We start from the raw sequence: 72,089 nt of genomic DNA, 5'->3' as shown, positions 1-72,089 counted from the left end.
AAATATAAGTCACTTAATTTAAAACTAAATAACAGCTTTAAATGCATTTTGTAGTAAAAAAACTTCCAAAGCTATGGAATGGTTTATAAATGGTGCTTTATTACCTGTAGATTTTCACGCTGTCAAGTGGCAAGGCCAGGTGCCTACTATCCTAAATTATGTTTCGTATTGATTTCAATATTTTTCGTCTTAAAAGATTAAATACATAAAGTTTTCCTTGTAAGTCTTATTAATATAATTTCCTAAAAACGCCATAATACACATTTGTTAAGGGTCGTTTTATAATGCAACCCTGGTATGAACTAAGCACATATAATGTTATGGTACACGGTTTTGAATAAATTAAATGTTTTTTTATAGATTTTGTAATAATATTTATTTTTAAGTAATTACATATAATTCAATAAAAAAAATTAGTTTTACTATAACCACAAGAAACAAAATTTTATATTATTTAAAAAATTGTAGTTTTTACTGATTTATCATTGATTAATAAAAAAAAGTTTTTACTTGAAACAACTCGGTTTTATACGCGAATTCGTGTTGTCAATTCACACTACGATCACACTAGAAACTGGTATTTAGGGTTCTTAAAGCCATTTAAACCATATTATATATATTTTTTTAAATTGTAAACAGTGGTTTTACACGAATTAATTTAAAATCAAGAGAAGTTTAACAAAATCACTGAAGCGAAATAATTTAGGGTATGACCAACTCAAACTCAATAATATAAATAAATGCGTGGCCAAAAATAACGTAAAAAAGTTTGTTATGTACACACGCATTTGAAACATGTGTAACTGTCCGTTGAATATATGTATTTATTGACTCGTTTTCATGTCTTCTGAGGAAGGTTAAAATTAAATTTTGAGTTTACTTCCAAACTGTATGTCGTTTCCAACGAAAATAAAATAAAAATATAACACTTCAGTATTCCTTCACATACGCTTGTCCTAAAGCTTTCTTTCGCGACAAAAAGAAGGGAAATTGGTAGAATATAGTTTTCCCTCCCCCCTCCTGACTTGAGGAATCTGCGACCCGAGAGTCATCTCACCACACGAAAAATATTTTCTGTACTTTAACAAAAGTTTCCTCTGGAAACCGGTTGCCAAGAAATAGTCTGTCATACTACAAGAAACATATTGAAACTTGATAAACTATGGTTATTTTTTTGTATGTAGGGGATACCGGGGAAAGTTGACGATGTTAAGCTTTTAAATGGCCTTTAACAGATAAATAAGCATTTATTATATCTAATTTTGTACAATAGGAAGTTTATACTATTTTCTACCTAAAAATGTAACAAGGTTGTATTAATGTGTGTAGTTCTGAAGTTATTGACAGGAAACCAATTAGTTAGCACATTCGTCATCTTGCCCCAGGAGTGGGGTAAGTTGACGAACCTATTGGGGTAAGATGACGAAACAAAAAAAATATATATTTATAGACAAAGTACACAATAGTTTTATAGATATCCTACACTAAACAACATACAGGCTGTAAAGAAGATATATTGTAACATATTTGAACGACTTTGATACAATTCCTTGCCACATAGTAACGAAAAACTGCAAGTTTTTACTTTGAATAATGTCATTAACAATAGTCACACACATAATTGGAAATGTTTTCGTGCCACCACTCAGAACATGTGAGATATTGAATCCAGTCTTCATTTCTAGGTTCCACGTAAACTTCTTTCAGTTTTCTTATTATTTCTTTCATTTTTCTTCTCTTCTTTCTGCTTTTTCTCTCTATCTCTTTGTAACAACATGTTCTTAATTGGCGAGCTTGTTATTACTTAAGCTGATCCTGTACTTCTTTTCCTTGTCGCGGTTGTCCTGTGGGCACTGGCAATAGTTTTAAATCATAAAACGATGCCTTTTTTCTAAATGAACTTGCATTGGCCTTCCCAGAAGAAGGCCCTGCTTCATCGATAAGATCACTATTTTTTCTGGCTGGGCTAATGAAACAGCTCCTGAAGCATTAGGCATATAATTTAGCCACACATCGTTTGATGCATGGTCATATGAAATTGGCATTGAAGTGGACATTGGTTCTTCACTTCCGGGAAGTTATCTTTCCGATGTAGCGGCAGCAGCAGAATCACATTCTTTGAATATCTTAGGGTTGTAAGGCTCTATCTCAGTAGCCTAAAACTCGTTGGTGGCATTGCCTACAGTTGCTGCTTTTGAATAAGCTGCAGCAAAGAGATTATCCCACATTACGATCAGTTATTTGTTGTCCGGGATGTGATACCAAATAATTGTCACAGGTTTGTGAGTAGAATGTCTTCAAAGGGTCGAATAAACGAAACATCCAATGACTGCAACCTATGCGAAGTATGTGGTGGCAATCCGACCATCACAATACCATTATCACGACAAAAATTCACAGCAGCAGTCATCTCTACGTCACTCCAACTTCTTTCCGTTCTCCGCTTATAATGCCTGGGCATCTACAAAAAAAAATCAAACAAAATCGTTACGACTATTAACACAGGAAATATTTATAATATTATATTATTTTATTATTATTTTGCTTTTACATAAATGTTCTTCATATATGTACATCATTGGTTTAAATAACACATTTAATACAAAATAATGCTCACATTGTCATTACCTATGACAAGTTGACGATTGCAGGGGCAAGATGACGAATTCGTCATCTTGCCCCCGTCAACTTGCCCCAGCAGCCCTTTTTTTGCTTTACCAAAATCACTAACAACATTGAAAAAATTTCTTCAACAATCTATACATTAAAATACTCCCAAAAGTCAGCATTTCATTTTACATATACAAACATTTTATACAAATTGACTCTTTTCTTGTAATAGCTTAACATACGTACCTTCAATATTACAACAATGGCTCACGAAACAGTTATACTCTCAAAGCTGCCACTTTCAAACTGACTGGAGAATTCCGCTGCACCTGCCTAGTAGGTGCAGATGGTGACACACAAGGTCACAGGGGCGCCAACCTTCTATCTGTGTTTCTGGATTAGTTACATACGATTCGTCATCTTACCCCGTTCGCCAACTTACCCCGGTCTCCACTACATAGTAAGTTTCTCAAGATAATATTGGGTATTTCTTAGGAAAATTCATGCTTTTTTTTTATTTTAATTGATGATCGATTTAAGCTTAATTTTTTTTCACACCATGGGAAAAAAAATCAAATATTCGAACATTTTTACTTTTTGTTGTTGTAAGATGGTTATTAGATCATGTGCGCAGTAAACACTGGAAAGATTTTCAGGGAACAGTTTACAAACAACTCTAACTATTGGAGGTACTGGGATAACACAAAGCGAACATTTTTTAAAAATTTTATTAGACCAGTGCACATTTTCTAAGTATCTGTAATTTAAATGAACATTTGTGTTACATTAAAAAAAATTACTTTCATAAAAAAATTGGTTGTCTGTAAAGTCGGTTTACGGAGGATAGTTTAACGTGACAACGTCATAACAAAACATTGATGAAATGATTGCATACTTTTATGACTAAAGTTGAATCATATTTATTGAATTATCACTATTTTGTATGGATACAAAGAAGGAGTGAAATTCAATCTACAATTTAATTGCTAAATTTACTTTTATTTGCACTCATTAATTCAAATATGTTTATTACTTTAACGAAGAGATTATTTTAAGTATAACATTTATACATGTTTGCTATTTAACTTCTTCCAATCTGTGTTATTCTGTTAAGGATAGGACGATGATAGGGAAAATAGGGAACGAATGGGAGTGTTTCAAGTTTAATGTGCCTCGAAAAAGTCAAATCGATGGTTGTTCCAATCGAGTTGAAGAGAGATAGATGCGGCGCAAGCGTACAATGAGCGCAACGGGACAATGTGCGTAACGGGACACTTTTTTCGTGCGTGCAGCCGGCGTTCATCGATTTATTAGACGTTGTCACGTCAAAAACATTATCAGTGCATTTGGCCTATGAGCGTAAAATTTAACACAATTTCGTCACTGTAACTACGTTTACTTACCGACACCGTTTCACAAAAGAGAGGCTTCTCGACCGCAGGTGTGCCTCGGATGTAGGGAGCAGGACTCGAGGCACGGGTGTTGTGTTCGCAGTACGCGGCCAAGTACCAGTTCGGCTACCACGTGCGCGACCCCAAGCACGGCAGCTACTTCGGGCACTCGGAGGCGCGCGAGGGCAGGCGCACCAAGGGCGAGTACCACGTGCTGCTGCCGGACGGCCGGCTGCAGAACGTGCAGTACTGGGCCGACCCCAGCGGCTACCACGCGCAGGTGTCGTACGACGGCGTGGCCCGCCACTACCAGTGAACTGCCACCCCCTCTCACCAACCCTGCGACGTCAACCCGACCAACCAACATTCACGAGCAGAGACCGGAAAAATTCGCGGATTCATTTCACGATAGGCCAGAATCCAAACAAATGTACCTTTATATTGCTTCTGTGATTGGATTACAGTTTATCTGAAAGGACTTTTGAGCCGATGGAAAACCTTCAAACCAAAAAAGTATCGAATCGCAAGCGTCCCAGTCGACAGGTGTCACGAGTCAATAGCCAATGAGCAGGTGGCATTTGCCTGAGTATGTTGGGGGTTGTGGAGTCTATCCTAGAGGTCATCGAAAGCGCGAATTCATTTCACGATAGGGTAAAATATAAATAGTTTTCCCTTAGTGCTTTTACTCTGCTATTGGACTGACAACTCACCTGGATGACTCCGGGCCGATGAGAAACACCCGACCAAAGCTTTATCGAATCACAAGCTGCTACGCTGGGACGTCTCACAAGACAGCAGCCAATGAGTGGGTGACATTTTACCGAGTTTACGCAGAACTATGGAGTTCATCCTACAGGTCATTGAACCCGCGAATTTTTCCGGTCCCTATTCATGAGTAAGGTCCTGGAAAAAATATTCGCGTCTTTATTTTAAGAGAGAGACTGGTCTGCAAAACTATTTTACAACTGAACTGTGTCCTCATTGGATCACATGTAGTTCTTACCTCCCCCACCCTCCTCCTCCTCCTCCTCCTCCTCCTCCTCAAGAAAAAGAGACCAATGCCAATCTTACAAACTTCAAATGACCCAATCACGTGCAATCCAACGGGAAGTTAAAATGCGACAGCAGCCAATAGACAACATACACCCACTTATTTGTGTATAACACTGTGGAGTTTATTCTGCTAACAGAAAATAACACGAATTTTTGAATGTATCTAGTGATGTGTAAAGTTATAACAGAAGACTCAGTTTTTTTTTAAATTTTATTTAGAGTAATTGTATTCGGCAAACGAAGCTTAACAATTTTAATACGACTGAACTTAAATAAGAGTCTTGGAGTAATTACCACTTGGAGAAAAGTTACGTGGGCTGACATCAGTACCAACTTTAAATTCAAAAAGTGTCCCAACTTAATAATTTACTTTGCCAACTCATTAGTATAAAATAAAAACAAAAAAATTAAGCCGAGGTGAATTTGCATCTGGAGGCGAGGAAAAATCACTATTAAATCCAATTAATACTAAAAGATTTAATTTTTTTAATACTATACGACAGAAACTTGTGAAGCATTGAAAATTTTAGTTGTGACTTTTTATTGAAAATAAATCAATTTATCCTTTTCAATAGCAAACTCAAAATTTCAAATATTTTTATTTAACAACACATAAAGATAAATTACCTGTTACTTATACCTCGTAATATTAAAATTTGATGAACTATAATAAATATAAATTGAACCGTCAATTTTTATAATTTCCAGAAAAAAGAGTGAATTAATACTTACACTCATATGGGTGTAACATTTAACTCACCTCCTTGATACTACTATTTCTCTGTCTGGCTGGACGTGTACATTGTAATCGAGATCTTGAATACAGATGACACTAAAAAAAACTCTTATATAATTTTCGGCCAGTTAGAGTTAATGTGAACCATAAATAGATTAGGTTAAATTATACGTACATATACTGGAAAACTATTTATTTGTGCATTTTAAAAGTGCTAATACAATCTTTGGCGCACCCAACGAATGCTATGTACCTGCCTTTTTCTATGTAATTATTTGTTACATTGTTTACTGAAACAATATATATATAGAAGGTGTTTTATTCATCGCCTTCATTTTTTTACAGTACTAAAACTGTTAAAGAGAGTTTTGTTTATGTATACGAAGTTATTTTTCATGACATGCATAATGAAATACGGTAATATTAATCTCCTATCCTGTATTTCTGTGTAATTTTTACTTTCAAAGAAGACGTGTAAGGAATTTATTGTAGTGAAGTAGTATAAACATTATACTGTCTTCGACAATACATATTTATATATTTTTGTAAGCTGTCTTTAAATACAGATAAAAATATTTTTTATTGTTAAGGCAGTTTCTTATAACATACGTTAATTTTTTTAATGCAACATTTATTTAATTATTTTTATATACCTAAATGTTTTATTTTGTTCAAATGAACAAATATTTTCAAACATAATTTTATCATGAACTGAACTGAACTTACTAAATGTTTGGATATTCTTAAGCAAAACAAGGTCACTAAAGTAAACAAGTTAAAAAAGGTTTTGCTTGCTTATTTACTGGACTTAAAAAAAACTCCTTCTGAAATTTGTTACAGAATATTACATAAAGTATAAAAAGTAAATTTACAAACCCTTATCAATATAAACTGATTTATTATTCTGATATGTGAAAAATATTACAAAAATGTTTTAAAACCATTTGAAGTATTGATTTTATGAATGTGATATGGAAATTGTAATATATATATATATAACTGTAACTTTTTGTTTTAAGAATATTTTTGTTAACAATGTGAAACACAATTTTATTAATCAAGCTGTATTAAAGAATAAATTTTCTGTAATTAATGTTCTGTTCGGGTGCCAAAATGAAATATAGTTAACTTTTTTGGCAGAAAATCTTGGGATTGTGCAATACTTAGTGATCTCAAAGCTTTTTACTCAAAAGTGGATGATTAAAAAAAACTTTCACATTAAACTATATTTTACTTAGGGAATCTTATTACACTTATTGATGTGCAATATTTTGTTTATGTTACTGTTTTTATTGTTTTGTAATGTTTCTATATATTTGAAATATATGATATCCTTTTTAATTTTCAAAGTTTATTTATTAATGTATTTTATTATAATTTTAAGTTCAACAATATAATTTACATGATTTATTTCAGTCTTATATAATTTGTCAACTTCTTTTTACACAAAAATAGGGTAAAAATATATAGCGTTTTAATAATTGTCTAAACACTAATAAAACATTGTTGAACAGTTTAAAAATATTGTGGTTACCAAACCTTAAAATTAAAACCACATAGCTTTAAATAATTTTGTGAACAGTAGTACATAAACATGATAATTACAATGAATTTATGTTCCTTGGTAGAATGTTGGTCATCAAAAACAATATATTTTGGTTTTCACGTTGAAGTTGGTTCGATGGTATGAATATTTTTCTCCAAATGTTTATTTGGAGATACTTTTAACATTTTATGCAAAAAGTATTCAATAAGAAGTAATCGTGTTCTACAAAATTCATCTAATCATAATGTATAAATTATATTAAATTCGAATTTTTCGGAAAAAATTAGAAAAATCATTTATTTATCCATTTATTAAAATATTGCTTGTTTTATTTATTTTCAAAATTATTAAAACAAAAGGTTTTTTGAACTGAAATGTGTAGGTATTGAATTTTGTGTTTAAACATTATTCAATTAATTTATTACTTTTACCTTGTTTTAATAAATAAATTTACCTAAAATTAATTTTTGCACTTATCAAAGATCGAACCAAGGACAAGAATCGATAGAGACTGGGAAATTGTATGTAAGGATGTATGTCTCTTTTCAAATTTTTCATAAGATATTATAAAGTAAGTTTTTTACATAAATATTAATTTTTTTTTATAAAGCAAGGATCGAACCAAGGACAAGAATCTATCAAACCATTTATTTGGAAATATTCTTTCAAAATCTATTTTCGTATGTGATGTACCTATTTATAGAAAGCAAAAACCAGAATTGGTTTCCATACAGGAAATTAAGCGTTTGAATTGTGTTGTTACAGTCAAATGCTAACAATTTGTTTCAGTGTCACTAGAGCTCAGTATGAAGAATGTCCTAAAGGACCACAAAAAATCTGAAATGTTACATCTCCTAGAGATCTGTTTTACGTGCGAAACACTAAACACAGTTGTTCTTTTTTGAAATTTTGTTAAGAGAGAGCCCTTTTTTTGTAGCTGTGCAAAACACAAAGTTAAATTTGTTTTGTCTTTATCAGATAATAATAGCTCCACTATTATCTCAAATAAGAAATCTATGCCAATGGTTATACTACAAGAAAAAGATAATTTCTGATCGCGTCAACATTTGCTAGATGTCAAAACACCGTCCGTGTCGCAAATAAATAAATTTTGTAATATGTATTTTTTTTTGCCATATTAGATATTTTCTGAACTGATCCGACTCATTTATATTTTTCTTTTTAGATATGCAGAGAGTTTTATAGTTTTAATACACTTTTGCTTCACTTGTTATTACTTTTCTAAACACCAAATACCTTTATCACATAACAATACATATCTCACTGTACAAATAAGGAAAAGAATTTATTTTTAAGCTTATAAAAAATTAAATAGTGTTTCCGCCCGGGATCGAACCAGGGACCTTGTGCGTGTGAGGCACACGTGATAACCACTACACTACGGAAACGAAACACTAAGCTTCATGGTGTAATATTATTCTTACATTTCGTGTGACAGTGCGATATTTGCCGTAACAATAACATTTACCTCTCACATAACTGTAGGTTTACTCAAATGCGTCTCTTTAAACGTTTTCATAATATGTTAACCTATGTAAGACGTGTTCGACGCACCAAACGACAGAACATTGAAAATTCAAGGCAACAGCGTCTATTGAAGTTCTAAACCAAACTGTTATTAGTGCCTTTATTTCGCTAGCAGCAGCGAGCTTCACTAAGGGTTGGGTTGCGCCAAGGATAAGGATAGCAAGTTGCTAGAGAAATGACACAAACTCACTGTTTGTGTGTCTATGACCAGCTACCTCTGATTTTATATTATCAAACATAATTTCCCTTTTTTCACTCATTTAGGAATATAATTTCATAATTATATATAGCCTGTGTAACACTTCGGCCCACAAACTATCTACATGCAAAAAATCATGTCGATCTGTTGCTCCGTTGCTGTGTGAAAGAAACACACTTTTGCATTTATAATATTAGTAGGGATTATACAGTTACATTTAGGTACTATAAATTTACACAAAACTTGACCAAACACCTTACTGAAAACTAAACACATAACATTACACAAAACTTAAATAAAATAAAAGTTAGAACCTTACACACATGAGTTTTAATAATAAAACAATGTCTATGATTTAATATATCTCGATTATTGATTTGAAAAGCGGTGAACGTGTGGTCTGTCCAAGCGACAAATTTTAGAAAAAAGCATGCTCATACGTTACAAAAAAAAATAGTATTAACTATCGTAACAAAATCATTTGCACAAGCTAGGCTTACGCCAATCACAATTCTACGAGTGATAGTTTCTTCCATAGAAACATCCATACCAGCTACCATGAAGGCTTGGCTCCTAGTTTTGCTGGAAGCTTCTAGTGGAGCCGGTGTGAAACTTTCCATCGTGTAATACAGGCCTTAGTAATATTGGACTTAAAAGACGACATGGGTCAATTGTGCGATTAAAGGATAGTGGATTGTGAGATAGTGTGAGATAGTGGATTGAATCGTAAAAAGGCTTAATGCGTTAAATAAGTGTTAAATAAGTGATTGAGGAACATACATTAAAAATTTCACATTTATATATTAATTAGGATATAAATTGCAGGTTTTTTTTTTAGTAGGAATACCTGCAATAAGGTACAACAAAATAATAGTGTTTCAATGTTTTGTGTTATCTTTCTTATAGGAAAAATGCATGTTTGTGTGTTCGTCTTGTATACGCTCACGCATCGTTCATTTGATTGAGTTAAAACTCTTCACACTTGACCTTCCAAACAAGGGAAAGGCCACTGTCTAGGTGAAATTTCGAAATAAATAAAAAACTGAAAAAAAAAATTTAATTATATTTGGTGAAATCTCGCCATTCCATCGTCGTAGTACAAACTAACCAAGAAAGAATGACGGCTATTAAATGCAGTTCACTCGGCACGAGACAGAGCGTACATGTTACGTGCAATCGGCGAGCTATCGATAAACTATAAACTATAAACTCCCCGCACGAGGCATTACGCGGGGCAGTTCACCATACGGTACGGGCCGACTCCCGCTACAAGTGAATTTTTGTTAAACGTCGAGTGCACAGGCACCGACGACAGCTACACATAGAACTTGCATCTAATTTAACTGCGGACCGCGGTCCACACAGGTGGACCCGGGTGGACAGGGTGCGAGCGCACTCTATACAGTAATCAACTTAACAAAATTAGAATGCGCTGCAGATAAAGACTCTAATATTGAAAACGTCTTTGAAAGAAACTTTACACATCACCAACTTGGTATTTTTGTTAATTAAATAAAAGTAACCCGTAATATCCTAACAAAAAATGGTTTTCAACTTTAAAACACATCGTTTTATACGGGAAAATAAATTTATGACCAACAAACTAAACTGGAAAAAATAAATATTAATAATAGTAGTACACGAATGGGGCTCCGGGGACAGGGTTCAGGGTGTGGAGCTGTGTGTACAGGGTTTTTTGAGTGGTGCCTACTGCCATATTGGATTGTAACGTAACGGCGGCTATATTATATGACCTTAAACTTTGACCTTGAACTTTGACCTTCAAAATTAGGCCAAATTACTAAAATTTAACCAAAATTAGACAAAAATCGACAAAATTAGACAAAATTTCCATTTTTTTTGAAACAAATTCCGCCAAAAATTATCGAAAAATTCCACAATCAAAAAATTAGTATTTCGAAAAACTAAAAAAAAAAAAAAATTGACTTTGAAAGAACCCAAATTCCTAAAAACGGCTTAAGCATCCATGTCTAAAGCCTCCGATAAGCCATTTCTCGGAATTAGGATACCATGACTGCCATCTTGTATTATGACCTCATCGTTGTAATTTCCGTTACGGCCACCATTTTGAAAATCTTTTTTTTTATTATCCGATTTTGATGAAAAAATTCTAACATTCATAAAAAAATTAATTAATAACATTTTAATAAAAAATATTGAAAAAAAACATATATTTACGACACGGAGCTCGGAGTCCACGGTTCGAAACCGGTGAGGGCAAAAAAATAAAAATGAAGACCGATCCTTCCTCCACAGTAACCACCGGAAGACTCACCTCCCACCACTTATTTCAAAGTATATATATCGTCACCTAGTATGATGGCATGTCTGCAATCTTGGAAATATTTATTTATTGTCCGGTTTTAATGAAAAATATTTTAAAATTTATAAAAAATAAATAATTTTTAGTAAAAAAATCTTTCAAAACCGTTGCATGTTTCGTTAGGACCACCATCTTGAAAATCCGCCATTTCAAGGCTAGAAATTCCGAAAAAAATTCCAAAAAATATTTTAAAAATGGCCTACTTCTAATGTTTATTTATTTAAACGATTTCGGTCCTCGGTTCGATTTCCGGCGAGAGTAAAACAGTAATTATTAATGTATTGAAAAAATTATCAATAAAAAATAATATAAACTTCTTACACCACACCCGACATTTTGAATTATTTTACCTCTGTATCAATTATCGTTACAGACGCCATCTTGAAAATCTTTATGTATAATACGATTCTAATGAAAAAAGTTCAAAATACACAAAAAATTTACTTATTAGAATACTGATTGATTAGATCGAATCCCATCCTTGGTTCGAAACCTGTAAGAGCAAAAAATAAAAAAACGACAGATCCTTCCACCACGGAAGGAACCCAGACTGACCTACCTTCACCAATACCAAGGTATATATCGTCAACTGGTATGACGTCATTCATGTCCGCCACCTTGTCTTCGTCCACTGGAGGCCACCATATTGTTTTCGTCTGCTAGAGTGTGCTGATGCCATGTTAGTATAATTTTCTGTTCACCATACCTTTGACCCCGACTGTTGACATTGAACTTTGACCTTGAAATTTGACCTTGAACATTGACCTTGACCTTGACATTTGACCTTGACCTTGAAATTTGGCCTTGACCTTGAAATTTGACCTTGACCTTGAAGTTTGACTTTAACCTTGACTACTATCAGTTTAGTACATGCTACCAGGAGTTACCACCTGCTAGAGGACATTGCCACCATCTTGTTTTCGCCTGCTGGAGGACACCATCTTGTGTGTGTACTCGTCTTTTAGGGTGCCTTACCATCATGATAGTTTCATTCTAACCCACTAGAGTGCAGTAATCATTTATTATTACTGAGGTTCCCGCCATCGGGAAATTTTGACGCCATCTTGGAATTGTGTAATTATTTAGCTAGAAATCCGTCGAAAATCCCAGTCTCATCTGTGCATAAGCCGCGTAATTAATTGTTCTTGAGAACTCTATGGCATCTTTAACGACTTTAACGTCGAATTCGATGGAGGTTGTACCATCTAAGGCAAAAGTTTGTTTGAGGTTATCAAAATTCTAATTTTTGAATTGTGGAATTTTTAGAGAATTTTTGGCGGAATTTTTTCCCCTAAAAATGGAATTTTTTGGCTAATTTTGGATTAATATTGGCTAATTTTGGCTAATTTTGAAGGCCAAAGGTCAAGGTCAAAGTTCAAGGTCAAGGTCATACAAGATGGCCGCCATGATGTCACAATCCAAGATGCCGGTCGGCACCACTCAAAAAAACCCTGAACACACAGCTCCACACCCTGAACACTGTCCCCGGAGCCCCATTCGTTTACTACTAATAGGCCTAATGTATATCTAATTATTGGCGGGAATAAAACTTTTGACCGTATTGTATGGAAAATGGTTTTAATGCTGTACTGCGTAGGTGAGATTCTGATAATACAAATCCTTACAGCAGAAATTATTTTTTCTTGATAAAATTTCATCAATGCATTGATAAATAATCGTCTATCCGATCTCTATGAATTTATGCACGCTAGATCTTTGAAGACACTGCGTTATTAGTCTATGAAATGGCTGTCTGTTCTGAAGTACCTGATATATTATCTGTATAAAAGCTAATCCCACTAATATTATAAATGTGAAAGTTTGGATGGATGGATTGATGGATGGATGGATGTTTGTTACTCAATCACGCCAGAACGGCTGAACATATCTGGATGAAATTTGGCCTACAGAGAGCCAATAACCTGGATTAACACATAGACTACGTATTAATATGAAATTCCATCCCTAAGGGAGATAAAAAGTGATAATTTCATTTTATAACAGAAAAAATCATAGGTCATAGACATACAAATAGTGAATAGTGTCATTTCTCTATGTCTGCCACACGATCATACACATAGTAAGGTATGGCAAATTCATATTTTTCTCCTTGGTGAGACCAGCCCGCTTAGTGGAGCACGCAGAGGCTGGCGAAATAAAGGCACTAATAACAGTTTTGTTCTTAACTTCGTCAAAAGAGAGAGTTGCCTTGAATTTTAAACGCACCATCGTTTGATGCGTTTGTTATGTCTTTAATTTTCGTTGGTTTGTGCCGTATGCGTTCCTATACTATTCATCCGATTGCGATGAAATTTTAGTGAGTTGTTATGAACATGCTCGTGAAGGTTTCTGAGACGGTATAACTATTTTACAAAAGTTGTAGCAAAAATCGTTTCAAAAAATGTGTTTATTTCATATTATAAAGCGACACTTCGTCTGTTTTTGTTGTATAAGTGCGCATGCATGACACAATTTTTTTAAATATGAAATTGTGACAGAGATAGAGTGATATATATATATATAGAGTGAGATAGAGAGAGATAAGTTGAGATAGAGCGAGGTATAGCGAATGAAATGTGTTAGATAAAGAGATATAGAGATGTATAGAGCTATATAGTTATTTAGAAATTTATAGAAGAGATAGAGATAGTGGCAGGTATATATGTAGATAGGTAGATATAAAGAGATTAATAGAGATAGATATATAAATAGAGATATATATAGATGTAGATAGAGATAAATATATATTTAGAGAGATGGATAGATGATTTGTATATGTGTAACTACTTCAAACATATTACAACACAAAAATGAATGAGGCATTACAATGCATGCCGAGCATTAGCTAAATAATGGAATCTTTTCAATATTAGTAATCTCTTATTTTTCTGATTTTCTATAGTGCTTTATAGAGTCTAGATTACATACAGACCACAAATTTTTAGATATATACAGGTAAATAACCATACACTGGCAGAACAACGTCTGTCGGGATCTGAAAGTGATATAAATTATTTTGCACACTTGACATTTAAAGTAAGAAGACAATCATTACTAACTACATCTGATTTCGAAAAAGGTCCCCTTCACCATGTATTCAGCCCGGGAAACGCCGGGTACTGCAGCTAGTATGCTATAAATTTGCTTAACAGCTTGAAAAGAACTCTCTGGGAAGAATCGTAAATATGTCATAATGTAGTGAATATTTGCTAAAGAAAAATAATACCAACATATCTGCAAGAAATTAGGATTAAACTTCATTATAACCAAAATTTGTTTTGTTGTAATGCAGAAGCAACAAAAGTGTGTGTGTGGGGGGGGGGGGGGGGGGTTGTGGTGGTTAGAGGTCATTCATTCTCATTTTGACTTCAAGTATTAAAATGTTGAAGATTGTATACACCAAATCCTTTACTTCTTATCTACATTTTTAAAACACGAGGAAGGTCACTGTTTAGGTGAGATTTCTGTGATACCAACCCTTAAAGCAACCTTTAAGGTGGCGCGCGAGTAGTATCGGATGATTACCAGTACGTACTTTATATCAGTTCCTCTTCCCTATGGTCTGAATAATAATGGTGGCGTACGAGTCGAGAGACATATAGATAGATAACGATATATATATATATATATATAGAGAGAGAGAGAGAGAGAAAGAAAGAGAGAGAAAGAAAGAGAGGCAGAGAGTGACGGAGTGAGAGAGAGAGGGATAGAGATACAGCGAGAGTGATAGGGAAATACAGAGTGCTGTATATATTATACATACAGAGAGGTATAGAGTTAGAGCGATATACAGAGAGTGATAGATATAGATATATAGATTAAGAGAAATATATATATATATACATACAGAAGAAATAAACATATGTAAAGAAATAAAAATAAAGGTTAGAGATATAGAGAATCATACAGCTATATTTATATAGAAATAGACAGATATATAGAGCTATAGAGATATATTAAGATACATATAGAGATATATATAGATTATGATTTATATTGAGATATAGATGTGCAGATAGACATAGTGTGATTGAGATATATCGAGTGATATGGAGATGAATATAAAGAGATAAAGATACATTAAGAGCTATATAGAGTTGTAGAGGGATAAAGAGAGATAGATATAGGGAGATGCTTTGCAAAGTGTGTATATTATAAAACTAGTATATTATAAAACAGTACCTAAGGGCTGAACCGCACAGAATTTTGTCACAGATTCTGACGTCCTACATTATAGGTAAACATTTATTAATTTATTTTAACATTTCTACAATCTACGTTTTATTTTTGCGCATATTTAAAAAAAAAAATGTTTTCTACGCTAGGGAATGCCAACCAAACGCTATGTCGACGTAAACGCACTGTTACGCAACGAGAAGCTGTTAGCTTTGATGCAAGAGGAGATTTGGGCGCGGAAGAGAAGCTCCCGCGACAGGAAGTGTCAGGGAGACTGCACCGTGGCAACCTTTCCAATTACCGTTGATCCTCGCTTTAACAAACCAGAAACACGCTTCCTTCTCTTTTCACGCTTAAGTCACACCACTTAGAGCCCAGCTGTGTTCATCCCTTTCCCTTTCTCGCGGAACTAACATCCGTGCTTGGGAATCCGCAATAGTTATTATTTCACCTCAAATGTTCCTGCTTATCTGCTGCAGATCGTATCGAACAGTTGAATTTTACACTTTTTTTGGTAACACTTCAAGGTTATGACCACCAAAAATTTTTCTTATGTGACTTCTAAAATATTATAATACTACTTCAGTTCTATGAGCTCAATGCTTTGTTTGGCTACTGAATCACCACCATTTCGACCACTAAAGGAAATAAAAAACCTAAAAACAGGAAAATGTTTTTCGAAACATGTATTGCTAATATTTAATTCAACAATGTGTTTTAATTAAAAAATAAATATTAATCTTTATGTTTTAAAATTTTTGGGTAGGATAAGAAAAAAAATAAATTTATGTAAAAGTATTACGAAAAACTTTAATATTTTCTAAAACAATAAGTTATGTGATGACGGTACTAAGCCGCTTGCAAAGTCATTATGACGTGTTCGTGTGTTAACATTTGTTTGTGTTTAAAGATAATTTAAAAACTTGTTTCCTTAAGCTTGAGAAATAAAATATTTCTCTGTTTCACAATATCAAACGATATTGCTGATTTAATTAACACTTTATCAGGACAGATATTGTTAGAAAATGGTAAATAAGTAATGGTAATGGCGAGTAAAGCCTGAAATTTGAAATATATAAGCATTCTACCTCTAAACTCAGTTATAGATGAATATTCAACACTTTAAAATGAAATAAAAGCATTAAAGACAAAACGTTTTAAATGAGCCATTTCTGTGAAAATATTTACGGCGGTATATACGTGTCAAATGCAAAAAATAATGTTAATGTATATTAATATGTATATTAATGTATATGTTGTGAAGCATTTTATAGCCAAAGGTTGAAGGTTAATTGAAATATTAGATTATTTTTTTAGAATAGAACTGATAAAATAATTATGCCTTAATTTTAGCGTTTGTTGGTAAAACGCGTATAAGCTTTATTGATATTTTTCCATTATCGTCCAAAAGTATCATATAAATTTACTAGAAAGCCTACATGTATATATATATATATATACTATGTTTTAGTAATTAAGTAAACGATATTTAATAGACAATAGGGATGAACAAAGTCAGTATGACTAAAGACCGATAAGGTTTTCACTGTCAATATTATTAAGTCCAAAATAATTATACAGAAAAATTGCTTACAGTGTCTTCTTAAATTGTTTTTAAATCTTATAGCTGCGATAACAAGCAGTGCAAGAGCGTCTGAATGTTTAAATACTTTTAGCTACGAAGCAGGGATTCCCTGATCGCTGTTTGAGCTCTCTGTCATTCCGAGTGTATTTGTGCAATAACATTCACAGTTTCCACCTATCTAAGTGTGTTGCCATAAATAACATTCAGCATGTGCCTTAAATCAATCACAAAACAAACGGAATACAATTTTTAGGGCATAATGTTTGAGGCGAATAAATGAATATTACAGACAAATATTCATATCGATGGTGCAAATACAACGGCCGTCTCCATGTTTGTGTATTAACACTTCTTTAATTGAAAAATCAGCAAAGAAAGTATAAGCACATTAAATATACAGGCTGTATCAAAATTCATGTTACAAGGTTTGAGGGTAGAAAGCTCTTATTATTTGCAACCATTTTTGCCAATAAACATGATGCCGGAAACGCGTAGTTAAGCCCCTGTAGCACCAGAAAGAGTCAGCGTAGGCAACCCGTTGTAGAGTGTTATGTTGTGGATGTGCGGGCGTTCGAGTAGAGAAATAACCCTTTTAATCGTGGCACAGATTTTAATTTCACTCTGAAATCAATCACAGATTCGACTTTGTTTCACAACATTGAAATTGTTGCAGACGTTTAAACAACGTGACAGCCTAAAGCAACGGCTCAAAAACACGCCCACCTTGAGCGACACAGAGGTGGCAACGGCGAATCATGTTTTCACGGATACGCTGGAGCATGTGTGGAGTCGACCTTATGATTTCGAACGCTTCAATGATTCGCTGTGTAAGCTCTTCTACCGTTTCTACTGGCGTAGCGTAGATAAGCCCTTTTACGTAACCCCACAGAAAGAAATATAACGGGGTTAGGTCCGGTGACCTTGGCGGCCATGCGACAGGGCCCGCTCGTCCAATCCATCGGTTTGGAAATGTTTGGTTTAAATACTCTCGCACTTGCAGGAAAAAATTAGGTGGTGCCCTGTCATGTTGGTACCACATCACACGTCGGACATGAAATGGAACCTCTTCAAGAAGACCTAATAGTTCGTTCTGAAGGAAGTGGAGGTATCCGGCACTGGTAAGTCGTGGCGGAAGAAAAAAAGGCCCGATGAGTACGCCGTCAACAATACCGGCCCACACATTAACAGAAAAACTTTCTTGGCGAGCTGTAACACACGTTGCATGCGGATTGACATCATTCCAAACATGATTGTTGTGCGAATTGAGAATAGCCTCTTGAGTGAACTTGGCTTCATCGCTGAATAAAACCACTAACTCGGGGTTCCTCAATACTCTTCGAATGTACTAACGAGAAAAGGTCATGCGAAGAGGATAGTCTGCCGGGCCCATGTGTTGCACTTTTTGAAGGTGGTACGGGTACAAGAGTTGCTCATGAAGAACTCGCCAAACAGCCATTTTGTCAGCGTCCATATCGGAACCTTCTGCCCTTGTGCTTGTATCCGGACTCTCCTCAAATCTCTGAAGTACATCTTCTTCAAAACTTGGAGTACGAACCCTGCGTGGAGCACCAGCATTTGGTCTTGTGACGGCACATGTACCAATATCACGCATTCGCTGAGTAAGTCTTGCAAACATGGTGTGAGCTGGAATCCTACGACCCGGATATCGTTCTTCGTACAGACGACGGGCGGCTCGTCCATTTTGTCTAGCTTCCCCGTAAACAAGCAGCATTTCCGTGTTTCTCACTAAACGTGTATTCCATTGAGCTCCACTAAAACGTCGCCCTTTTCAGAACCACAGCGAAATAAATGACACCACGAGTTTGCTTTTACGACAGAACAGTCAAAGACAGATCACCAGTGATATCAAAACACACTGCAACACTGCGATGTCAAGCTGCGCAGTGCTATAGCACGGCATGAACGGAAGAAAAGAGGTGAGGGCGCCACCAACGGAAGTAAAAAGGGGCGGGGGTCAGCATTCGACATCGTACAGCCCTCTCAAGTGCTGCCCGGCGTCGTAAACACGTAATTCACCACAGCATCGTCTGTCTCGCACAAAGCCCAACGGGTTGTCTACACTGACTCTTTCTGGGGCTCCAGGGGCCTAACTACGCGTTTCCGGCAACATGTTTATTGGCAAAAATGGTTGCAAATAATAAGAGCTTTCTACAATCAATCGTTGTAACTCGAATTTTGATACATCCTGTATATATATACCTAAGGCTATATAAGACTCTATATATATATATATATATATATATATATATATATATATATATATATACTAGCAGACCCGACAGACGTTGTCCTGAACACACGTCGTTAATTCGAAAATTTCAAACATTCTTCAATAAGCTGTAACAATCTGGACTGTTTTGATGAAAATTATTATTCAAGAGTTATTTTAATATCTAACTTCATTACATGTACACTTATACAAATTCGACCGATCGGTAGCATGTGAGTATATACTGTGTGTGTAAGTATGCATATACTGTATGAGTGAAGTGAAATTTAGAAGCTGTGTTAACTAAAAAGATGCATCTATTACCACACTCCACGGATGAAATTTGTAGACTGGATAATAGCAGCCACTGTCTATGATTATTGACACGGATATTTCTAGGCGTCACCGAAAATTTTAAGTGAATGAAATGACTGATTACAGGTTGGGATATTATCCGTGGAGTGTGGCAATAACAGCATCGTAAATACAAACTTTAACTTGTTTTAAGTAAAGGTAAACGATCTTATAATGAAACTATTTTATAACATTTATTTATTAATTTACAAAAACTTTATTTATATTTATGCTATTGGATGTACAATATTTTTAGTTAATCCTTGAGGTGTATAAACAAACAAATTCGATGGTTTTCCAACTCTGGAACACGCAACATATAATTGACCGTAAGAAAAACACGGATTTTCTAAATCTAAGCCACAAATTGTCATGGTTTGGCCTTGTGACTTATTTATAGTCATTGCATATGCCAAGCGGATTGGAAATTGTAAACGTTTGAATGGTATAAGCGAATCTGAAGGAATCATTGGGATCCGTGGTAGAAGTACAACCTCACCTTGAAATTTTCCACTCAAAATAGTAGCTTCAAGAATGTTGCCCATGATTTTTTTATAACTAATCGCGTCCCATTACATAATTTCGGAGCATTCAAATTTCTAAGTAAAATTATAGGTGAACCAACCTTCAGTCGCAAATTATGTGGTGGCATTCCAGGTAAATGTAATGAATTTAAAAATTCTACAGGATAGTTAACAACTTCATCAGGATCAACAACAGTGTCGATCGATTTAAATGTAGTTTCATTACCAGGCAGTAATTGCTGTATTTTGAAATTGATGGCATCAACATCTAAATTTTTCGCAGTTAAAATTGCTCGCTCTCGTAGCCATCCATGATTAGTACAATTATTTCTCAAATCTGGAAAGATACTGTTTATTAACTCATCTTTGGTAGCCACCATGTTGCAAAAATTCTCTGGAAGTCGAATATATTGTGTATCTTCATACAATTCAATTTTACCATTGCCAATATCCAACAGTTGTTCAGAGAATCTTGACGCTAATGGATCATTTTTAAGTTGAACGCGCATATTAATAGTAAGGCATAATTTGCTGACACTTCGCCATAAATAAGATTCTTTTAAACATGCGTTTATTTCGTCTGCATATGTCGCGCGGGGAATGACTGGTAATGTTTGTCTGAAATCACCAGACAGCAACAATAGAGCACCACCGAAAAGCCTAGTATTATCCTTGATATCTTTCAGGGACCTGTCGAGAGCTTCAAGAGAATGCTTGTGGGCCATGGTACATTCATCCCAGATAATAATTTTGCATTTTCTCAAAACTTGAGCCATGCCTGAATGCTTCTTTATGTTGCACATTGCTTCGGGATTTGTGTGAACATTCAAAGGTAATTTAAGCGCTGAATGCGCCGTCCGTCCACCATCAAGTAACGTTGCTGCGATTCCTGATGAAACAATAGCCAATGCAATATTATTTTGTGATCGGATGCGCGCAAGTATCAATGAAATGAGGAATAATTTACCAGTACCACCTGGTGCATCCAGAAAAAAGAATCCACCTTGTTTCGCTGCAATTGATACATTAATTTGATCATATACATTTCGTTGCTCAGCAGTGAGCAATTGTTCATTATTGGCAACAAAAGTAGCCAAAGAAGTTCTATCGAAGTGGTGTTCCCGTTGAACATCGCTGTTGATGGTATCTACTGCTGGGCGGTTCGGCGCTGGCATGCCGAAATGGATGAGCGGCATATTCGAAATAAGAATACAAATATCCTCAATAATTATTAATGACTCATTATATATTTCTGCGGAGAATTCGATATTTTGATTTTGATTAGTAATTCTAATCCGATGTAAAATATCCTCACTCATTGAGTCTTTATATTTGTCCCACAAAGCAGATGCTTCAGACGGAAAACACATTGTCAATATTATTGAAAATAATTGACGAATTTGTTGTGGAGATGAGCTCAGTGCTGCATCTGCAAGTGTGAGATCCCAATGGTTATCATCCTCCAATAAATGTAACTCACGACACGCATCAAAGAAAGTGTCGTATAAAGTACCATTGACTTTTCGCAAATATCGGAAAGATGTTGGTCCAGGAACGTTAACCAATAACAAACGCAAAAAAAAAAAACATTCGCGTTGCTTAGGATGAACTGTATAAATTCGACCTAAAGTATTTGTCATAAATATGTCGGTGAATCCTGGGACTGGAATGCCTCGTTTCCGTGGTTCCCAATTTTTTGATTGTTTATTCCACGTAAAAAATTTAGGTACATCAGTATACATTAATGTCCTTGCGAATTGACCAACAACATCTTGTCGGCAACAAAGGTTGAAAAATTCAGTAAGAGTTGTTTTTGGAGCCGTTAAAGCTTGTTGTAGTGCAGTCTGTTCTGTAAAGTAAACACGCTGTCCGTTTTCAAGATGCACAGCCAAATGTATAACAGCAGGATCCCTTTCATGTATAGGAAACGTAAAAATGCGCCAAATAGCTTCGTTACTGCTAATGTATCGACCCATTTGATAACGTGTAATTTCGTCATTGTCATTTACATTTTGAACAGCGAATACAGCTTTATCACTGCCCTTGTGAACATACTTACAAATGTATTTTATAGATTTCACTGAACTGCATAGTTCAACGTTTATGTGCGTTTATAGGTTTTGCACAGCAATGGTGAATATGGAACTACCCAGCGATTATCAATATCTACTCTCACACCGTTTGACAGACGCAATTCATATGATTGACCGCCATTGTCTACGTCTCTACGCCGGTAAGATGGATAACCGTCAATATTGGTGATAGTATCAGATTGGCATGGTTTTGGAAAACGTTTCGTACATTTTCCATTGTCCATACATGGTGACATCATGTTTAGAGTACCACATGGACCATGGATCATATTAGTAGTTACAATGTCAAACAATTCTTGATCAACATTCGGATCTGGAATTTCGGCTGAAATAATTTTGTCGATTTCTTCTGGGCGTACTTTATCCACCAACCAAATCAAAATATGCGCATGAGGTAAACCTCGTTTTTGCCATTCAACAGAGTAAAGCCAACAACGTGTTTCACCAAATACCGAGTGATGTGTAATCAAATTCATCAAAGATTTTAATTTTTGTTTAAAAACACGTGCAGTGATATCATGGCGATGCATCGATGTTTGACCTGGCAACAACAAACTTTGAATTTCATCCCAGTTTGGATTACACGTAAATGTGATAAAAAGATCTGGTCGGCCATATGCACGTACGTAAGTCATGGCGTCTTGAATATACTCTTGCATATGACGCGGACTACCAATGTATGATGATGGGAGAATATATGCGCTACCGATGTTGTTGATGTCATTAGATGCATCTACGTTACCAATAACGGCGTCACGCAAATGAATGTACTCCTCAGCACGAAGTTTTGTTTGATTAAATTTTATATATCGTAATCTCTCACTTTCGATTTTTACGTACATATCGACAATATACTGATGAAATAGCTGTCTGCATCGGAGAATGGTATTGTCTTCATTAGCACGAATCATCAATCGATATGCGTAGAAGTTCATAGCACTAACTTTCTTGATCAGTTCTTCACCTGCAAATAAATATATATATATATGAGAGATACATAAATTATTTGAAAGAAAAAAAAATCTGTAAGATAGTCTATAAGTTGTACCTGTAGTTGGATTCCTTTGTTTAATACTTAAATGGTATCCATCTTCTCCTTCCCAAAATATCAACGGATACTGCAATGCATCGTAAGAACGATGATTGTCTTGAATTATTTGCATCGTTTTATCTCTGCGTTGAATGCAAATGTCCCGACGTTCACATGGGTCACCAGCCATAACAACTGCAACTTCATTAATAGTTGGAACATTATATGTGCCTGCGTGCTCTCCGTAGGGCACTTTGTCTGCTTTAATAATAATGGCGTAGTTGTCGTTTTGCAGTCTGCTAGAAAAAGTCTTGAACAATTGCAACAACTGGTTATGGTTTTGCAAAAACGTTTCCAAAATGTCCACAATTTCTCGTTCCTCCATCTGCTCTATATAGTTGTAAGCGCAGCGTGTGTGTGATTGTTGCTCCTCATTGCCCATAAAATAAATTTGTAAAATTTTTGGATCGGCATCAGGCATTGGGAGCAATGAACCAATTTGGTGGTACACTTGACCTTGAATTTTGAATGTAGATTCGAAATTACGACCATCTTCATTATGAACAATTTTTGTTGCTCCAAATGATGTCATTTGGAAGCATGAATTGAATTTACGAATTTTTCGCAAAAACAATTTCGATTGAGATGTGGTGCCAGCTAAAAGTGTTTTTAAAGGTTCCGGCGGTGGATTTAGCGATGGCAGTGAAATTTTTCCAGATGCGCAACATAAACCATCTGATTCACCTTTGTACTTGAAAGCATGACAATGTTGACACTTTTGTCCATACTACCAATCGAGATTAATGCATGTGACGAATAGTTGATTTCAGGATCATATTCAAACGCAAGGCGATTGAGTGATGCTCTTGTCAATGCTCGATCATTTTGCATCCGGCGTTGGTTACGTTCTCTATGTGCATCCGTCGCTTGTTGACGTGCCTCTCGTTGTCTTACTGCATTAGCACGAAGACGTCGATTGCGTTGTACTGAATTTTCATTCGCACGTGTAGATGCAACTTGATCTCTCAGATTTGCATTATCCGCCGAGTGTTCTTCATCTGTTCTATTTATTCGACGATCATGGACCAATTGTGCGTTCGGAGTACGTCGACCAATATTTCTGGCTCTTCCTCGAAGACGTGGCATTTTTCTTAAAAAAAAAAAAAAAAATACTGTCAAATAATACGCAACGAATGTGAGTTTTTTTATTGAGAATGAAATTTAAATTAATTAACAAAAAAGATTTATTGTAACAAATTTTAGATAAAAAACGTGTAATTTTATTTTTTTGCTTGATAACTTTTAAAATGAATATTTTTTTCCAAAGTAAATAATTTTTAATATAATTTTTTTTTAATATTTTTATTTTAAATAGTTTTTTTATTTAAAAATGAATAATTTTTATTATAAATGATTGAAAAAATTTCTTATGGAATCAATAAACTACACAAATAATTTTTATATTAGGGTGGTTGTTAACAAATTTATACAAAATAAACTCAAGTAATCCACAACGAATATGAGTTATTTATTGAAATTAAAATTTTCTAATTATCACCGAAAACGATTTAAAGTATGTAATTTTTAATAGAATTTTTTCTAATTTTTTAATAATTATTTTTATTTAAAATACGAATAAAAAAATTAAAAAATTAATTATGAAATTAATGAGCTACACAAATAAATTTTTAGGTTAGGTTGGTTGTCATAAAACTCACGTTATAAAATTCTAATTTTTATTAAAAACAATTGAAAAAATATGTTATCAAGTCAATAAGCTACCAAATAATTTTTAGGTTAGGTTGGTTGTTATAAAACTCACGTGTATTTATATTTATACAAAATTTATACAAAATATATACTTACTTCGATTCCACCCTAAATTCGCAAAAAGTATCGTTTTTTAGGAACACTTCAAAACTCTTTAAACATCAATTTCTATTCAAAGTTAATATTTTAATTAGCCAACGACTTAAACGAACACAATAATAACACAAAATTTCAAATATTTTTCTCAATTTGATCGCAGCACCAACTGTCGGGACAAACTGAAATTAAAATAGAATAATATTTAATATTTGATGCTGCGATGGTAGCGCAGTCTACCGGATCGAATGTAAAACATTCCAAAATTAACCACTACTTATAAACGAAAAATAAGTTAAATAAAAATTTTCTAATTTTTATTGAAAACAATTGAAAAATGGTTGGTTGTTATAAAACTCACGTTATAAAATTCTAATTTTTATTAAAAACAATTGAAAAATATGTTATGAAGTCAATAAGCTACCAAATAATTTTTAGGTTAGGTTGGTTGTTATAAAACTCACGTGTAAATTTGATAAAAAAATATTTTTTTGCTTGAAAAATTTTAAATGAATAATTTTTTCCAAAGTAAATAATTTTTAATAGAATTTTTTTCAATTTTTTTTATAGTTTTATTTTAAATAGTTTTTTTATTTAAAAAATGAATTATTTTTATTAAAAATGATTGAAAAAATTCGTTATGGAATCAATAAACTACACAAATAATTTTATAAAGAAATGACACACACTCACTATTTGGGTGGCTATGAAACATGTTTTTTTTTCTGCAATTTAAATTGTAATATACAAAAAGGGTATTGAAAATTGAAACAAATATGGCGACACTATAAACAGTCAGGATCTTTATTTTTTTCTTACTCTCTACTTAGTTCCTTACAATAGCAAAACTTAATGGCTTCTAATAATGCGTTGCAATTTTTGCTTTTAAAGCGTGTTTTTTTAGTTTTTCTTAACTTAGAATCGAGATAAAATATCCAATTGTGAATCTAAACCATCCTCACTATTTGTGTGACTATGAAACATGATTTTTTTTTCTGCAATTTAAATTGTAATATACAAAAAGGGTATATAAAATTGAAACAAATATGGCGACACTATAAACTGTCAGGATCTTTATTTTTTTCTTACTCTCTACATAGTTCTTTACAATAGCAAAACTTAATGGCTTCTAATAATGCGTTGCAATTTTTGCTTTCAAAGCGTGTTTTTTTTTTAGTTTTTCTTAACTCAGAATCGAGATAAAATATCCAATTGTGAATCTAAACCCTCCTCGAATCCCCGTGAACTCACACACAAAATTTCATCAAAATCGGTCCAGCCGTCTAGGAGGAGTTCAGTGACATACACACGCACACAAGAAATATATATATAAAGATATATATTTCAATTAAATCAATATCCTTATTCAACACTTCAGCGAAATGTATTCGCGTGAACACCCATTGTGTTGAATGGTGTTCATAATTTAACTGCTAAAAAACAGACTCCCGTTGCATTGATATTTAAAAGTACAGATTCAAAATGGCCATGGCAACTAAGTGGTCACATCACCCTTTGACAAAACGCAATCCGGTTTCTATTCCCAGCGGATAACAAACCTTCATATTTATAAATGTGCGCTGTGAGATAATATCGTTTCTTCCAGTCCACTTGATCATCTCACCAGGACACATTTCACTTAATCTTCCGGAAGCCATGACCGCCGACACCTCACACTGTTCCAACACACCGGCATCATTCAAGTTCGCGAGAACCTGGTCGCTACCCTCGTTGTTTGAAACCTACAATCATCATTGAAGTTATCAGTTCGGCATGATTCCACAGAAAATGTCGAACGACGACCGAATGTAATAAAATTCCTACAGGAAAATTCAACTAAGTATCTTATTTCTGTTAACTTCCGCTAGGAAAAATTAATTCTAGATAAGTTCCATAGTATTTGGTCACTAATTATTTAACAGCTATTCCTGAAAATGTATATTATGTATCCCTTGTATATAATTTTTATATTTAATAAGTGATATCTAAGAGCGTAAGAAAGCCACTTTAAGTGTTCATAATTATGATTTCTTACAGGACATTACAGCTCACGAATTATGTTAAGTCACTGACTTGTTAAAAGCATATACTATGTAATTAAAAAATAGTTGCAAAAAAATTACATTTAAATGTGCAGGAATAGCAATAAAATAAAATAAAATAATATACACAATTGAAATAACCAACGTTGTCTCTGAAAATTACACTGTAATTATTATTTTTTGTTTGATGGAACATAAATATTCATACCTATAAACTTACAGATATATTTTTTTAATTTGTACATTTATATGAAAACAATCATATCACTACAAAAATAGTGTTCAGAGCAATACTAGGATTGGATTCTTACCCGAGCATTTATGCTTTGTGTTGTCCCAGAACACCCAATAGTTAAAGTTATTTGTAAACATTTCCCTAAAGAGCTTTCCAGTATTAACTACGCACATTAATGTGTATAATAAAACAAAATAAAGTATATTTATTATCTTTTTCATTGTATGAAAGAAATCATACTTGAGTGAAACATCAATTAAAGATAAAATTGTGTGTTAATTCTCATAAGAAATACTCAGTATTATCTCGAAAAACGTATTTCATATATGCAATAAAAAATCGTAAAAAGTTACATCTTACTTGTAGAAATACAAACATTTATTTTGTAAAAGTAAATAATTTTCTATTTCTGTGTGGCATCAAGTCTTTGGCCGTAAAAAGAATGACATGGAACCTCTACCTTTCACTTGTTCTACGTCGTTCTCGACCGTGCGAAACAATGGAATCGTAATTCCCGAGCAAGACGGCTCGTGCATCCGAATGTTTTCAGTCCGGGAGGCGTGAAAGCGAGGTCGGCTTCAGTCCGGGACAGCAGGCTACAAGTGACGATGTGTATCGAAGGGGGACGTCCCCGCTTAGGGCGCTCCCCACCACTTCTTCCTCCCCCCCTTCCGCTCCACGACTAGACGGACGAGTCCATCCTCCGAGCCACCCGGGATCCATTAAGGGGCCCGCCTCGTCAGCGGAGTATGTGTTTTAGTGAGGCGGGATGATAAGAGCGACGCTCGCCGGTGCTTCTAGCGCTGTGTCGCCTCTAAGCGCAATGCTCTGAACTTGCGCGCAGTCTTCTCGTCGTCACAGGATAACTGTGAAATTTGAGCGGTGACCGTAACATTATATGGCGGATAAATGATGATACAGGTGTAATGCAAGTCCCTTAAGTGCTTTCAAGAATATATACCAGTTGTTTTACGCCTAAAATTTACTCAGAAAACATGCATTATACTTAGACATTTTGACTCTTCTAAAAATACTGTTTAAAAACTTTACCCAATATCAAAAGTACTTTTCGGCCCTCAGCGAACTCTTAAATGTTTTTCGTAAGCGGACCCCACTCGGATATCTTGAGTAGTTTTGAAATCGCGTTGTTTTTTCCTGAAGGTCTGCAAACCGTATGTGGGCCCGGGTAGGCGGGGCCCTTAACCCGGAGTCAGACGGCCGATGGATCGTCGGTCGTGCATCTTTTGATTGTTCTCTTTATCGATGTGCATGTAAGCTCCTTATCTCTCGGCAAGCGTCATCTGGTAGGAGTAATTTATAGAAAACGTAACGGAAGTCGATAAACGGAAACGCTGAGACTGCTTCTGACACGTTACACAGCTTGGATCTTCGACTCCTGACGTTTTCTGCAACACTAGTCGTCCGAGATCAAGTTATGCTTGTCGCAACCCGTTACACGTTCTGACATCGCCGAGCGTTCCGATTTCAGACAGCGGTACTTAGCAGCCCGCTGATGATCACTATGCTCTGGCATTACGTTTTACGTCGTTCCTCGGCGTCTGACTGATCCGTACTAACGTATGAATAAATCTCCCGGTGCGTCTTCCGCTTCTGAGCAAACCGCGCTTTTTTAAGTCTGGTTCTCTCTCTCTCTCTCTCTCTCTCGTTCGTGTTTTCTGTCTCACTTCTTCCTGCAGTGACTCGAGGTCGGTGACTTGTGTCGTCTTCTGCTACCGCGGCTCTATTTATACAGCTGGCCCGCGGACGGCTGTGCCGCAATGTGTCACAACCTATCAGAACGTAATATTTAAAAAATATCTGCATTCAGATAGAGGTGTGTGACTTGTTGCATAATTCCTGGGCGATTCGCCGATACCTTCTGTGCTGGTTGTCTATCCATCAGGGATGCCGCTCGTTCGCCACCAGGCTACCGGTGCGGTGTGGTGCTGTTGATCACACTACAACAGCACGTCCTGACCTGGGAAAGGCAAGTTACACAAACGCGAGACGAGAGAAAGAGCAAAATTGGCACGGCTCGCCTTTAAGAGCATTTACACCAGAGAAGAAACTACATTGTCACGGGGGTTCGAAAAGTCCAAGGACACTGCTGCCCATGTAAACCAGATAAAATATAAAAAACTAGCATGGGAAAAGAAAATAACTGCGCAACCAAGGCGTCGAGCATCCGATACACGCCCATGTCAGACATGGTCTAGCCTCCGCTCCTCTGTGTTGAACAGAGATAAGTTGAACTGCCCAACCAGAAATCGAAAACAATTTACGACACAGCAAATAGTTATAGCCAAACCTAAGAATTTTCACCCAGATATAAATCGAAAAGATTAATTTGGAAAATAATTAAGGCAGCAAAATTACAATTACGTTACGTTAAACTTGCATCCACCACGACAGACCTACAGACGGGCGAAGTTAACTTAATTTGCAAGGCCACGCCACCAGGGGGCTCCCGCTGCTACCAATGGACGACAAATACTATCAAGACACGCAACCCATGCTTAATCTCAGGGACAGACCCGAGCCTACACGCCCTTGTAAATCCTATGAATACGCCAGAATGCAGGCACGCAGGGATAGGAGAGGGTAATCGGAGGGGTTAACAGAGACGTGACTAATCAGCTGAGGGGTGATGGGCAGGAGGAGGGGGGAGAAGTGATGTCGGCCCGCGCAATGGGAGATCTCCGCCCACCCATATTGCAATCTTGTCAGTCAAATTATTGACACTGCCCAGAGATGTGATATTTGTCTCATTCCTTCAGCACAAACGATGGTGCGGTTCAACAACACGTAACTCAAATTCAAAAATCATATTGTGTGTAGTAAGAGCATATTGTCTTATATAAATATATATTCTTAAAAGGTAGAGTAGGTTAGTAAAATAAGAAAATACGTGAAATCGTTGTTTAAGATTCTTAACTCTCGCAAAAGTTGTTCTTCCTTTTATGTTTTAGGGTGGGTGGGTATTGAATGTCTAGGTATTCGTTAGTAAAACGCTATTTAAAAAACAGCGACAGCTATATATTTATATTTAAAATTGCTGTGTATTTTATTGCCAACAATAAGGTGCACGACCGAGGTAACTTCGGATGCGAGGCGGTACGAAGTGAATATGACTCCATTTCAATGAATCTTGGGCCTCCTCTTTCCATCTTTCAGATACGTCCCACCGTCAACTTTTTTTTGACGTGACAACGTCTAATAAATCGATGAACGCCGGTTGCACGCACGAAAAATGTATCTCGTTACGCACATTGTCCCGTTACGCTGTGTCCCATTACACTCATATTTCCGTTACGCTGTGTCTCGTTACGCTCATTGTCCCGTTACGCTGTGTTCCGTTACGCTGTCGGCGAGTGCAGTAATAATAGGTTATGTACCAATTGACTAAAAAATTATGGTGATTCATATAATTGATGACAGATATTTGATTACAATTTTATTTATATAAAAACTTGTTCGTAATTATATTTAAACTTTATAGTCAAACGCCAGTTTTTAAAATTAATTACAAGTCATCCACACGTGAACTGATTCGTCGACTGCTTATAAAGTGAAGTGAAAAGTTAATTTGGTTTTCGTTGCTTATTACAACAACGATTTCGGCAATAAAGGTTAATTATTCTTGCATTTTAAAAATCTGATTACTAGTATATTTTCAAGTATTTATTCTTTTATAATTAAAATAAAAATGATTCAATTTTATTCATAAAAGTAGATATGCAATCATTTCATCAATGTTTTGTTATCACGTCACGTTAAACTATCGTCCGTAAACCGACTTTACAGACAACCAATTTTTTTTATGTTTAATTTCTGTGGGTGGGGCAAGAGGCCGGCTCTGTCGCTACGGACCGCGAAGGCTCTTGGTTCGAGACTCGGGGGACCCGACTGCACAGGCAAGGGCCCGCTGCGGCGTCGATCAGTATCTCTGATGATGTAACATCTCTGCTCTCGGTACGCGGCATTCCATGGGAGTTAACTTCGTGAATGAGACGAAGTCGAGGAACTGACATGTGCAAACAACGTTGCCATCTGTGGTGGATGGTGCGTACCAAAGATCACCAAGACAAAAATATTAACTTGAAAGTATTAACTGTTTAGTGAATTTTAACAAGATGGGCAGTATTTTAGTAAACTTCATTGTTGAAAATCAGGCCCAGGAGTCTAGGTTTTTGTATTTTTTTCAGGTCTTCGTTTTGCTTTTATTGGAGCCCTCTCATTATATAGTTTAAAATTTCGATCCGTTAGTCAAATGATGCAAAAGTTGACGTAGCTTCTTCGGCTACTATTTTCAGTGGTGAATGCGAAAACTACGCATGATTCACGTCCAGAAAAATAGTTGTAAATAAAACCAATTTGTTTATATTTATTACGCTCGTCATTATTTTAAAGAAATTTATTTAAAATTTTTTTTGAATGTCGTATTATAAATGTATTAGCTCGTTGGTGAGGTTATATGTTACACATCACTGGCGATTACTGAAAAACTCTCTCACATATATTTTTGTGTTCACATTTATACACTGTGTTGGAATATTATAGTTTCCTTTATTGTGGTTTATTAGCAAGCAAGACCATATATACATATATATTGCTGCAAGATCTCAACTGCAATAACGTATGCCCGTGCCAGCGGTTTCTTTCTTGTCATTGTTGACCGTCTGCCAGAGAAAAAATTGCCTTATTTGACCAGGCCATTTGAGGACGCGTTTGCTTCTACGCTTATTGGCTGTGAATCACGTACCAATGATAAACGTGTATCTAAAAGAAAATGACCAATCACGAAACGCAGACCATACTACATTGTTTTAAGTCTCAGCTATTGTCAAAATCTTTGAGCAAAATTTTGTATGCCTTTATTCATTATTTTCCTAAGTTTATTTAATAAAAATGATGAGTCTGAAACGGACCCCGACAATCTTCCACCTCAGGTTCATCACAAATAACAAAAATGATAAAACAAATGCGTCCTAGGGTCTTGATGCTTTCCAAGGCTTGTACACACCTTGAAGTTGGGGCTGTACTGTTTCTTTGAAAATAATATAGAATTTATTTGGATTCGTACACGAAGCGCCTAAATAATGTTTAAATTAATAAAAATTTACAACCAACATTAACAATTTTCCTTGTTGAGAAAAATATATTTTAATGAATATAATTGGATATAATAACACCCTCATTTCCCACACATATTTTTTTAACTCACACGAGTAATGAGTATTTAAAGTGGAATTATTAATTCACATCGCGAAGCAAACTTATATTTATAATTAAATGTTTTCTTGTGTATCACTTTACAATCAGTTTCCCCTAAATTGTAGCATCATCTAGAATATTGCCAGGCGTTGTAGTGTTTGATACTACTTTCGAAAATGGTGCAGATAAAGGTTATAGCACAAGACAAGCTCTTTAGTTTCATCTATTAAACAATATCCCGACGTTCAGGTGAGCCACACACTCAAGAAACCTTTTTTTGAAACAACTTTGGTGGAACGTAGAAATTTAATTTCATGAAACCATTCAACGTAAAAAGTAAAATATTACCACACTGAGTTTTATGAAATCTGTAATTAATATTTCATACAAATTATTTACGTAGTTTTTGCATGGAAATTTCAAATACCTGTAGTAACATTACTTTCATAAATTTTGATATAATTGATGTGTTTTCAGGTCTTTCTTGTAATTTTATGAAAATGACCAAATGAGATCGCCAGATAAGATTTGAGACATCAAATAAAAACTTTGGAATTTCCCCTCTTCGGCACTTATTTCTTTTGCAAATAAATAACTATTAAGTTGTCTACAAAATATGTTTATTTTATATTGCAGCCACAAATATAGCATTGTAACTTATTTTTGGAGCACATTATCGATGAACCAATCTTTTTAGTTTATTTGGTGTGCGATAAATATGGAACAAACTTCATTAAACTAATTTCATGAAATAATTTTCTTCAGTTTACCATTTTTAAAAAAATTCTGTGATTTGTAATAAGGCAGGTGTTCAGCTCCAACTTCAAAGGTTTATACCATTCTTGGGAAGTACATTAGACAATATATGGCATAAAGAATGAATTAAGGCTAAACATGTATGTAATTCATGATATTTTGTATACTTAGTTATTAATTTTTGCGCTAGATACGTCCTGCTCACTGTTGTTGTTTGAGGAAATTGCGTCAAACAAGCGGATTTTTATATTTTTCTGGATTAATTCTGCAGTGGTTATTTACTAGAAGGTTTTTTTCTTTGTGTTTTTCAGAGCTGGGAAATGCCTAAAGCTATAATTTATTTAGGAAGTTTTCAAACAGAAACGAAAATGTCTGTATCTTATTCTATATAATTCTATTTAATAACATTACAAAAAAATGTAAAAAAATGTTAAATATCAAAGGAGTTATTCATCAATGACAAAATATAAGAAAATTTCTTTAATAAAGTATCAAAACGTTTGTGCAGTTTTGAATGGAATTGGTGAACAATGTTTTTCATATCACAGATCTTAAACATGTGAAAACATAGTCGAAAATATCGTTCTTCCTTATTAATACAATGTGGGAAGCCGGCAAAAGGATAAATTTTTTCATTAAATTTTATAACTTAAATTCATTTAAAACTTAATAATTTCACAGAACTAATAATAACAAAATGAGAAATTTTGCATTTTGTTCGTACGTAAGAGTTCACATAATTTATATATATAACAAACTAACACTTTATCCACATAACTCACAATAAAGATTTAAATCAAAGGTTTGAGTCGAATGAAACATACAGACCTATATTTAATGTATAATGTTACTACAATTTCATGAAATTAAGCGTGTTAGAGAAAGTACTGTATGCCAATTAGCAAGAAATTATATCCTTTCTGACTTTCTCTTTTGTCATTGTTTCGTGTTGTAGATTATGTTGCACGGCTGAACATAGGATAGCAGGTATATTTGTTATAATTAAAACTGATTAGTAATTATTTCATTGCTTATCCACGTATTAATCTTAGAGTAGTAGAAAGTATGTAACATACTGGTAGAAGAGTCGCCCAACCTTTTGTTAGAGTAAAATATATTTTTTTGCATTTACCAAAGACCATATTTTAAATAAATCACAATAATTTATACGCCAGGAAAACAAAACAAAAGTAGTATTAAAGATATTCGTGAAAGAAGAAAAATTTGCAACTTCGTTAAAATGACCCTATGTACGATTATTGTTGAAGTTGTAAAGAAGTTTGCAAATTCTGCCTCATTCTTTTCATCAGAGAATGAAAAAAAAATGAAATGACATAAAAAAACTGAAGTATTTTAAGTATAAAGTTTCTAGTATCACTCAAATATGTTACAAATACTACAGTTTGATAATGGGTTTTTTGGTTACTGACGCACATAAATTTATATGTATATATAGTTTTAAATCTCGTTGAAGTAATTTACCTTAATTCTTTTAGAATAAAGTGAAGGTTTTGATAAGCCTTATTGGAAAAAAACACCTCCCCTTCCCCACACACGGCGCGGTGTCTTACAGCACATTTTTTCTCGTGAAGCAAACCATCAATTAACAAATCTTATTTTTGGCAGAAATAATGAAGATCTGATTTTGTTACTACCAGGTGGTTAATTCTTCTGAAGTTTCACCAGCCGTTGCTATAACATTTTTCTCAAGGTTTTTTACGAGATACGTTTTAGTATTCATTGCAATGTTACGACAGTGGATTACCTATAGTATGAATACCTATGTTACACACAATGAGAACAAAAAAACTTTCAACTCAGTATGCGACCATGCTTTACCCGTAAAATTAACCGTAGATTGTGAAAAACGTAATTGTTGACAAGAAAGAAAATGGCTACGCTAAAATATATAGGTTCCAGAAAACACGAACAAAAATAAAAGTCATGATTCTGCATGATACGCAATAATTTTGTGAGTATTACTTACTGAATTGATATGCACTGCCTAAAATTTGGAGATGGAATATGATGTGGCGTTTTAATTTTTTTTATTTGCTTCGTTGCAATGCATTCAATGTGTTTGCAAAGGCTTTTTTTTCTTTCGAAAGTTTCGTTTAAAATGTCCATTTCTCTGATAAAATAACTCCATTAATGATTTTTTTTTTAATTTTTCATTAACTAGATAACAGAGAGCAGAAAATCGTTACATCATTTGATAACTTGCGCACCCATGGCTATAACGCAAAGTATGATTTAACTAAAATTAACTAAGACTTTGCATATCTGCAAAGTAAATATTTAGTGTATAAACACATGTGAAGTCAAGCTCGGTCCATTTGCTCAGTAAAATTTATATGCAAGACAATAAAAAATTGACAAATGAAACTCATATATCACGTGCCTATCAGGCATAGCTGCATAAACACAGCTTTTCGGTGCGAGAGAATTTGGGTTCATGTCCTGTGTAAGGCATGGGTGAGAATTTTTAACGTCTAAATACGGTTATAAAAGGCACTAGTCAAAGGTATGTAAAATAAGGCAACTAAATAGCCCAAAATTAGTAAGTATATGGGGACGGTTTTCTCGTTGGTAATGATCCAAGTATATATTTATTATTAACATATACTGAGGAACTGCGAAATGTATATCCCCCTTTGGTGGAAAACCAATTTCAGTAATAAGTTAAATCTTGTACCCGATTTTAATGGTGATGTAAATGTATTTGAAACATGAGGATTTGCTTGTTATAGAGGTTAGATGTTATACATCTTTGGCGAGCACTGCTGAAAGACTAACTCACTTTTTTTTTACAGATCTCTCGTTTTCCATGCTTTCGGATTTGATCCAGCCTCTTTGGAGCTGTCAAAACTAAGCAACTCATTCATCCGATAAAAAAAGTGCATTTTCCGTTATAGTTAAACAAAAATATTACAAATGTTTAATATTATTGTCAGAAATATGTAGGCCTACGTGTTACCTACTCAAGAAGCATACATACATACATAAATACATAGCAAGCGTGCTAACCGATACGTAATCATCTACATATTATGTGTGTAGGCTATTAATGCATACACACCCAGGTACGCATACGCGGACATATTCACGCTACCTTACTTGGTTTAACTTGTAGGTTTAAAACTCCCTAGTTAAGGCACTAAAATTAATATCCGTCGATTATTGGCAAGCAATGTTTTCCTTAAATAATTAAGTGGAAACAAAAGTTTACCTAATTAGTGTAATTTTTATACACTTGGGTCTGGTACATCATGTTGTGTGCTATAACATGTTGTGAATATCGCTTAGTAAAGAAAAAAAGATATAGATTTATTGTATATCAGGCTGGGTGATGTAGACACCGCCTGCGAAGTGATATGTTATGCATCCCGCAACTCTGTACTGTTCGGTTTGTAGCCCAACGCCATGAATCCGTGGACATTGCTAAACAAAACAAATCAAATTTGTACTGAACAGACGAAAAAACAGACAGACAAGAAACCGAGTTTAATGAAAACGTGGTAATAAGCAGCCCCTAACCCTCAAAGGACACAACGACATGAGCGACTCGTCTTTTCACGAAAGGCTGCATTGGCAATTCCGTAAGCATCCTTACAACTATTAGGGAGATCAAAAGAAGTCTGATACATTTTAAGATGCTTTTTTCAATGTTCCTTTAGGCTAAATTCTTTAAGTGAGTTATTCAGAAACAGCAGATAACTCTTCTTTTTTTTTTAGTTTTGTATATAAATCTAAGAACGATTTTTGGCCTGTGATGTTTGTAATTCTTTCCGGAAAATAAGAAAGTTGTAAGTCCAGCTGAATTCATAAAAACGTGAAAAAAAAGTGTCTGATCAAGTACCCAAAAAAAATGTTTTAACTGTCGGTCAGAGCACAGTAAAATCTTTGAGGTCCCGTAAGCTCAAAGATTTATGCAAAACTTTTTGACTATTTATTTTTTATTATTTATTTAACCAGTTGAAACTAAAAGTAAATCATTAGACACATATATGATTTTACCTGGGTTCAATATAGATTGATTTAAGTTGAAAAAAAATTTAAAAATAAAAAAATTTGGCAAAACAAACAGAATACCGGGTATTTTTGCTGCGTAATCATTCGATAGTAAAAACGTTCCCTTAGTTGGTGAAGTACCGAGGTTTGTCAGCGCCTTCACCGATTTGGTGACTTTCTGAACAATGCTCGCCAGGCATAAGCGTTGGGCAAGGCCCGCTTGCTTTCGGAGCTGTAGGTCGGCCGATAGGCACAGTCCCAAACCCGCCGTCAGCACAATGCGCACGCCGGCATCGCTGAAATAGCGATCCCAGGGCCACCAACAACCGGGAATATGGCAATCCCCCCCCACCTTCTCTTCCCCTTGAAATACCCAGTCATCCCTCCCGCTACCCGCCGAAAACAATTAATCTTTCCGGAATGAATGGCGCAATCAATCCTGAGCGGCGCAAGAGGAGAGGCCATGCGGGCTGCGTTCCAGCGAGGGACCCAAAGGAGTGTGTGTTGGTCGTCGGGGAGACATATTGGCGAGTGTGGAAGGGGGGGGGGGGGGCGTTAACGACGTCGTCGTGGTTTGCCCTGACGAAGCAGTTGCTAAGTGTCGACGCGCTGGTGCTCGGCTCTCAATTAGTGCCGCGACGGTACGGGAGTTACTCCGACGACGACAACCCCTGCGGACAATCCAGTGCGCCCCTGGGAAAGACATCAACACTCCTTAAATAGTCCCTATTATAAACACGTTAACCTCCGCTGAAATAACTGCCGTTCTTACACAATTAAAAACAAATCCGTAACTTCTAATATACAAAAAGGTAACATTAAGAACACTGCAACCATATAATGTACACAGGATATTATCCATACTAATATTATAAACTAGGGGTTTGTAAGGCGTGTAGGGCACCCGTTTAAAAAATATAAATACAACAGACACTTTAATTTAATGTACACGAAGTTTTTATTAAAAATTAAAATTCTTTTACTATTATGTAAATAAAAATTATTTCTGATATAACTATGACATTTTAAAAATTAATTTACAAAAAATTACATTTATTTATGTAAAGTGTATCTGTGCTACTTACCGATTATTTTAGCAGCAATAAATAAAGTGACCACAAAAGAAGAATATAATTTGAAAATGCAAAAGGACGTAACTACAAAAAGCAAATCTGCAGAAAAAAACTTTTGGCATTCAAACATATATATATAACATAAAAGACCAAAATACCAAGTTTTTATCTAAAATAGATTAAAAACTTTAATTATATAAGCATATTTAAAAACAAAACAAAGATAAGTACAAAATACTAAATATCATCAAAAAAATTCCAGTAACGGAAAAATATTTTCACCGTTTTTCGTGTAGAACTAATCTTTCTGAGATATACGCCTTTTTAGTAATTATTAGCATAGTTATTCGTAAGGCTCTTTAAGGCACCCATTGAAAATTATGAATTCAACAAACACTTTAATTTAATAACTAAGATGGCGTGTTCCATTTATGTAGCTGAATTTGAAATGTTACTCTAATGTTACACTTCAATTTTATATTTTACACACATCTCTATGGAGTAGCCTATAATTTTTGTTTCATCATATGCATGTCTCGAAGGTAAACATATCTCTTTGGCGTTATAGTCAGTGATAAGCGTAGGATGCAATACTGTGTTAGTTGTTTTGTCCTTCTTTTATGCAGGAACGGAGAATCTGATCGACATGGTTTTACCTGAAAACATTTCTAAAAAGCCTTTCATACTGAGGTCCCGCCAGAGTTAGTGATGAAACACTTTTGTTGTCGCTGAAAATTTTAATATATTTCGTGACTCAAGGATTGTATCGACAAGTGTTGTATATATTCTAAGTATAGACCACTGTACGTTGTCTGTTAGTGCACTTAATGTCATCGTGCGCCTACGTCATTGAGCGGGGAAGGGGGAAGGTTGAAAAAGAAGCTCGAAATGCATTCTGCCCGACCAAAGAATTAGTCTTAACTTCGCAATGGAAAGGATTACACGGAGTTATTTCTGCGTCGTTGTGTGAATATTGGAGGTGCTCTAGAAGGTTAGCTAAACATTAAAGAAAGTTCTCGAGTGAGAAAACGTGCCAGGTACCAGTTAAAAAACGTTCTAAAAATGGCAATCACAGAATAATTCAGTGCCAGAGGCGACGGGACAGGGCTCGAACGCTCAGGCCGGTTCGCACCGAAACAAACAAGCGCCAGGACTTATTATCACAGCGAGTGAGGCGCCTTCGTGAGCACCGTAGACTTTAAGCGTTGGGCGCTGTTGTAGGGCCACCGATTGTGTCGACCAGTTACAGAGACTAGGATGGATGAAATCAACTGGAACTACGAAGACAAGATTCAGATGGACGAAGCCGAAACAAATGAAACACAGGCTGGTACGCGGGTCAATATGTACCCTCGTATTCTTAGGAATTCCGATACAAGCTTACAGCCAAGTGAGATCATTCCATATGAGCGTCCGGCTGACTATCGTACGCTCTGGTATAGTTTTAATAATAATTTTAGGTGCCAGTTTATCGAGAATGCGCAAGATTGTGGTTCAAGAAAGATCTAAAGCTGATAAATGCAACAGTGGCAGCCTTTGTCACCGTACAATTTCCAAGAGAAAATGTGGTCAAGTTTTAGACCTGCAACAACTGTCTAAAAACGTGCAAAACCGACAACATTCCGACGATGAGCAGAACCAACGGCTACGTGTGTCCATCCAAGCCCGATCATGTGCCCATGTGACCAAGCCCGATCATCTGCCCAAGCCCGATCCGATGACGGATCTGACTGGATCTGACCTACGCACGCGACATGCATTTGATTTGCAAACCAAACTTCTCGTTTTTCTCATTTCGATACCCCGTTTCAAGTGTATTAAAGTACCTAAAGTAAATATTTATTTACATTTGATGAATGTAAAATATAATTTTAAGATGAACTGGAAAAAAAAATAATAAAAAAATACATTCATAAAAAGGTGAGTTTAATTTCTTTCCTCTTTAATTACACCTGATAGTCCACGACAAATGTTTTCACGCAAAATAAATACGTACGGTAGTTCAGCGATACTACCTATTCAGATATTTTTTGCATAGAGATAGTTTATGAGCCTGAAAAAATGCACATTTCCTGTGGAATATATCTGGAGTTTTTTATCCATGTTATCGGACGTTTGCATTGTTGATAACTTCTGCGTCTCCGTGGCAACGGTTTTTTCAGCTACAGTGGCGTACCCACGAGGAGAGGCATGTATTGTGAGCAGTTGGAGAGTGTTCTCTCTGTACAACTGCCTTAGCGAAGCTAGTCGTAACTGAAATGAAATTTTGGTTAGGTTTGCGTTATTTAAAATTCTCTATGACCGTAAAATGTATAAATCCTTGCCTTTTTTTTCACGGGCAATCGGCAAACTTTGGAGAACTTCGGAACTGTTCGGGTGTGGTTCTCAACCCTATTGACTATAGCGTTTCCCTGTTGATAGCTCGATTTCCGGATTTGCTGCGACGGGACTGCTTCATTAATAAGATAATCAGAGCATCTTTGTCACGTCCGTCTAGCCAGCTCCATTAAGCCTGCTTGTGTCGCATTTGATGCGATTGCCAACTGCATGTACCATATTGAACTTGCCCTCATGCGTGGTTGTCTTTTATCTATTTAATGACCTCGATCTCAAGCAAGACGTAAAGCTCAAACAAAGTTTTAAAATACGTACAGGAACAGTTGTATGAAATACACGGTTGTGTGCACGTATCTGAGTTAGCTGTAGGATAAAAGTTTTTTCGTGGTAATGCACACGGTACTGCGAGTTTATTGTACCTACACTTCAAACAACTTCAGTACCCAATTGCTGCTCATTAATTTGATTCGTACGAGGGAAATGGTTCCAGTTTGGGACAGTTTACTTAAAAAAAGTTCTTAGTAATTTTACACTTTTGTCGTGTGACTTTGAAAAACATACAAAAATTGTGTAATCAGGCAAAAATATTTCCACAAAACTGTATCGTACTACAAACTTGTTACAAGTGAGCCCGCTACAGATTATTTTTGACTGGAGTTATTATTCATTGTAATTAATACTTTATTGTGTTAAAGAATTATTTTGTTAGTATAATGTTTGTTCATTGAGATATAAAAATATTTATGAAATTTATTACTTTGTGCAGAAAGGCCAAACAAAATCTTTGTCAATAAGTTGATTGTTAAGTACGATTAGTGTGTGAAAAATTTATAATAAAGAAAATTTATTTTATAAAATATATTTAATTGAGGTATTTACCGGTTTCGTTCTCACTCAGTTATAGCCACAAGGAAAACTTGAGATAAGTACGCAAGAGTATGACTATTATTGGTATGTAGGCCTACTAATTATTTTATTTTAATGACTTTATCTTTGTCATATTTTTTTCAAAGGAGAACCAAACTGCATATTTATGATTCAATGGTTATTTTAGATGGTGTTTATAATAAATTTTGTAATGAAGTGTGATACAGTAGCAGAAGGCCAAAGTAAAGATGAACCCATGAACAGTCACTCTCAATAAACTAATTGACAGGCGCGGCTTCTGAAAGATCATATTTGTAAGCGATAGAAGGTATTTTTCATAATAATGTAGCATTAGGTAACACAAGTTCAAGCGGGTTTATTTTAAAAACGTTTGTACAGACAATTCTTTCTAAATTAGCTGTTTTGAAACAAACGAACCCACAAATAAATGAAAACATGCAAAATTTCCGATTTTAAATAAACGCACAAAGCCAAGAGATGCATAGTTTTTGAAACATTTGTAATATGTGAGATGCAGGTATTTGAAAATAAGTTGCGAAGCCAAATCAAAAGCGTAAGAACAGATATGACACAAATACATTAAGAGGCTACACGCGATTTGGCGAAGACTAAAGAGATTTTGCTAAGCCGAGTTCAAGAGGGAGGGACTGAAATATATAACGGATGTCTAATGACATAGAAACGGCACCACGAGTAATTGACGAAAATATAAAGATAAACCTAGCAATTCGTGATTAACGAATGGCGCAGGAGTTTGACACGCAAGTAAAAAAAAATTAATTGGACCAACCTGATTTGAGGGTAAAAATACATGATATTGACAAACGAATAGACAAAATAACTGAAAACGTGAAGGAAATAATGCCTGCTCTGTAACGAGAGACAGACTACCGATTGTCGTGACAGCATCAACCATCCAGAAATGTCATTTCTTCCCTGCTACCTTCACGGCAGACAAAAAAAAAGACTACCGATTGTCGTGACAGCATCAACCATGCAGAATGTCGTTTCTCCCCTGCTACCTTCACGGCAGGCAACAACCGCTACCGACACGGACGTCAGCGTGCCCGACAACCTACAGCGCGACCTTCAACAGTGCCACCTGATGTGTGGCACAGCGACAAGATGCAAGAGCATCTTACAACATGTACTGGTGCTGCTCCCACGACATCAGGCACCCGGTGTAGCTTCTGCTACAAAAACTTTATCCAAGCTAGTGATGCCGGACGTCATGTGAATACGGCTTGTGGTCTCAAACCCAACCGCAAAGTGCATTCACATTAAGGTGTGCAAGGGACCTGCTTCACCTCCGACCAAGAAGCAGATGATGGCAGCACTTAAACCTGCAGTTACACCTTGGCCAAGCACCTGCCGAACAAAGTGGTGACTGGGGCAGGTTTGGCCATTTACCACGGCTTCATAATTGCCGAAGTGGGATTTCGCGGCATTTTAAAAACATATGTGGCGTAAAATAATACAATTTCTGCGGAAAGACATATTAAAACTTGTCATGAATAACCCACACCTGAACTTATAGCTAGGGGCATGAATTTTTCGCGAAAATATTACGAGACTAGCTGCGAGTTAAAACATTGTAGCATCGCCTGTGTTTCGCGATTCGTCGAGTATTGTTCAGGTACACGCCTACTGCCAGCACACCAATCACAGTAATTCAGCGAGGAAGCAAACGCGTCTTGAATAGCTCTGTCAAATGAGGTAATGGCCTCTCTTGCAGACGACCGCCAATCACAAGGAATAAACCGCTGTGGTGGGTCTTGCTGCAGTACAATGGGCATTCAGATTTTGTTTGCAATAAATACATTCCCCTTCTTATAGATACTAGTGAAGAAACACGACAGATTTCTGCAAATTCACAAAATTTAGCACCTACACAGCGAAAAACTATGCATAACCAATAAGCACTGCATCAGTGTACATTTTCGGGAAGGCCTGGTTTAAATCAGTTACACAAATCCAATATTAAAATGCTACCTGCGAAAAATTCTTTAGATCTGGGGCTAAATAATAGCTTAAGCTAATATTGAGCTGGAGTATTATTAAATATTTTAAGCCCCTTGGTTTGTGTTAAAAAAAATACGGTTCTGTTAGACTGTGTTTAGTTGTGGACAGATAAACAAAGGTACTGTAAAGGACGGGGAAAGTCCCATACAAACTGCGGAAATATTGAGGATATACCATGGTGTGAAATGTTTAATTTCTTTGAACCTGAGTAATTGTTATTATTGGCTGTCAAAATTAGAAGATGGATCGAAGCAATACTCAGAACGTTTATCCCGAAACATGCAACATACGTTCCAGGTCCTGCGTTTTGGACTGTGGAATGCTATATTACATTTCAACAGGTGTTTAAACGCCACTCTAGGAGAAGAGTGTACCAATTTTTACTCAAGCATTATTTTCAAGAACCATATCGAAAGAGGAAGAAAGGCACTAATTAGTGAAAAAAACATATGCTATTGTGAAAGTTTTGTGGAAATTAAGGCATTACTTGCTAAAGCATCCTTTTCAGCTCATTATGGAAAAGAAAAGTCTTTTTTATGTTTCATAATGGGCAAGATAGCAAAATAAAAAAAATAATAAAATCATGAGCTGACATTGTCGATCGTCCCGGAAAGAATCATTCTGAGAGTCTTCATTTGACAGCAAAATTGTAGTAGATCTGTAAAAACCAATGCATTATCTTGGTGTGACATACATGTCTCATTTTGTGACGTGTTGGAATGAACATACTCTAATGATGACAGGTTCTTCAAAGGTAACCATGGCTAGTTTCTAAGGACAACTAGGACTTTGAAAGATTGAACATAAAATTGAAAAGGCCTCTACATTCAAAATCTCATAACCACTAATTACTAATCATTGTCGATGAGTACGATAGGTATCCAATTGCTTTCCCATGTTCTGACATTACTATATCTACTAACATCAAATGATTGTATCAACTTTTCTCTATTCTGAGCATGCCAGCCTATATACATTCTGACTAATGTTACATTCGCGAGAGATTGCTACATCTGGTTACAATCCTCATTTGAAATGGTCAAAAAAATACAATAGCATTATTTTGAAAGCAGTAATGCTAGCTCTGAAATCGAGGCCTAAAAAACTTTATGGGAAATTGTCCTCTCAGATGCTTTACATTCGATTCGCTGTCTTCAGTGCACTGCCACAAATGCTATTACACATCAATGCATGTGCATTAACCATCATCTATCTGTCAGCGGAACATCAATTACTAAGTGGTAACTTCGTCTGGGACGCTACAAGTCAGGCACAGTAAGTATGATGACTGGTTTCAATGACCTGAAGGATAGAATCCACGAGCCTCTATTTACTCAGGCAAATTACACCTGCTCAATATTGGCTACTGACTAGTGGCAACTCTTAACTGGGATGCTTGTGATTCGATACATATTTTGTTGAGTGTTTTCCATAGGCAAAAGAGCCCTTCGGGTAGACTCTGGTCCGATCTCTGAAGCAGCATGAATGTGAACGAATTTTGAGCCCACCTCATCGCGAAATGAAGCCGCGTATTTTTTCTGGTCTCTAATTGCCGGCTTCTGGGTAGTAGCCGGGTCCAAGGGCGAATAATATCACCGGCGTTTCGGTCGTCATTGCAGTCGCCATCATCAGGGCAAGGTTACCTACCGGAATTTCAGACAACGGCCGCGAAAGCCTGCGATCTTTATTAACTGTACTTGTTTGTTGTTGGAAAGTTGTGGTCGTTGGGAGGTAATTTTTGACGAAGCACGCCCGTACTCCCTACCCCTCCTTTTCTAACCTTCTTGTCATAACAACGGCGGAGGTTTTGAATGGAGTTGCGCCATCGCTTCCCGCCGGTGACCTGGCGCGTGGGAGCGGCCGACCGCGGCCGCCGGGCAGTAAACACGCCTGCATTTTTATGTCCCCGCTGAATGAGGCAGTTTCTGAAACACGCGTGCCGACACGGCCCAGCGGCGAACGGCAGCAACACGCTCTGCCTCCCTCCCGTCTCGTCCGCGATCAGAATCTTCTTGACCCACAGGAAACGCGTACTCAATTTGTCGACTGTTTTTTGGAGCCTTCCAAGGCTACGGAAATTTTTTTTTTTTTTTCACTTTCCTTTTCTTTTCCTTTTCTTTCACCTGCGGTCAAGTGGAACAGGGTGGGGAAAGAAAATGAGTTAGAAACAGCAATTACACACAAAGACCTTCCAAAATATTTTATTGACTACTGTCGTGAATTTTTGTCTGGGGAATTATAAACCGTGTTATCTTGTTGTCATGTGTAATATGAAGAGATGGCTATTTGTGTTAAGTGTGTAAAAGCTTACTAGATCTTTGGTTTCCTTTACAAATATTTTTGCAAGACATTCTATCACGAACGTGGTGAATAGAAATCTGTGAAATTTTTTGATCAATTTCTTCAAGCAAAGACTGTAATTTTCATGCTTTTTCAGCATAAAATCCGGCAATTGAGGTCTACTAGCTGAGATTTTTGTACTGTGTGTTTTATTAAGCGAGTATTCATCTTAAATTTGCAATAACTAAAGCTACAATAAATATAAAAAAAATTGAAGATGAAAAATCTGCAAATCATCTACTAAATATATTTTTCAAAATTAACTGACATTTGTACCAAAATAAATGTAATGCATATGTGGCTTATTCTCATTCATAAAAAGTATAAAATGGCTTTATCGAGTTGATCAGTTTTTTTAACACATTATAGATTTTTTTTTGCTCAAGTCGTAGTATATGTCTTGTTTGAGGAAAATATTGTAGTGGTCCCCAACTTTTTTTGAGTTTGAATTGAATATATATATTTTAAAAAATTCGAAAATGAGGGAATGACAGATTTGTGAGGGAATGATTTTTAATATGATTCTACAATGATAAAAAACTCTATAATGCACCAATTATTTATTTGATTACAAAACGATAATAATTAAATAATTTTATTGCAAAACTTTAATTTTAAATCAAAAATGTAACAATTTAATTGTTACAAACAAAACACATTGACTTATAAAAGTAATATTAAATATTTATTTAGTCAAAATAATTTAAAGAACGAAGTTAAGAAGTACTATATAATCAGTCTTAAAATTTGACTTATGTTTTTTACATAGTAAAGACAAGAATATATACTTTCATATTGAAGATTTAAATTTATTAAAATAATGAACAGAGAACATAAAGTAATTTTTTTCTAATCTAATATTATTTACCAGTTATCAGTCCCTATGCAATCTAATCGCAGTTGGCTTCAGTTATTTTCATCTTTTTAAAGTTTTTATTTATCTCATCGACTTCTTTAACAAAATAACAACCTCGACTGAGTAACTTTGGGGGTTCAATTATTCGAAGAACGTCAGGCCAAGCATAAAGTTCTTCATATTTAACTGTCGGCTATTTCCAGCATTTTTATCCTTTCTTCATACACCGTACTAAAGCCCATCATCAGATAATGAAATAATTTAGCAGGATAGACCTCGTTATTCCATGTTATAAGGACATGGTCACCAACTTTAAATTCATAAGGTACCTTTTTCAGAAGGTGTAATCTTCGAAACTTCAAATCACTTTCTACTTTAACATCTTTTCTTTTACGTCGCGTTGATACTGCAGGTGTGTCATCCGATATTTCAGAAGTTTTATAGTGACATACAATATTGCTCGTCGATTTCTTAGTTGTCGCCTTCGTCGTAAAGCAACAGTATAATTTTTAACAGCATTTACTCGTGAACTAGGTTTTGCTGGTGAAACTAGGCTGGCAGATGATGTCTAATTCATCAATCTTGCTAGATTTTTACGCACATTTTGATTCTTCTCCCTGTATTTTGAACTGTTTAATCGCCATTGTTTCCGTTTCTGCCTTCTTTCTCTTGAACTCATAGCACTTACAGACTTGGCCTGACCTTTTTCCCTTCTTTTTCTTTAATTACTTGAGTCTTTCTTTCTCTCTATGTTTCTCCAAACTTTCAGGACAATTTTTTTATTTTTTCTCTTCGCTTACTGTTATACTCCTTTTAATCCAGCTTTGCTTCTGCAGCGGTTAATGTTATACTTCTTGACATTATAGACGTTCAGGGTACTGAAACCAATCAAACAAACGTAAGTATTTTATATTTATTAGAAAATACATCATTCCCTCACCGAGATCATTCCCTTATTAAAAAATTTTATGAGGGAATGACGAAACGAAACAAATCAAACAAGTCTATGGACCATAAAAAGGAAAAACTATATATTAATTTTTGGAAAGTCGCACCGTGGTAATGACTACTACAGGTATTATTTCTTTGAAATCTACATAAAATGATGGAACGTAGTCTACTTGATTAATATTTCTACATTTTAAGAAATTCAGTAAACTTCCTACACTAACTTAGAAAATATATTTTTTCAAGATTTCACTTATGGTTTTAAAGTAATAAAAATCTTTTCTAATGTATAAAATGACCACCTTCTAAGTTTTAATTTTTTTTATCAAATTAAAAAAAAATATTTTTAATATTATAATTTATTTTCACTTCTAAAAAAATGAAATACTGTGACTAGTGTATATTTAATTAATTTTTTTTGAATTTATAAAACTACAATTTCAAGTTAATAAACTTTTGTAAAAATACTAATAACATAAGTATAAAGAAATTGTGAGAGTTTGTTCTGTTTGTACTCTTAACTAATGCAGTGACGTTTTAACATATTTTACTATTAAAAAGCAAAATTATTCCACATGACCTCAGGCTACAATTTATTTGTGTTTACGTAAGATATAGCAATAATTGTTACTAAGACCAGAGAAAAACGAAATAAATGGTATGCTTTCAATGCTTACGCTCGTTGAACCATTACAGGTATAGCTGGCACATTTTTCACATGTCCGTTCAAAATATGCTATACTTTGTACATATTTAAGCCTACAATTCGCAAGAAAGTAAAATTTTCGTTTTCTATTCAGTCTTCCTGAAAATATCACCAGAAACATACTGACAGAGTTTTGGTTTAAAAAATTGTATTTTTGAATACCAGGCACAAAAATTTGGAAACTTAAAATTAATTTAGATCTTAGTTTTTCATAGTGAATCATAAGCAATATTTGGTTATGTTTATTTTCCCGTGTACCACAAATGTTATTAGAAAAAAACTTACGAACTTAAACAAGTCATGTTCGTTTAGTAATGTCTAAACGTCTAGCATCTAAAGACTACGGTATCTGATTTCGTGTATTATTATCTCTAATGGCCTTGGTCTAAGCTTCGTGTATAATAGTTTATAATTACACTGATCTTTGACTTAGTTTATTACCGTCTCTAATAGTGACCCTGGTGTCTGACTTTGTGTATTATTATATTTAATTACCTCTATCTAGGCACTGTGTATTATAGTTTACAATGGCCTCAACCTTAACTTTGTGCATCACCGACTCTAATGACCCCAATATCTGACTTAGTGTATTATGATCTTCAACAACATCGGTCTAGGCTTCGTGTATTATAGTTTCTAACAACCTAGATCTATGACGTCTGTATCTTGTGGATTCAAGAGAAAAGTTAAAAATCCGCCCGTGTATTTCTTTAATATACGTCGGTGTTTTTAGTTATCCCCCCCCCCCCCCTGGGTCGACTGTAGGCCACGGAACAGCTAAAAAATCCCCCCCCCCTTCCTTACTGGACAGTGCTGGTAGAGGCATTGTTGTGTCCGCAGCGCGGAGAGTCGGCCTTGAAATGTACGCACAGGAAGCAGTCCACTGTATTGAGGTCAGGGCAATCCGCGTGCCTGGAGGATGGTGTAGGTACTGCCCATCCACGTACACCTGGCTCCCATAAAGACGTAACTAGAGGGGGACCGCTCCCTTCCCGGAATTCAAAGGAAAAAATAATTATTTTAATGAAAAAATAAATAAAAAATGTACCACGTTACGGACTAGAACGTAAAAAAAATTAATAATAATTTCTTCTAGCCCCATGGAGATTAATAACCCCACATACAGTGTAAACTTTGAAATGAAGAAGGAAAAAAAAACGTGGGGTGGATGCATCAGATAATATTTACAAGTGTTGGGAGAAGCGTCGTTCAGTAAACTCACACAACAGTTCATATCATTTGCAGTGCAAGAAAATTGCTAGGGACTTAAACTATTGGTGCATCTTATTATCTAATGCATGCGCCGCACCTATTTTTTTGTTTTGATTCTTACAAGTATTTTAATAGGTATTATAATTTCGCAATCACACTTGGCATATGTTTTTCATGTATTTAATAACATCAATATACATGTATTAATGACTTGTTTTAACGAAGTCAGCAAACAATTGATTTGAGAACATAATATTAGAAACAAATGAAACCAAAACGTGTTCAATTTTCTTTCCTCGAGCAAAATTTTACTAAAATATTTTTGTGTAATGGTTAAAGTTCCAAAAGTCAACCATTCCTTATATTTTATTTTTACCATCAATTTTATTTTAAATCTCTATCATCAAAAGTACTCATAAAAAATTTACATGTTGGTAATATTGGACCCTCTAATTTACAAAATCCTAGCTACAACCCTACTCCCATCATTTAGGTCGGCGGTGTATGAATTGGTTGAGGCAGGATGTAAGTTGTGTACGTGGGTTATTTTCTCGCAAATAAATCGGTCGGAAAGACCATATAGTGTTTCTAATGCAAGAAGTACTAAAGCTAAAAAAAAAAAGATGAACGATTTGTAGCCTTTCTTACATTGTCCTAGAAAAAAAATTCTAATATATATTGCGTTCTTGGCACGAAATACCGTTTTATAAAACAACACAGCACTGCACAACAGTCTGTCATAAGTTTAAAAATTATTTTTTTTACAATCCCCCCTTTTTTGCCCTTCCTTTTCCCTAACAAAATTTAGGCTCTGGGAATGCTTCTTCCCAAAATCAACACTCAAAGTAAAAGATTTGCTTCTACAGGATTTCTTTGCTATAATATGTCCTAGGACGTATTTGGCTACAAAAAAAGCAAAAGTTATAATTTTTCTTAATATTAACCTCTTTCGTGGGTATCAGGATTCATGGTGCCATACAATAAAAAAATTGTGAGCAAGACTTTAGTATTCACGAGTGATGTGTAAATATCTAACCTTGGTAACGAGAAAACTCACGTTTTCTCATGTTTTTAATGTTGCAAAAAAAGATATAATACTAAACTCGTTCACAAAATTTAAAGTAGAATTCTTCAAAAATTTCCGAGCGTGATAAATAGGGTACACATCGTTTGCCCTACAGGCGTTTGCCCTAAACGTAGGGCAAATGCCTGTAGGGCAAACGACTTTAGGGCAAATGCCGTTTAGTGCAAACGACTGTAGGGCAAACAAGCACTTATGTTTTGGATTAACGAAACCACACCAACTTTTAGGGCAGACGCCTGTAGGGCAAATGCCTGTAGGGCAAACGACTGTCGAAAAACATCTTTTATGGCAAACGCCTGTAGGGCAAATGCCGGAGCCTGGTCCGAATGGGATTATCAAACATTTTGTGTAAACGCCTTTAGGGCAAATGCCTGTAGGGCAAACGCCTGTAGGGCAAATGCCTTTAGGGCAAACGCCTGTAGGGCAAATGACTTTAGGGTAAATGAAGTTTAGGTTATTTTGGGTAATGTAGGTTTTTTCAATTATGTATCGATTCAAACAGTGTTCTTGTAGTTTATATTTCCTCCGCAGGTGGCAGTACCTCAATAAATGTTTTCCCTCTAAATGCAAAGTTTACAAAAAAGTCGCTAGATGGCACTTATGTAAGCCTATATCGAGGTTTGGTGGGAATCCGTTTGGTATTAACTTCCTAGATTCACCAACAGATGGTTCCCTGCGCTAAGTTCAATGTTATCGAATATTTTTTCTGTAAAATATTTCGGAACATAAGGTGATGTAAGGTCTTCGACCAAAAAAAATCGTATGATTAAAAAAAAACAGTATTAGCGATTTAACAAAAATATCGCTGGAAAAAGGTTCAACTTTTTTCCCGGGGCTTTGCGTATTTCAATTTCAGCTGTCAGACGTGCATTACACTATCATTACTTAAAATATTACGAGCATATAGGTAAATAATGCGAATACTAGCTGTTAAACATTTTCTTAATTAGCATAATAGTATTAATGCGATTAAACTACTTCATATTGTTCATACTATTTTATTCCATAATGTGTACACAACATACAGCTGAAGTACACAATGAAGAAGTATTCCAGTTCGTTTTGTTCTGGGGTTTCCATAATTTGCATTAATTACCTCAAAATCATATTCACCCCTTTTTAACCTCTTAGCGATTGCATTTCACTAAATGATTATAGTTTGATTAGTAGTGTTTAAGTCTTTATTATTACTAACATTTCTTTTCTTTATATTTAGTTATTTTTAAAAAAATATATAATTATAACCCTTTTTCACAGCTTATGGCTTGAATTCCACTAAATGGAAAAATTGTGGTTGGTAGAATTAGTATGTTTATTATTGGTGGTCAATATCTTTTCTTATAATAGATTATTTTCACAGATAAAACTTTTATTTTAAAACCTTTCACCTCTTTAGGGGTTGAAATTTGCAAAATGATAAAATTTTTGTTGGTAGTTTTTGAATGTTTATTATTAGTACCCATGGTATTTTACTGCGCGTTATTAGATTCGGAGATATAATTTTTCAATTTTCAAACCATATTTATCCCTTTTTCACCCATTGGGGTTGAATTTCAAAATATGATGATTTTGTTGTTTATAGTTTTTGTGTGTTTATTATTGGTTCCCATTATATTTTGTAAAACTTTATTAAATTCAAAGATATGATTATAATCATGAACACAATTTTCACCCCTTTTTAACCGCTCAGGGGTTGAATTTAGTAATTAAAATTTGCGGTTATTAGTTCCAGTAAGTTACGTTTATTATTGGTACCAAATATCTTTCATTTTGCTACATTAAATTGTTAATCTTAAAACCATATTTACCCTTTTTTCACCGCTTTAGGGGTGGAATTCCGCTATTTCATATAGCATAGTATATACGATATCCGAAGACCTTTGTTTGAAAAAAAATTTATCAAAATACCACCAGTAGTTTTCAATTGATGCCGGAACAGAAATACAGACAAATAGACAAACATAAAAAAAATTAAAAAACTATATTTTCCAGTTCACAATAACGTAAATAGGCGTTTAATAGTTGTTTCGTCAGTACTTTTGTATAGACTTTTCATCTCGAAAATAGATAATCTATAGATTTGGTAGCCGAGGTAATTTCCCATGTTACAAGAGGTAAACAAGCTGTGTAACCTGACAGACACAAAACAAAAAATAATAAATAATATTGATACCTGAAAAGAAAAATTAAACAAAATTACTAAGTTAAGTATTAATTGTGAAGCATACGTTATTAATAATAAAAATAAGAAAAACATAATAAGTAATTACTTACGCATATAGCGCCTATCTGAACTGTCAAAATGCATTAGTAGTGATGATGGTTAATGTGCGAATAATAAACTCAAAGCGTTAAATTATATGTTCGTTTATACAATATTAATACTTTATATATTGTTAAATATATTTTTTACTCGATATTTGACGGTTATGTTCCGAGAAAGACAACTGTCAACTCAGTTGTATTGTTATTTAATGCGTTACATTATGTCCTTAGAGGGAGAAGGGGAAGGGGAAGGGGAAGAAAAGAAGGCACATAAAAAAGAAAAAAAGCGCATATTTGAATTCCTTATACAAATACTTTCGTTGCAACAATGCAAAAATGTTAACTGCTTTCATATGAATGTGACATATTGTTGGGCCGGTATCAACTACAGTCTATCAGTTTATACCGATCCATATTGTTTACGATTCAAATGAGTATGACACGGAAACAAAATGTAAAAGGACAAAAAAAATACAGCCTTTAACTTCAAAGCTTTTGTGAGGTTAATTACTTTCGATTTATCTAAGTCACGCTATTTATGTGTCGAAAGAAACTTGAGATGGATAATAAGTTACCTAGTATGAACTGTAGTAATTATACTTCACATACATGGGTAAAAGGAGGGGGAAGGGTACTGTCTTCCAATTAACCGAAAATGTTGAGTTTGTTAGTAACAAACCTGCCTTATATGCGACAAAATATATTCATATTTAATAACAAATATTAAAACATAAGTTACAAATTAAAATAAATTTTATAAAATATCGGGAAATTTTGAAACAAGCCCACGCAATTAGTAATAATAATATTCAACACATGATAGTAATCAATCACTTGCATATATATAAATATAAACAAATAATATTATGTTATATATAAGACATTTTCCGAACAATCACAGAAATTTCCAAATGTCGTCCCTACCACACTTAATAAAGCAAATCTCTGCCTAGTATGCCTACTAAGGAATACCCTAAAAACTATTAATTTGAAACATTTGTGTAACTTTATACATATATTCTTATAAAAAAATTACAAATCGCGGTAATAAATAATTTTAGTAATAGTGTCCATGAATAATAACGAAATAAAAACAAGTGAAGCACTGCTTTCTGCGAGTGGGATTTGATGACAATGGTTTCAAGCTCAATGCTAAACCGCCCTAGCTCTCAATACTAGGCTGCCGGGTAGGGCCTACATAAGTATCGCAATAGGGCATTCATCACATAGCACATAAATAAAATTTTAAGGAGTGAACTCTTTCAGCAGCATACACGAAAACACCTTTTCTATTACGTAATCGCATATCACTATAAATACGGTTGAGAAACCATACAATTACCATGTTATGTGTACTAAGGTTGTATACAAATTGATGTTTTGTTTTGATTCATAAACCATGTCAAAATATGAAACTAAACTAATAAAAACTACAAGTCATTTGTACGATTTCAAAGACGACACGTAGACAACATGGCATACACTGCGCGCTCAAAAATTAAACTGTCATTGCAATCTAGAAGTCTAGAAGTCTTTCCAGCACAGCATGAACATAGCAATGAGACAAAACAAAAATAACAAATAACGTATTTATTTATTAAACATAGGTGATGGTGAAAAGACGTCACTTGCTCCTACTAAGTTATGAATAACATATTTTCCATAAATTCTGTTTGTTTAATTGTTTTGAAAATATATTAACTAAAATTGCACTTTTTTTGCGAATATGCTGATTCATTAGCATCTGAAACATAGTTATAATTAATGATCATTCTTTGTGTATTATACTTTTACGTAATTAAATATTGTACATTCCACGACATATCAAAATCGTTCCTAGTTTACACTCATACCTATGACATTCATTCAAATATTGTGGCAATATGGATAAATTGATTAAATGCATTTTGAAAAAATGTACATTTCATTTGCTGTCACACATTAAATCAGTCTTTTATTATACTTCACTTGTTCCTATAAACCTATTAGGGGTTAAGCTATAGATGGTCTGGGCGAATTAGCAAAATATCCACACTCTCGATGGAAGTATTTTCACCGCATTCTACAAACATATTAATAAAACGACAGATTCGGTTGGGCACATGTTATATAAAAATTGAAAATAGGCATGAAGGTCTCAAAGGCTATTTTAACAGTAACTTTTAAACACTGAAAATGTTTTTATAAATGCATATGTATAATCCTCTGCCTTAAATTATTTTAGGGTCATCGTTTTTTGGACGACTTCAAGTGAAAATTCCAGCAGGCAAGGATAATAAAATTTTGTAAGCTCCTTTTGCTAACGCGTTTTTTATATATAGCAGCAATATTAAATTAAGTTAATTTGTTCGCTAGTTTACCCCCCCCCCCCCCCCCCAACAATGGAACATATTAAATCATCAACATCTCTGTTAAAAAATGATTTAAAAAATACAATCCAGTCACTGAGATTGGCGCACCATCTGTTGTAAGTAAGGTTCAATTACCAGCTGCATTCTTAGACTTCAACGTTGGAAAAGCAAACCGTATGTGCTGCCATCTAATTTGTGAATTTTGTACTTTGTACTCATTTGGAGAATGGTTCCAACATTTGTCAACAGGGGCGACACACGTAAGGACATCTATCTTCGAAACGGTTCGTAGGGCAAACGCCTGTAGGGCAAACGACTTTAGGGCAAACGCCGGCAAGCATTCATTTTCGGATTATTGAAAATTCGCAAACTTTTAGGACAAACGCCTGTAGGGCAAACGCCTGTAGGGCAAACGACTGTCGAAAAACTTCTTTTAGGGCAAACGCCTTTAGGGCAAATGCCGGAGCTTGGTCCGAATGTGATTATCAAAAACTTTGTGCATACGCCTTTAGGGCAAACGCCTGTAGGGCAAACGCCTGTAGGGCAAACGCCTGTAGGGCAAACGCCTGTAGAGCAAACGACTTTAGGACAAACGCCTTTAGGGCAAACGCTTTTAGGGCAAACGCCTGTTTGGAATGAGGAATGTGAGAATATGCTTCGAAAATGCGTTTAGGGCAAACGCCTGTAGGGCAAACGACGCACTCCCGATAAATATACAGATCAATAAAATATTCGCTTCTCGATTACATACCAACATTTCCAGACGTAAATGACATAATTACTTCCTGCGTCCACCACTATAATTCGCTGCCTGAATCGTAAGCAATGCTTGCCATCATGCACAGATAGCAGCACGGCTCCGATAAAATACTTGATAGAATACTAAACCACGGCTTTGGATCTGATTTTTGACGAGGAATATATTTTGTAATACTGCCCATCTTGTTAAAATTCATCATACAGTTGATATTGTAAAGTGTCCGCACACGTTATAAGTTATACTTAATTGCATTACTAAAACATTTACCGGAAATATTTAGAAACACATATTATAACACTAAGTATATGTTTATACATTTGTTTTTGTTTAAAGGACTGAAATCAGTCTGTAAGTACTCCTTACAACAAACTTTAAACTTACTAAGCTAATTCATAATTATTATTTTTATAATTTCATTAAAATCTTCCAGTGACGGGATTCAAACCACATCCCCTGAGTCAAAAAGCGCCCGCTTTAGCGCTTTGCTACCGAGCCCGTTTCCATATTGTAAGGAGAATGTGTATTTTATCACTGTAATACCAGTTTTCTTAGGTATGTTAAAACTTGGGATTACTTTTAACTATGACTCTTTTAGTTAACCAAATATATCACGCGATAGTTTCACTATCATAAAGTTCCATTTGGCTCACCGACACGTTTGGAATGTATCCTTACGAAAGTGACCATATACGGGTTTATGTTGCTACACGTGGAGGCAACCTTTTTCGTAATTATTTTTTTAAAAATGCTTCAAATGAATAAATGTTCACTTACAATAACAAATACTCACTATAGGCATTAAAAAATATTACTTTTGGATGACCAGGAAATTTTATGAAATCGGTAATTTCTTCAGGTGAAACCAACAAACATAAAAAAATTTTTGTGTAATTATAGCGTAAATTCAGACATTTCATTAATTGTTTAGTTCTACAGATATTTTTATTTGTTTAAAATTTCATTCAGTACATTTATATTTAACAATTATATATATTTTTAATTATCTAGGTAAAGTTCATAGTTTTTTAGTACACGTGGCAACTGCAAAGGGGATGTTATAATTTATAGTTATGTGTGTCCCTAACTCGCCACTTGAGATGAGCTTAAAATTGTCCTCCTGGAGAAAAGATATTACGACTGTAATTACGAAGGAGAGCGAGCATTAACGCTTCATGGATATTCACTTAGAAATAAAGAAGGACTTAATGCAAATATAAAATGCAGCTTTAATTCACACGTTACCCATGATATAAATTTTGAAATAAAAACACAATAACATAATTATTGGGAATTAACGGTTAGGAGGAATAAAGTTAATAAAGGTTCGTAGTTTTATACCTTGCCAAAGGAAAACAATTTTTTCAGACAAAAATATCTCTAGTGTGATTGATTTTTAAATTGTAAAACCTCTTTACCTAAAAAAATTGTTAAAAATTTAAAACGTTTTGGTGTTTTTAACGATATAATAGACGCATAAAAATCACAGCAATAAAAATGTGTCACTCAATATCCACGTGCAGATGTGTTGGTTTAATGCCAAATAAAACATTGCCGAGTTTCGAACTAATATCAGAGACGTATCAGAAATTTTCTACGATATTTACATTATACAATCTATGGTCTAAGATTTAGCAGTTATTTAACAGTGCTACTTATTTAAACATAGTCGAATCGTCAAAGGTCTTGTCTAACACAAAAGTGTTACATGAAACTGGGCAGCCCCGTTTCGCTCAGTTTCGTTCAGATAGTTAATTAACAACCCCAATCTTACTCTAAATCTGTTGCTGGACCACGCATCGATATATGACGGATGGTCGCTTTGCCTCCCTCCCCGTGCGTATATAAAAACGTCAGCGCCTGCCTGTAAGGGCGTAGGGGGCAGGGGACCTATGGGGCCCTCCCCCCTGGAATTAAGAATTCCCTCACTGAGAGGGCCCGCTGAGCGCCTCACTGAGAGAAGCTTGCAGAATCGTGACAAACGTAAAAGTTTTATGAAAAATTCTGTATATATTTAAAGTTTCCAGCTTATTGCATGCATATAGACCAAAATATGGGCAGCATACAACATACTACCACCCTATCCAGATATGGCTGTGATGGTTAACATCATGCGCAAAACTATCAAGCCGCGCGGGCCATCCTGCGAACTATCCCCCCCCCCCTCGGAGATTCAAAAGGTTGCGTCCCTGCCTGCCTGCCTGCCATGAGGCGACTTCGACAAACTAGGCAACAGCATCTCTATTGTTATTCCCAATAAAAGGAACGGATCGCCATGCTAAGTTGCTGCATTTTACGGCAATACCTTTTAATTTATAAAATTTTCAAATGATTTTTCCCTATTGAGGATTTTAATTTGTAAAAATCAAAATGCAAACTATAAGATATTTGTAACATTTTTAATTTAAAAGCAGAAATTTTGATTCCCCCTGAATTACTTATATCATAAGGTTCCACTGATGGACACATTTTTAAAAGTATTTAATCGTAAAAATCTGAAATAAGTTAAACATTAACAACCAACAAAATGGTAAAGCCAAGCCATTAGGTAAATTTGTATTATAAATAGGCCTAATCCTTTTATGGCACAGCCTAAGCCATGAAACGAAAATTGTATGGGCAAGTGCAATGGCTCTTAAAAGTTATTCTTTACAAGACACTTTCAAGAAATCTGGAGCGGTTTGTCTTAGTTAGGTGGGATGATAAGTGCTACGCTAGCTGGTGATTCTAGTGCGGTATGGCCCTTATGCGCAAGTCTCTCAACTGGCGCGCAGTCTTCTCGTCGTGCGTAGGACAACTAAAAAATATGAGCGGTAGCCATAACTTAAGATTGCGGAGAAATGAAGATAAAAATGTGATGCAAGTCCCCATGAATCTACACCGGACGTTTCGTAACCAAAAAGACACGCGTTTTAGACATTTGACGGTTTACAAAGTGAAATACTGACCCAAGCGTTTTCTGAAATTTTTTGTAAGCAGACACCACTCGGATATTTTGAGCAATTTTCGTTTCTTCATAAGCCCCTCCACGCCCGGTGCTCTGCATGTGGTTTGGCGGTCTGACCAGGCGACCGCCTTAAGGGGGATCAGGCTTCTCCATCTTGACATTTCAAATATTTTTATAGCACTTGCAATGAAGCTCGTCGTGCTAATTTTTTGTTTGTTTCACATGGCGTAGGACTCAGCTTTGGCTACTTGTTGAAGTAAAAAACTTGTAAACTGGTGAGGTTAAGACGATAGTTGTAGTCACCCACGGGAAATAATGAGTTATTTCCTTGCGGGGCTTTAGCAAATACGTGGTTGCAACAAGGTATCGAACGTCTGGGAGATATTATTCAGGCCTGGACATGCCAAGAATTGAGATAAATAGTTCGAATTATTGCAAAAATACGGGAAAATATCCAAGATGGCAGGGCCTGATCCCCTTTAATAGAGCGGAGACGTGCAGACGTCTGGACGCCGGCTCGCGGAAGACAGACCTGACGGACGAAGACATGGCAGTGGTTCTCTCTCACTGGTGGTTGGGGGGGGGGGGGCGTCGAAGACGAACGAAAGGACGCTCCAGAAGAGCGGGAATTGCAACAGATGCGCGCGCAACCCGGTTGTTCTCCGGCCCCCGTAAAGGGGGGGGGGGGGGGGAACCAAGCAATCCCAGCGGGCAAAGCGACTTGCGACACCGCAGGAGCGACTGGGGAAGCCTCCATCCACTTCCGGCCACCGCAACGCGCGCGCGCGCGCCTGGCGCTGCTCTCTGCAATTACCACGAGGGCGTCTTGCTGTGTGATCCCATTCTCGTTGCTTCGGTCCCGGGGTCCCCCCCTCCCTTTCCGCTTCCCCCCCCCCCCAATCTTCCCTTCCTTCTTCACCCAGGAAACAAACAATGCCCTCCACTCCCCTCCCCCACGTCAATCTCATGCGAACCTTCTTTATTCCCAAGGAGTTTGCTTCCTTCGGCCGCGCCGCTTTCTGGAGCGTCGGAATATATAAGTAGCGGGTTCCCCCGTGGACACAACGCCACTTCTTCCAGTTCCACCGCAGCACCAGCACCGCCTGCCCGCAGCAGCATGAAGCTCTTTCAGGTACTGTTATCTTTGAAAGATTTGTGCAATGGGAGTGCATGACTTGATGTAAGCTTTTGGACATACGCCATTGCTAAGCACATGCTAAGCAATGGTGTGTGTCCAAAAGCTTACATCAAGTCTTTCAGATACTGTTTGACCACTCACGTCTCCCGGGGCGGCCGCTCGTCATGGATACGGCCAAGATTTTACTGTGTTATAAGAAAGCAAATTTACTTATTTAAAATACTGTATTTCGTCCTGATCGCCATCAAAAATCAAAGCACATTTAACTATAAGTACAAGTTAAGCACAATTAGCTACTTTGATCAGCAACTTCAAGAATTAGTGGTAAGAATTTTAAAATGTGTTCGTTAAACAATACTACTACATAATATAGTGAAGAGAGTGAGTTAAACAAAAATTGCAACCAAAACATTCAATAATCGAAAATCAATAGGTATGCAATTTTAAAAGCCCAAAATCGTTATACACGTACATTCGCTTCTCTTTTTCCTATAGACCTTCATCCATGACTGTTTAGTGTTAGCTATAGACAGCTTTCATTAATTTTTACTTAGAAGAAATCATGGATGAAAACTAAATAAGGTTTTTTTTACTTCGTAAATAACAATTTAAGGTTTCAAATAAAATCCAAAGGTAAAGATTTATGAAATTAATTGTATATTTTAATACCTATCATGAAGTAATTGAAGTGAATTTCGCTGCATTTCGGTGTTATGTGGTATTATTGACTTCCATTTCGGTGTTTCGCTGTGTATTGACTTCAATTTCGGTTCTTGGCGATATATATACTTAATTTCGCTGTTATTTCTGTTTTAACGCTATTCATCATATAATATGGGCTCTAGTCATAAATCAACGCTTGATACGCAAAATATTCAATCATCCTCTAAGTTGTCTCGATTACGAACATCAATAACAATCGGTCTCGCAAGTAGCATGTTATTAATTACTTTTCTGTCATTAAATTAATGCAAGGGTCCTTGCTACAAATATCTCTTTTGGATTCATGTTTCGTTCCAAATTTTACTAAAATACATTTAAATGTGTTTATTAAATCAAGCAAGTGTTCCATATTGGTGAAATTTGAGAGCATACTAAATACCTGATTAGAAAGTACTTGAACCCACAGCTAACAGACTAGAGACCACGTGATGCATTTACAGGAAAAGCCCTTATTTAAAATTAAAGACATGAAAATAAGTACTGAAGTTCGTGGTTGAGATCTAGCCTTAGTGAATCACTGCTATTTTACATTTAATATTCGGACAGAAAATAAAAACTACAACTTGTTTGATTTTTTATTACGGGCGATTTTTTCGTACATAGTATTTGAAGTAGAAAGGATAGGGCAGGAAGCTTTTATCTTAAAATTTTTAAAGAAACATATAACACTACAATTGCCACTGCTTAAAGTTCCATAGATGCGCGATACCTACGTGAAGTCTGGGGTGCCTGACCCGTAGAGGCGAAGAGGTGTATGATGCACGAAACAATTTCCCCCTTAGCACCCAGCCAGGTTTGCGAATCATCGTTTGTTTCGTCAATGCTTTTAAATAAATCAGTTTGTAGTAAAAAAAAAATATTTTTTTGTGTTTGCAAAATCATCTATTTAAAAAAAACCTGCGCGTAGTGAAACTGAATGAAATTTTTTTATAAAATAAAAAATCACTTACTGGGGCAACCTTATGACAGGGATTCGCATGGAACATTGCAAACCTGAGCAATACTTTAATCGCAAACGGTAAATAAACTTGAATGAAACTTTGGTTTTATATTTTACACATACTGGGTATGTTATATTGTAGACAATAGAAACAATTTTCAACTACCTTCCTAAAAAATGCATCGCTGGCTGTATAAAACATTACGTGAGCTTATCTAAATTTACTGTTCAGAAAAAAATAAATTATAAATTTTCCATCTGAAAACAACTCGTTAATTCCTAGTTATGGACGGATTTGAAAGTGGAAACGTTCACCTTCATTACTGGTCTATTTTAGTTACAAAAAAATGTTTACTGAAAAAATTACGAAACAAATTAATAGTGAAATTTTTTTTATCGAATAGCGAATATGAAATTAAAATAGGCGAAGAGTTTAGCTACAAAATATTAATACATTTTATCATTTTAACATTTACTTTTTAATTTTTTACTAAGGCATTGTGTAGTTTAACGTAAAGAAAAATGTTTTTGTCATGTGTAAAATTTAAAATTTTATTTAGACACGAGTAAAACCTTAAGTAAATGTAAACTACCTTCTTTTATAATTTCATTATCTTCATTTAATTACCATTTAATAAATCAGTGTTTTAGATCTTAAACAGTATTTAAAATTAAAACTTTATTTATTTATGTGCACAAAAAATCTCAAAGTAAAACTTCACTTTTAAAAAAACTATATCATGGTAGTAACAGAGTTAATTAACTTGAACGTTTTATACTCACAAAACTTGTATGAAGAAATTATTCAACATTGCTAGACACTTCACCAGAATCAAAATAAAAATTTTCGATTAGTTTTATAACAGAGAACATTTTATTGCACAAGAATCTTACGAATTCTTTACATTAATTCAACTAAATAGATAATTTATTTTTGTAGACGCTCTAGTTAATGATAATGAACACTCAAGTATTTTCAAGATTACTTATTAAAATACCTGTAATGACTATAAACACAGGAGATACATATTCATGCACCAGTCTTGCATTGATTGCAAGGTTTGGTATAAGTTGAGGATTGACATATGTTTATGATACGAATATGATAAAAACGTGTTTGGGTGAGAAATTATGAGAGGCTGTGGCCACCTTTGGCGACACAATATACAGAATGTTATTTTTTTTTCAGAATCATAAATTATAAAAATAGCAAAAAATCTTATATAACGAGTACTTTGCTTCACTGCCTGAAATTTAATAAATTAATTCATTTACGAGCTAATTTCTTAATACTAGCTCGTAAAACAAGTTTTTCATTATAACAGAAAGTAAAATTTTTAAGTAATATAAATACCACATTTTCCTCGTGTTAAAAGAGTGATAATCCTCGAAAACCTTAAAAAAAATTCAATCATGCAGTATTCTTAAAGACTTTAGCCGCGTCTTCATGTAGCTCATCGCCAACGTTTCGAGGCACATTGCAGTTGCCATATTAAAGGTGCCAACATTTAAGAAAACACCAAACTGTAGCTATAACTGATTGCTTTATTAAATCATTGGCGCGCTAAAGATGACTACTGCCAAGTTAAGTTGTTAGAATAATTCTCAGTTAAGTACTAACATTTCCCTCAGTCAGAACACTTATTGATGTTAAGCCTATATGGTTTCCGAACAGTAAGGGTATGTTCTTAACCGATGCAACAATAACCAAAGGATCCCTTGTCCCATCTTAGGATTTTGGGAATGTCGGATAGCAGGAAGTTTTTAAGGGCCGTTGAATACTTCTCCAGAGAATGGAGAGTCCGAAATAGTGAAAAATAATATCCCCCTAAAGGGCCACTTTAAAACATTTCTGACGTCATGTTAACTGAAGTTATCAACCAGTAGCATTGCAAAATATTTTAAATTACACCATATTGTTTACAATTAACCGATTTCAATGGTTAGGTGCTACCTAGAGTAGATTAGCTTTGTTATCACTCAAATTTATTGTTGTGTTTTATTTATAGTGGTTCTTCGAAAAAAAGAGGGGGGGGGGGGGGAATTCATCGTTCCTCCAATAGGGCCGACACTTCTTATTGCATCCCAGTGGGAGAGTACCCGTAAAAGAACAATCGAATACTTATGATGCTAACACGAACTGGTGTACATGTCAACAAAGAAATATTTTTAAGCCAATCAAATATTTTCGTTTACAAAATGCTCTCACTCTAAATAATACAATACTCTCATATTTAAATTATTCATTTAGTAGTGAATTATGAACATAAACGGGTGTGAATGGTATTTGTGTGGCCAAGCAACAGACTATCGTTTAATTTTTACTGAAAAGCGGCACAAACTCTTTATAGGTCACAAGGATACGTGTGAGGACGGAAACGAGAAGCTGAAATCCTTCAATATGGACTACTGAATAATCCTTTAGGCTAGAGCATCTTTTGAAGAAGTATTCGTAAAGAGCGTTAGAAAATATGACATATAAATCTGATTTTGTTTACAATCTGTATACACAAATTTTGTGAGCGAGTCTTTCAGTCCCCGCAAGTTATGTGTAACATAAATATGCACGGTAACGAGCAAATTCGTATGTTCTATTGTTGCCTTATAATACGAATTTTTATCACGAAATTTAATTTATAATTCTTTAAAATAATGCCGACGTAATAAGTCTACGAAAAATTGTGTTTTCAACTACATTCCTTGACGCGAATCGCACGTAGTTTCCGCACCCGCCACCAGAATTCGCGGTCGGAGCAACTACGTTGACTGTCGATTAATTATTCTATTTGGAGACAGAAATGTTAAACTATGTAAAGAAAATGCTCCGATAAAAGGGGAAAAAAATACTGAACTCTGCTTTGGACCTGATTTTCGACAAGGATTTTTATTAAAATACTTCCTGTATTGTTAAAATTCATCAAAAACGTAATAGATGAATTTAATAAAATAATAAATAAAATTAATAAAAATTAATAGATAGATTTAATAAATTTTAATATATTTTCTTTGTGTTTGTGAGCTTTGGCTAGTGCCAGTTTCCACAGATGGCAGCACCGTGGTTGTTACACATCTCCGTCCCTTGACTTCTGTCGCACTCAAGAACTTACTCCCATCAAATGCCATATACCGAGAGCTAAGATGTTGCACGTCCGAGATGATTATTCACTTCAGGTTATCGTGGGCGCCATGGTGACTAACCTGGTGTCGACCGGCCACCAAGGAGGTTCGTACGGCGACGCCGCCGGTCTACCCACGAGCTACGGCGTGCCGAGCGCCGGCTACGGCGGCGGCGTCGGCGGCTACGACGGCGCCGCCGGCAACGGCAACGGCGGCGGCTACGACAACAGCGTCGGCTACGACAACAACGGCGGTGGCGGCTACGCCGGTGGCGCGCAGGGCGGGAATGGATACGGCGGCGTCAAAAGCTACGACGAACAGGTAACTACCGCGAAAACCGCAAAGCACCTAATTTGTTATTCTCTCTGCATTATGGGAATTTTTTTCGTAAAATATTTTAAAAACCATAGTTATTCTCCAATAAGGGTAGCTACAAATCTTCATAAACCTAGCCAGATATCTTAAAATTTGTGTACTTGTATCCTTCTAAATTTTTATGTTTAAAATTTCAGTTTAATATAAGCTATACATGGGGCAGCAAGTTGTTTACAACAAGGTTCTCAATTATTACTATTATCGTGAGTTTTAAAGGTATTGGTTATGTCAGCTCATTTTTAATGTTATGGGAAATCATAATGCACCATCTATAGCAGAAGTGCTATTATTGACAAGGTGTTATGAACTGGCAAATATTTTAAGTTATTTTAAGAGCCTCGGAGTGGTACTTGTTTTTTTTTAACATAAAAAGTTTAAAACACCACAATATTATCTGTGCAACTAAGTTATTTGGACATTTTTTCAAGTGATCAAAACCTGTAAGCATTATGTTGTTCTCAATTCACAGACACTTTCCAAGGGCAAGATTTAAGGGATTACGTCAACTGTAAAAAAAGAGATTGCTTTGTTTTTTTAACGTACTCGTATTTAGTTTGTGAATTTAATAATAAAAATAAATAATTTTACTTTGTTATATAGATGTCTGAAAATTAAATGTTTTCTATCAGACGTGTATATCCGATGAAAAACTTTAAGTCTACCAATGCATAAATTTATAATATAACTAATACATTCTTCGGGAGTGCCAAAACAATTTCATGTAATTTTACAAACATAGCAACTAACTACCACGTGCTGTATATTAAAATAATTTTCTAGTCTAAGTAGCTAGTATTGTGGTCTTCAAAAATTTCATATATTTGGAGTTGCATTAATGAGTTGGAATAAATATTCAATATTCTATTTGTAGCAATGCAAAATAATTAATTAGCAAACTAAGTAGTAACCAACATATTTTACTTTTCGAAGGTACACGTATTTTTTTTTCAGTGTAAAATTTTAGAAACAATGCCGTAACGCGATGCGCATAGCGTAACTCATGACGGCGGCATGGTGGTCGGCGAGATTATCTCTGTCCCACACGTGTATTGGCTCAGAGAACGACTCTGCTCGCTCTGATTGTAAAGATGAAAAAATGGGGGCCCCCCAGTTTAGTTAACCGTGTGGCAACGCACCGGACGTTAAACAAAGGTTCAGGTAACCCGCGGCGTTTTATTGTTTTACTTGGTATTGTATTTCGAACAAGTACACAAAAAAAAATTAAAAAATTTATATTTTACATTTATAAAAAAGAATTTAAAAGAAAAAAGTTTAAACTACTATAAATTACATAACCAGGGATAACCTGGGCTCTTAAATAATTTTGTGTTAGGACTTAACTTATTATGGTTGTCACTCCACAGTTAGGATTTTTTTAAACTATAAGCCTACGTCTATGCTCTGGAACTTTGAAAAAATATATATATTTATTTATTTATGGCTTTAGGGATTTCCGTGAGAAAGTGTCAGTTCCAGTAGCTTATTGAAGAGTTACTTATATTTCCTATCAATTTCAGTTTTGCCCAGTTAGTTGGAGCTGTCGCATACTTCACGTCGTTCGTCGCCGCGAGAGAGTCGTGGCGCGAAGGAGCTCTCCGGAATAGTAGGACGAAGGTTCCATTCCTCCATCCGGAAGATGGTCGTTGGTTCGATTCCCGGCAGGATCGATCCGCGAAAATATCGCAAGCAACTGACGTCTCGAACCTGCTCGTCCACGTTCCCGTGTCCCGGCGCACGCGTCGTCTTCGATGGTTGCCGAGATGGCGCCAAGCGGTGAGCCCGTGTGTAGCGTGCGAGATACCTCTCCGGCCATCCTGACTTCGTCATCTGCGTTAGTGAGGCGGGATGATAAATGCGACTTTCGCTGGTGCTTCTAGCGCGGTGTCGCCTCTAAGCGCAAGGCTGCTTTATCTGACGCGCAGTCTCTACTGCGTGCACAGGGCAACTACGAAATTTCAGCGGTAAACATTGAATTATGTGGCGCGGAAATGAATAAAGGCTTACTGCAAGTCCCGTCGGCGCTTTCAAGAATCTGTACAAGTTTCCCGTGCCCTAAAAGTTATTCTGAAAACACACATTTCAGCCATCATCACTCTAGTAAAATTACAGTTAAATAACGAAATACGGAAACAGAACTTCTTATCCGCCTCAACGCATTACTGCCTTTAGTAACAGGCATCACTATGATATCTTAAGCAGGCTTTAATTCACGTGGTTTTTCTTTTCCTGTAGCTCTACACATCGCAAGTATGCCCGAGTATAAGGGACCCTTAAACTACTCCAAGCAAATTCTAATGGTGTCTTATAATTGGTAGTGCCCCGATTCTTCCACGGGTTGGATACACTCCCGGGCTGGACATAAATTCCTTCTGGATAATCAAGCCTATTAAGAGTGTCCTTCAGTAGATAACAAGATCATATCCCCTGGTGAGTTACACGTGACAGGGTTACTTCTCATTGTTTGTACATGGCTGAAGGTCGTTAAGAGAGTGCCAAGAGCATTGCCGATTTATTCCACAATATATTTGATCTTTTCTTTTGCATTTCACAGTCTTTCATAATATCGTGTCTACAAGTCTTTCAGTACTTGCCAGTGATGTGTAACATCTAATCTCAGTAACGAGTGTGTTCTCGTATTGCAATTAAATTTTACATGCGAAACTCGAACATGAAATTAAACGTAGAAATTTTTTAAAATAATTTTGACGTGATGAATATAAGCAAATAGTTTTTTTTAATAAGTTTCTGGACTCGAATCACACGTTTTTCTACACCCGACGCTAGAATTCGCTGCCAGGGAAACTACGTCAACTATCGAATCATTTCAATATAAAACAGAAATTTTAAACTATACAATGAAACGGCTCCGATAAAAAATACCAAACCTCGGCTTTGGACCTGATTTTCGACAAGGAATTTGATTTAAATACTTCCCATCTTGTTAAAATTTACTAAACAGGTATAGCCATTTAATCTCGTTATCGAGCAAATTCATGTGTTCTCATGTCGTGCATGTTGCAGAAAAAACTTTTCGACAAGGAATTTTATTTAAATATTTGCCATTTTGCTAAAATTCACTAAACAGTTAATACAAAGTTTCTCTTTTGTCTTTTTAACTTGGGTTCGCGCCATCCGACACAGATGACAACTCCGTGGTTACAAATTTCCATGGTTCCATTCATGGAAATTACTCCTACCAAATGCCGCGTGTCGATAGATGAGATGTTTCATGTTTTTTTTTTCCTAACCTAAAACTAAGTGTATTTGGGAGGGGTCTGGGTTAGGGATAGACTCTAAGTGCGTCTCAGGCCGAAGCCTATACGCTCTAATCATGCAGGGTTTAAGCCCTGCGGGAGAGGGAGCATGCATCATGTGCTAGGAGGGGATTGGCCAGACATGGCAAAGTTTTAGCCATTACTAACTCCCCTCACTGACTGTTCTAAGTTAAAACTAGATAAGTTGGGCCCAGGTAAAACCTGCATAGATACATGGAAAACCCTGGGCACTAACATGCGTGATGCAAAATTGCATGCATTAATAATGACAAGCAGGTTGGTTACAGGTAACAGAAGGATGGTTCTGGAAGAAGAGTTGGACAGAGTAGAAAGAATACCGTGCAAATGGGCGGTAGCTTGGGTTACATGTTGTTACATGTTTGAAATTCATTTTTGTTTTCTGCCCGGTGCGGTCGCAGCCGAAGGCGTACCAGTTCGGGTACGCGGTGAGAGACCGCGCGAGCGGCAACGACTACGGCCGCCACGAGGCCAGCGACGGCAACGTGGTCCAGGGAGAGTACCGCGTGCAGCTGCCCGACGGCCGCCTGCAGATCGTCACCTACACCGCCGACTGGCGCAACGGCTTCCGCGCCGACGTGCGGTACGAGGGCGAGGCGCGGTACCCGGACGGTATCCAGCAGCAGCAGCAGCAGCAGCAGGCCGGCGCGGGCAGGCCCGTCTACGGGCCGCCCGGGTACCACCAGTGAGGCCGGTACTCCGAGCGACGTCCTCAGCCTGGATAAACCCTGTCCCCATCACTCACTCGCTAATCCTTCAGACGCAATACTCTCGTGGGTGGACCGGTGTACGAGCTGCCTCGGTACCACTAGCGACGAGGGGTGCATCTTCCTTAGGGTACTCCGGCGAACGTCTCTACCGCTCCCTCGCCTTAGGCCGCGTTCCGTTACTCGCGTGGAGGCAGGAACATACACACCCGTCAATATCATTCCGTTACTCTACACGTGCGTCTGACGACGGAAAGAGTAACAAGTATGGAGTACCTCAATTGAGGTCAGGTTTTTTTTTATCTCGAAACATTTAACTGTTTTTTCAGACTGATGTTCCACCACACTTGCACTCACCACGTCCACGTTTTACTATTCATCAACTTGACCTAAAAGCTACCTCGTTCCCCACGTACGGTCGCACCTCATGACGTCAGCCCAATAATTTCTTCCAGACCACTTGCGTATGCTGCACGAAGTAAGTCGAAATTACGATGACGAAGCACTTATATTCACGCCCTTTGCCTGGGTTAAGAAACTCTTAATTTCTGCGCACACAGTGTACGAATTTACTCCCTTCACACGCCTGGCTAAAGTTGATTCGCGTCTGTAAGTTCGCTTGCCTTGAAAGTTTTTTATTGTCCACCACAGTATTTAACTTCCAAATATTTAGTGAGTTAAATTTCACATAGCTTGGGTTTTTTTCCTTCCAGCCATTTTTGTTAAGCGTCTCAATCGCCCTCTGCAGTTGCGATGTCAGCACACATCATGAATGGAACACAGTGACAGTAACTTGGCGCTTCAGTGTAAGTTGCAAGTTATACTGGCTGGTGCAGTGAGAGAGACGTGACTATTCAGGGGTAGGTGCCACAGAACCTGTTCCTAAATGTATGTGTTATTTTTTGCCAGAACTGCAAACATCACTCAGCATTGAGGGTTTTTAGGCAGCCATTAATGCATACAACATCCGTTATTTCACATTTCATTTATTTTTCTTAGTACTTTTAGAAGTAAACTTTGTTGTCTTGTTTGAACTTTTTTTAAAAAAACACAATTTCGTATTGAACAACCACATTCAGAAACATATTCGTGTTGCCTTAGTGAGAAAAATATAAACAGTAAGTATTTTACGAGGAAATAATACTTAAAATAAGATCCTGTCTATAGTGGAAATCATCAAATTATCCCGAACAAAATCTATTTCAAGCGATACTAAGAAGGCGACGGAAGCAGGCATCTGGGCCTATACTGTTAAACGGCTGCCCCATTGAGTGTAATAATGATATAAAAAGGTCTCGGTGTGGAATTTAAGCTGTTTCAATGACCGCGAATTATAGGTCTGAATAGTAGTATGACCCTTTCAATATTTCTTGTTAACTCGAAGGTGCCTTTTTCACACAGTTATCTCGGTCACAGAAACTAATAAAAAATGGATTTTCCATTCCGAATATTTGCTCCAGAAAAATGCAAAAGGTGATCAATACCTTTTCATCATTACTCTAGTGATTTTTTTCACTAGTTTTTCACGAAATACCTGCTTGAAATTTTCAATTCCAAAGCTAAAACCAAGAAAACTTGAGAAATTATAATTTAAATTTTATAAAGACATAATAATAATTATCTGCCAGACATGTGATATCTTTGTATCAGAACTGTTTGTAAAATTCTAAGGTTCTGTCACCTGTATCAAATAATTTGAAATGACATTGTATTTTATTTCAAACTTTTTGTATTAATTTTGTAGATAATATTAAGTATTATTTTGTCCTTTGTAATACGTTGTGATTTATATTTTGATATAAAATATTTGTATACATTTGTTGTATTCACTATTTTCCCCACCCAATTAAAATAAAAATAATAAGATTTTTGAAAATTGGATCATTGAACAGAGGCGAATTTTAGGTAAGTTTAAGTTTGCAAACACAAATAAAATATAATTTATGTTTCAATTTAAATGACTGTGCCATGCTAGCTTAAGTATAATATTTAAATTCACGTTTATTTAATCAGTGCTATTTGTCCACAATAAAGCGTCTGATAAAGGGAATGTTCAATTTAATATAACTAATTTTTATTGGATTCTTGGATTTCTAAAAAATATCCAAACACACATAACAATTTAAACATTTCAAGCTATTAAAACCTCCACAATATATTTTCAGTATGTAGTAGCCTAATTTTTTTATGTTATAAGGAATTAGAATTGACGAAAACAATATTTTAGATCTTATTAAATTCAATTAAATATAAATTTTAACGTACATTGTACAATTACACGTAACACATAAGACTGCGTCGTGAACTTTGTTTCTTTCTGAAATATGAATTTAAAGAACTGTTGCAAGAGTGTAAATTTACGCAAGTTTGGTTTACATTTTTTTATAACTATTAACTATACAGTTTTTTGGTAGCATGAGAAAATGTGAAAATAATTTCCAGTTGCTATATCTTATTTATTTTTTAA

General features: G+C 35.6%; 1 protein-coding gene and 1 non-coding gene across 2 annotated transcripts; one reads left to right on the top strand and one right to left on the bottom strand.

Annotated features, from left to right (window-relative positions):
- Positions 1 to 8,672: 8,672 nt before the first annotated feature.
- On the bottom strand, positions 8,673 to 8,745 carry Trnav-cac (transfer RNA valine (anticodon CAC)). The gene has a single exon. It is a non-coding gene; the product is annotated as a tRNA-Val (tRNA).
- Positions 8,746 to 60,398: 51,653 nt separating this feature from the next.
- Positions 60,399 to 71,438, top strand: LOC134528461 (pro-resilin-like). The gene is made up of 3 exons (XM_063362098.1): positions 60,399 to 60,461; positions 65,302 to 65,568; positions 69,317 to 71,438. The coding sequence occupies exons 1-3, from the start codon at positions 60,447 to 60,449 to the stop codon at positions 69,602 to 69,604; spliced, it is 570 nt and encodes a 189-aa protein (XP_063218168.1). The 5' UTR covers positions 60,399 to 60,446; the 3' UTR covers positions 69,605 to 71,438.
- The last annotated feature ends 651 nt before the right edge of the window (positions 71,439 to 72,089 follow it).

Source organism: Bacillus rossius, chromosome 1, assembly GCF_032445375.1.
Source record: "Bacillus rossius redtenbacheri isolate Brsri chromosome 1, Brsri_v3, whole genome shotgun sequence".
NCBI classification, from domain to species: Eukaryota; Metazoa; Arthropoda; class Insecta; order Phasmatodea; family Bacillidae; genus Bacillus; species Bacillus rossius.
Note: the sequence above shows the minus strand (reverse complement) of the source record. Positions and strands in the feature narration are given on the sequence as shown.

Coding starts and splice junctions, on each gene's coding strand:
- LOC134528461 (XM_063362098.1), top strand. Junction 65,569..69,316: donor TCAAAAGCTACGACGAACAG/GTAACTACCGCG, acceptor GTGCGGTCGCAG/CCGAAGGCGTACCAGTTCGG.